Source organism: Talpa occidentalis, unplaced genomic scaffold (genome assembly GCF_014898055.3).
Source record: "Talpa occidentalis isolate TD23 unplaced genomic scaffold, MPIMG_talOcc4v2.1 talOcc4.9, whole genome shotgun sequence".
Classification (NCBI taxonomy): domain Eukaryota; kingdom Metazoa; phylum Chordata; class Mammalia; order Eulipotyphla; family Talpidae; genus Talpa; species Talpa occidentalis.
The window spans coordinates 72,955,407-73,026,682 of record NW_023605305.1 but is presented as its reverse complement, the minus strand read 5'-3'; the positions used below and the strand labels follow the sequence as shown (position 1 = coordinate 73,026,682).

The following is a 71,276-nucleotide window of genomic DNA, read 5'->3' as shown; positions in this document are numbered from 1 at the left end:
TCTAGAAAACTTAAACAAGGGACCAGGAAAATGAATAACTATAAGAAAGTGAAAATCAAAATCAACAAAAAACTATGAACCAGAGACACTTTTTTTTTGGGGGGGGGTGGCGGGAGGGGAGGGATTGGGGTCACAATGAGGGGGTTACAATTGTATGGGGAATATAAAAATAAAATTTATTATTTAAAAAAAAAAGAAGATGTGGTACATATACACCATGGAATATTACTCAGCATTCAAAAAAGATAAACACAAGCAATTTGCAGCAACATGAGTGGAGCTGGAAGGGCTCATGCTCAGCGAAATAAGTCAGAAAGAAAAAGAAAAATACCGGATGGTCTCACTCATAGCAGGAATCTAGAAAACTTAAATAAGAGACCAGGAAAAAGAATAACTAAAGAAAATATCAAAATCAACAAACAACTATGAACCAGAGACACTCTATGGGGGGTGTGGGGTGGGGAAAGGAGGGCTTGGGGTCAAAATAAGGGGGTTGTAATTGTATGGGGAATATAAAAATAAAATTTAAATTAAAGAAAACATTAAAAAAAGAAAAAAGAAATAAATAAAACACTTGATGCCTGGGCCAAACCCAGACCAACAGGGAAAAAAAAAAAAGTTAGTTCTTTTAGAGTATTAACAAAATTGGCAAACTTTAAGTACAATGACTAAAAGAACTCAAATTACTACAAACAGAAATGAAAGTGGAGCCATTACTACTGAATTTATACATATATAAAGGATGATAAGATGACATAAGCAATTATTTGCCAACAAATTAGATTCATAGATAATATAGGCAAATTCCTAGAAACAAACTATCTACATTGACTCAAGAAGAAATTGAAAGCTAAACATACCTACAAGTAGAGAGTTTGAATCAGTAGTCCAAAATTTCCCAATTTAAGAAGCCCAGGACCAAACTAGAAATAGAAGGAAACATTCTCAATATTATAAAAGGCATCTACCAAAGAGCCCAGTCAACACCTTACAATGCAATGATGCAAGACTGAGAACTCTGCCTCTTAAGATCATGAACTTGATAAGGATAACTGCTCTCACTGCTGCTAGTCAACATAGTACTCAAAGTTTATGTCAGAGCAACTAGCCCAGAAAAAGAGAGAAAATCATTTGAGCTAGAACCATAGAAATTATCTCTTTGCAGGTGACTTAATCTTACTATAGAAAATCCTAGATAATCCACCAAAAAATAGTTATTGGAGCTAATAATTAAATTTAGCATAGTTGCAGGATACAAGATCAAGACACAAAGATCAGCTGTATTTCTATCCACTAGCAATGAACAATTCAAAAAGAAAATTTAGGAAACAATGTAATTTACAAAGGCATCAAAAATAATGCATAGGAGGAAATCAAAGTAAGGAGATGCAAGACTTGCACATTGAAAACTAAAAATAAATGCCAAAGAAATTTAAAGCATAAATAATAAAAAGGCATCCCATGTTCATGAATTGGAAGACTCAATATTATTCATATGTAATACACCCCAAAACAATCTACAAAGTCCATGTAATCACTACCAAAATCCATGGCAGTTTGTGTGTGTGTGTGTGTCTCTGTGTGTGTGTGTCTGTGTGTGTGTGCGCCCGCGCATGCGCGCGCAGGCGCACACTTGCTTCTCACTATTTATCTTTTTAATTCTTTTTTTTTCTTACAATGGTTGCTTTCTTTTCTCATAGAGTTACCACCACCAATTCAGTCCCTTGTGCTCTTCCTGCCCTCCTTTTGATCCCTTTCCCTCTTCCTCCCCTCTATGGAATGTATCTGGTTTGTAGTTGTTTATTTTTGTTTTGTTTTGTTATGGGTTTTCATTGTTGTGGTGGTGTTTCTTCTTCCTCTTTGTTTCCTGTATTTCTCCTTTAAGTGAAACTATCCAGTATTTTCTTTTTCCTTCTGACTTATTTCACTGAGCACAATCCCTTCAAGCACCATCCATGTTGCTGCAAATGGCATGAGTTTATTTTTTTTGATTGCTAAATAGTATTCCATTGCATATATATATACCACATCTTCTCGATCCAGTCATCTATTTTTGAGCATTTGGGTTGATTTCAAGTCTTACCTATTATAAACAGTGCTGCAATAAACATAGGGGTGCAGGTGTTCTTTTGAATTAATGTTTTTGTGTCCTTTGGGTAGATCCCTGGGAGTGGGATTGCCGGCTTATATAGTAATCCCATTTTTAGTAGACTGAGGAACTACCATACAGTTTTCCATAGTGGTTGGAACCATTTGCATTTCTACCAACAGTATAGGAGAGTTCCTTGTTCACCACATCCTGGCCGACATTTGTAGTTGATTATTTTTTTAATATGTGCCATTCTTATTGGTGTAAGGTGGTATCTCATTGTGGTTTTAATTTGTATTTCCCTGATTATAAGGGATGTTTTTTCATATGCCTGTTGACCATTTGCATTTCCTCTGTGGAGTAGGGTCTTTTAAGTTCTTCTGCTATTTTTTGACTGGACTGTTTACCTTGTTTTTTTGAGTCCTGTGAGATCTTTGTAGATATTTCTGATCAGTCCCTTATCGGTTGTATGGAGAAAAAATTTTCTTCCAATCAGTGTGGTGTTTCTTTGTTTTGGAAAATGTCTCTTTTGCTGTATAGAAGCTCTTTAATTTGATGTATTCCCAGCTGTTTATCTTTTCCTTCACTTTCTTTGCTTTAGGTGATGTTTTTTTTTTTTTTAAGATTTATTTTTATTTATTTATACAATCACTGGGTACAGTCAGAAGCTCAGGAGGGTGAGAGAATTCACCAGAGCCGGAGCGGGGAGCAGAGCAGGCAGAAGGACCGAAGTACACTGCTGAGGGAAGCAGCCGGCGGCAGGAGAAGTCTGCACGCCATGTGGAACCCTCCTCCGGTGGCCGGGGAGCAGCCGGGGATTGAACCGGTGCTGCAGAGGCTGCGGGCAGCTTCGCAACCCAGCGCTAAACCACTGTGCCACTGGGAAGGCCCTCTAGGTGATGTTTCTTTAAAGATGTTACTGAGATATATGTCATGTAGTGTTTTCCCTATATTTTCTTCTATATATTTTATGGTTTCAGGTCTTATGACTAATTTTTTTTTATTTTTAAATAAAATTTATTCTTAAAGCAGTTTTAGTTTCACAGAAAATTGAGTAGAAAATACAAAAAGTTTCATATGTCCTCCCCCTATCCCCAAACATGCACATCCTCCCCAACTACAACTGAGAAATCCATATCAACACATTGATCTCTCCCAAAGTCCATGGCTTACATTATGATTCCCTCTTGGTGCTATACATTCAAATGGTACATTTTGAAAACCTGCAGAGGAGAGAGCTTGGACATTTCCCACGAATAGTCACAATAGCTCTATCTGAAAGATATGTCTAATTTTTTTAATTATTATTTAAATTTTATTTTTATATTCCCCTTACAATTACAACCCCCTTATTTTGATCCCAAGCCCTCCTTTCCCTGCCCCCCACCCCCACAGAGTGTCTCTGGTTCATAGTTTTTGTTGATTGTGATATTTTCTTTCTTATAGTTATTCTTTTTCCTGGTCCCTTATTGAAGTTTTCTAGATTCCTGCTATGAGTGAGACCATCCGGTATTTTTCTTTTTCTTTCTGGTTTATTTTGCTGAGCATGATCCCTTCCAGCTCCATCCATGTTGCTGCAAATTGCATGTGTTTATCTTTTTTGAAGGCTGAGTAATATTCCATGGTGTATATGTACCACATCTTCTTGATCCAGTCATCTATTTTTGGGCATTTGGGCTGTTGCCAAAGCTTAGCTATTGTAAATAGTGCTGCTATAAACACAGGGGTGCAGGTGCTCTTTGGAATTGATGTTTCTGTGTCCTTTGGGTAAATACCTAGGAGTGGAATTGCTGGATCATATGGAAGCTCTATGTTTAGTAGGTCCAGAAATCTCCACACAGCTCTCCATAGTGGTTGGACCAGTTTGCACTCCCACCAACAGTGCAGAAGAGTTCCTTTTTCTCCACACCCTCACCAACATTTGTTGTTGCTAGTTTTTTTAATATGTGCCATTCTCCCTGGTGTAAGATGGTATCTCATGGTAGTTTTGATTTGCATTTCCTTGATTACAAGTGAGGTTGAACATTTTTTCATATGCCTGTTGGCCATTTGTATTTCCTCTTCAGAGAAGTTTTTTTTTTAGCTCTTCTGCCCAATTTTTGCCTGGATTACTTTCTTTGTTTTTGTTGAGTCTCATCAGCTCTTTGCAGATTTTTGTGATCAGTCCTTTATCATTGCCGTCGTGTACAAATATTTTCTCCCAGTCGGTGGAGTTTCTCTTTGTTTTGGTTATTGTCTCTTTTGCTGTGCAGAAGCTCTTTAATTTGATGTAGTCCCAGCTGTTTATCTTTGCCTTCACTATCACTGCTTTGGGTGATGTGCTGTAAAGATGTCTTTGATGTGCATATCACGTAGTGTTTCACCTATATTTCCTTCTATGTATTTTATGGTTTCAGGTCTTATGTCTAGTTCTTCAATTCATTTTGAGTTGGTTTTTGTGCATGGTGTGAGGTAGTGGTCAAGCTTCATTCTTTTGCATGTAGTGACCCAGTTTTCCCAGCACCATTTATTGAACAAACTTTCTTTGCTCCAATGCATAGTCTTTGCTCCTTTGTCAAAGGTTAGTTGACCATAAATCTGTGAGTTTATTTCTGGATTTTCTTTTTGATTCCATTGATCCGTGTGTCAGTTCTTGTTCCAATACCATGCAGTTTTGATGATTATGGCTTTGTAGTAGAGTTTGAAGTTTGGGAGTGTGATGCCTCCATTCCCTTCTTTTTTTTTCAGAAGAGCTTTGGCTATTCGGGGGTTTCAGTGATTCCATATAAATTTCATCAATAATTGTTCTATTTCTTTGAAGAATGACATTGAAATTTTTATTGGAATAACATTGAATCTGTAGATTGCTTTTGGGAGGATGGCCATTTTAATAATGTTGATTCTTCCAATCCATGAGCAGGGGATGTCTTTCCATTTCTTTGTGTCTTCTTCTATTTCTTTTAACAGTGTTTTATAGTTTTCTTTGTATAGGTCCTTTACCTCTTTTGTTAGATTTATTCCCAAGTATTTGATTTTTTTTTTTGTTTCGATAATAAAAGGGGTGGTTTTTTTTATTTCTTTTTCTTCAGATTTATTGTTTGTGTATAGGAAGGCTACTGAATTTTGCGTGTTGATTTTGTATCCTGCTACTTTACTGAACTGATTGATGAGTTGTATTAGTTTTTCTGTGGAGTTTTTGGGGTTCTCTATGTATATTATCATATCATCTGCAAATAGTGATAGCTTGACTTCTTCTTTTCCTATTTGGATTACTTGTATGTCCTTCTCTTGTCTTATTGCTCTGGCTAGGACTTCCAGTATTATATTGAAAAGCAGTGGTGAGAGTGGACGTCTTTGTCTTGTTCCAGATCTTAATGGGAATGCTTTCAGCTTTTCACCATTGAGAATGATACTGGCTGTTGGCTTGTCATATATGGCCTTTATGATGTTGAGGTGTGTTCCTTGTATCCCAAGAATGTCAGGGCTTTTATCATGAATGGGTGTTGCAATTTGTAGAAAGCTTTTTCGGCATCTATTATTATTATCATATGGTTTTTACATTTCTTTTTGTTAATATGTTCGATAACGTTGATTGATTTTCGGATGCTGAACCATCCTTGTGTTCCTGGAATGAATCCTACTTGGTTGTGGTGAATTATCTTATGGATACATTGTTGGATTCTGATAGCTAAAATTTTATTGAGGATTTTTGCATCAGTGTTCATTAGGGAGATTGGCCTGTAGTTTTCTTTTTTTGTGTTGTCCTTGTTTGGTTTTGGTATTAGTGTAATTTTGGCTTCATAGAACGTGTTTGGTATTATCCCTTCCTTCTCAATTTTTTGGAAGAATTTATGAAGGATAGGCACTAATTTGTTTCTGAACGTTTGGTAGAATTCATTTGTAAATCCATCAGAGGTCCTGGGCTTTTGTTTTTGGGGAAGTTTTTGATTACCATATTGCTGCTTGTAATTGGTCTGTTTAGGTGTTCTATTTCTTCTTTATCTAGCTTTGGGTGATTGTAGAGTTGTAGGAATTTGTCCATCTCCTCTAGATTGTTGAACTTGTTTCCATATAACTGTTCATAGTAGTTTCTGATTATTCTTTTGATATCTGCTGTGTCCGTTGTGATTTCTCCGCTTTCATTTATGATCCTGTTTATTTGTGCTTTCTCCCTTTTTTCCTTTGTAAGCCTGGCTAGGGGTTTGTCTATTTTATTTATTTTTTCGAAGAACCAGCTCTTGGTTTCATTGATCCTTTGGATTGTTTTTTTATTTTCGATTTCATTTATTTCTGCTTTGGTTTTTGTTATTTCTTTTCTTCTACTGGTTTTGGGGTTTTTTTGTTGTTCTTTTTCTAGATCTTTGAGCTTCAAGATTAGGTTGTTTCTTTGAGTTCTTTCTTGTTTCTTGATGTGAGCATCTATTGCAATATATTTTCCTCTTATTACTGCTTTTGCTGCATCCCATACATTTAGGAAATTGGTATCCTCCTTGTCATTCAATTCAAAGAATTTTTTAATTTCTTCTTTGATATCCTCATTAGTCCAGTGGTCTTCCAGTTGTGTGAGTTTCAATGTCCATGAGGTAGGAGAATTCCTTGCCTTCTTATATGGTTTATTTCTAGTTTGATGCCTTCATGGTCAGAAATGATGCTTGGTATGATTTCAATCTTGGCGTATCTGTTGATATTTGTCTTGGGTCCCAGTATGTGATCGATCCTGGAGAATGATCCATGTGCGCTTGAGAAAAATGTGTACTCAGATTTTTTTGGGTTTAGTGTTCTATAGATGTCTGTTAAGCCCATGAGTTCTAGATCCTTATTTAGAGCTTTGGTGTCTTTACTTATTTTTTGTCTCATTGATCTATCCATTGTTGATAGTGGTATGTTGAAGTCTCCCACTACGTATGTGTTTTCTCTGATGTCTGTTTTCAAAGATGGTAATAGTTGTCTGGTATATTTTGATGCTCCTTCGTTTGGTGAATATATGTTAATGAGTGTTATTTCTTCTTGAAGTATTGTCCCCTTGATCATGATGTAGTGACCGTTGGGGTCTCTTTTTACCCTTTTGAGTTTGAAATCTGTTTTAGCTGATATAAGTATAGCTGTTCCTGCTTTCTTTTTTGGTCCATTTGCTTGTAGGATTGTTTTCGATCCTTTAACTTTGAGTCTGTTTTTATCTTTTGTAGCTAAATGTGTTTCCTGGAGACAGCAAAAGGTTGGGTTTTGTTTCTTAATCCAGCCTGCCACTCTGTGTCTTTTTATTGAAGAGTTTAGTCCATTTACATTGAGAGTTAATATTGCTATATTAGCATCTGTATTTGCCATTGTGTTTGTCTTTCCTCTGGTTTTATTTATTTATTCTTTTAATAACTTCTTTTTTTGGCCTTCTTTCATTGCTATTCATCCCTCTGAGGTTCTGGCTTTAGGACTCCTTATAGTATTTTTTGGAGTGGGGGTTTAGTCGTAATGAAATTCCAGAGTTTCTGTTTGTCTGGGAAGGTCCTAATTCTTTCTTCATAGAGGAAGGAGAGTTTTGCGGGATAGAGTATTCTTGGTTGGCATCTGTTTTCTTGGAGTCTGTTGACTATGTCCCTCAACTCTCTCTTTGCCCATAGTGTTTCTTCAGAGACATCTGATGTCAGTCTGATTGGTTTTCCTTTGAATGTTATCTGTTTCTTCCCTCTTGTCAGCTTCATTATTTTTTCCTTGTCTTGGATTCTTGGGAGCTTTACTTTTATGTGTCTTGCTATATTTTTCCTTTCGTCATGGAAGTTTGGTGTTCTTCTTGCTTCTTGTATATCAATTTTCAGCTCCTTCTTCACGTTTAGGAAGTTCTCTTCAATTATTTCCTTGAATATTTTCTCTGTTCCTACATCTGTCTCCTCTACTTCTGGATTGCACTCTGGGTTCCAAATCTCTGAATCCTCCTCTGGGCTCCGACTTCCTGCCTGGTTGGACTGGGCTTGTGGGGGCCTTCAGCTCACCTCTGACTGTGCAGGGAACCTTCTGACTCTGGCTCCATGGGGAGCCTTCTGCCAGATTCAAACAGTCTTCGCTGATGAGAGGTCCCTGTTCTAAAATGGTGTTTTGGAGACAGGCACACTTTTCCGCACACCTGGTCTGTCCCGGCCATGGGTGCCCGCTCCTTCTCTGGGCTCGGAATGCTGGTCAGAAGGGGCCTGGCCTGGGCAAACTTCCCAGCTCACCTCTGACTCCTCTGGGAGCCTTCTGCCGGTTTCAAGCAGTCTTTATTGAAGAAAGGTCCCTATTCTAAAATGGCAATTCGGAGACAGACACACTCTCCCATGTGTCCGGTCGGCCCTGGCCATGGGTGCCCGCTCCCTCTCTGGTCTCGGACTGCTGGCAAGAAGGGGTCTGGTGTGGGCAAACTTCCCAGTTCTCCTCTGGCTCCTCCGGGAGCCTTCTGCCAGTTTCAAGCAGTCTTTATTGAAGAAAGGATCCCTGTTCTAAAAAGGCAATGCAGGTATGCACTACCCTGTGCCCCCAGTCTGCCCCAGCCTTGGGTGCCCGCTCCCCCTCTGGGTTCGGACTGCTGGACAGAAGGGGCCCGGCCTGGGCGAACTTCCCAGCTCATCTCTGCCTCCTCCGGGAGCCTTCTGCCATTTCAAGTAGTCTTTACTGAAGAAAGTTCCCTATTCTATGGGGTGTTGGTGATTTTTTTTCTGGTCACTAGGCGGCGCCAGATCTCTCCTAGTGTCCGTTGGGTAGCTGTTTTTTTTTTACACGGTGGGACAGGGGAACAGACTGGGAGTGGTGGGGAAAGCCTCAACAGCTTTGGGGTGCTGTGTCTGCCTTGTGCCCCACCATCATGGGGATCCCACGCCCCGAATTTCGTGCCCCGGGTCTCAGTTCCAAAGCCCTCAGGTCCAGGACGCCAGCTGTAACCCAGTTCAGTGTCCACAGAAATGGCACCTTTTGCACCCTGCTCCCGTGTCCAGGTGCCTGGTTTCTGATTACTCAGTGAGGGACATTCACCTCACTGAGGGCCCCCGTGCATCTTCCCGCAAGCCTAGGTCGCAGGCGCGGGGACCTGGGCAGCCGCGATCTGCGTATCCTTTTCAAGCTCGCTGCTTTTCCACACAAGCTTACCGGCTGGCCTGGGGCTGTTTGTAGGTCTCCAGGAGTCTTTGTTTTTCTCTAATGGCACCTAGAGCCATTCGCTCACCTCCTCAGGGAATCCTGCAGGGTTCACCACAGCTCCAGTTCACGGGGTGTGGTGGCTGAAATAGTTCCTTTCCACTCACAGTCCCACTTGATGCATCATTTGTTCTTGTTGGTTGTTTTAGTTTTTTTTTGTTTTTTCCTCCTTTCTGTTGGTCGGAGAGTGCCAATTTTGTGGGTGGGGGAGGGTAGCAGGGTTCTGAGCTTTCTTCCCTTCTAATCCACCTTTATGCCAACTTTCTTCTTCGGGTAGTTTGCTGGAGTCACCCGTTTATCTTCCATGTCCCAGTTCTCACTGGGACCGCTCGCTGCTTTTCCTCCCTATTAACTTTTTTTTTAAATGGGAGATCTTACTCACAGTGTTTCCTCGCCAACATGTTGATCCACCCCCAATATGTCTAATTTTTTGATCCATTTTGAGTTGGTCTTTGTGCAAGGTATGAGGTAGTAGTCTAGCCTCATTCTTTTGCATGTAGCAATCCAGTATTCCCAACACCATTTATTGAACAAACTGTCTTTGTTCCATTGCATATTATTTGCTCCTGTGTCAAAGATTAGTTGTCCATAAATCTGTAGGTTTATTTCTGGGTTTTCTATTCAATTTCATTGGCCTGTGTGTCTGTTTTTCATCCAGTAACATGCAGTTTTAATTATTATGGCTTTGTAGTATAGTTTGAAGTCTGGGATTGTGTTACCTCCATTCCCCTTTTTTTTTGGTCAGGAGAGTTTTGGCTATTCAAGGTTTTTTGTGTCTCCATATGAATTTCATCAATATTAGTTCTATTTCTTTGAAAAATGTCACTGAAATTTTTATCAGAATAGCATTGAATCTATAAATTGCTTTTGGTAGGATGGCCATTTTGATAATGTTAATCCTTCCAATCCATGAGCAGGGGATGTCTTTCCATTTCTTTGTGTCTTTTTTTTCTTTTAACAATGTTTTATAGTTTACTTTGTATAGGTGAACTCTTTAGTTAGGTTTATTCCCAAGTATTTTATTTTCTTTTGTTTCAATTATAAAAGGGATGGCTACTTATTTTTGAGTGTTGATTTTGTATCCTGCTACTTTACTAAACTGGTTGATTGCTTTGATTAGTTTTTCTGTGGAGTTTTTGGGGTTCTCTATGTATGTTATCATATTGTCTGCAAATAGTGAGAGTTTTACTTCTTCTTTCCCTATTTGGATTCCTTGTATGTCTTTCTCTTGTCTTATTGCTCTAGCTAGGACTTCCAGTATTATATTGAAAAGCAGTGGTGATGGAGACATATACTTACCAGTAGCTAATCTATGATAATGTACCTATGACCATAAACTAGTGCTGAGAAAATTGGAAAGTCACACATGAAAGAATGAAGTTGGATCACTTGCTAACACTATTAACAAAAATAGTTGCCGATGGACTAGACTTTTATATAAGACTTATAACATAAAATATATAGAAGAAAACATTGGTGATATATTCCATGTCATCAACAATAAAGAAGTTTTTGGTGACTTGATCTCTATGGCAAGGGAAGTAATAACAAAAATAAGCAATTGGGATTACCTCAATTTAAAAAGCCATTTTTATGCAGTGAAAAAAAGTACAAAATTAAAGACACTCTGTTGTATGGGAGAAAATAATCATGTATTCTATAATAGTCAAGATATATTTTTAAAAATTCACATAATTCAACAGTAAAAAAATGTATAAACAGATAAAAGATATGAACAGACAATTCAACACTGAGAGCATACTGAAGGCCAACAGACTTAGGAAAAGATGTTCACTGTCACTTTCATAAGAGAGATGTAGGATAAAATCATGATGAGATACCATCTCACTCACATAAGAATGGCATATATTAAAAATACCTCCAATAAGTTGCTAGAGAAGATGTGGAGAAGAGGAACTCTATTTCCAAATACATTTTGTGAGGCCCACATCACTGTGATAACAAAAACAGAAAAGATATCACCAAAAATGAGAGAAAACTAAAAACCAAGATGTCTGATGAACACAGGTGCAAATTCTCAACAAAATCTTAGCAAACTAAATCCAACACTACAGTAATGATCATATATTACGATGAAGTGAGACTTATCTAAAAGATGCAAGGGTGGTTGAGCATCCACAAATTGATTAATGTAATTCACCACATCAACAATAGGAAAGGAAAAAGTCATTTGATTATATCAATAGATACAGAAAAAGCATTCCACAAGATTCAATATCCAGTCATGATTTTTTACATCTGAAAAAAAGAAATAGAAAGAGCATATCTCAGCCTAATAAAGGCCATATATGAGGAACCCACAGCTAACATCATACTTAATGGTGGAAAACTGAAAGTTTTTCTTTAAGATCAGGTACAAAACAAAGATGTTCACCTTCACCACCACTATTCAACATAGTATTTAAAGTGATAGAGAAATTAGACAAGATAAATATATAAAAAGATTCTAAGCTGGAAAAGAAGTAAAACTATCATTATTTGCAGATGGCCTGATAATATACCTAGAACAACCTAAAGACACCACTAAAAAATTATTAAAAACAAATCAGTACAGCAATGTGGCAGGCTACAAAATCAATATACAATAATATGTTGCATTTCTATATGTAAAAAGAAAACCAGAAGATAAATAAATCAAGAAAAAAAATCCCAGTTACAATCACTTCAAAATGAACTACATCCATAAGATTTAAGGAAGTGAAAGACCTGTGCAATAAATACTATACACCACTATTAAAATAAATAGAAGACACAAGGAAATTGGAAGATAGTCCTTGCTCATGGATTGGAAGAATTAACATTGCTAAAATGGTTATTTTAAAATGGTTATCAAAGTATTATTCATATTCAATGCAATCCCTGTCAAGGACAGTCTTCAAATAAATAAAAGGAAAATTACTCAAATTTATATGGAACCACAAAAGACCCCAAATAGCCAAAGCTTTCCTGACAACAAAAGAAGAAGAAAGGAGGTATCATACTCCCAGACTTCAAACTATATAAGAAAAATATACCTAGAACAACAACAAAATTTTAGTAATCTAAACAAAATTGTATGGAATAAAAACAGACAGTGGCTATAGGAATAGAATTAAGAATCAGGAAATAAATTCACATTTACATGGACGTTTAATTCATGATAAAAGAGCCAAGGCTATACAATGGACAAAGGAAAGTCTCTTTAGCAAATAATGTTGGAAAAACTGGAAAGTCACATGCAAAAGTGTGAGTTCCTATGAGCTGGCCTTTCATGGATAACTGCGACCTATTTGCCATCTACAAATCACAGCAGAACATTCCTTGACTACCTACGGAGTATAGCCTATATCACGAGGCGGGCCCAGGGACACCTAGGCCACTGTTGACCTGATTACATGACTATCTCCATGCGGTCTTGGGATTACCCTGCCTGTGATAACATTATACTTGGCTGATGCAAATGTCTCTTGACACATAGTCTCTATGTCCCCTTCCCTGCCCCTTGGAAAACTTTGTCCCCCATTCCTATTCTACCCTCCAGACCCTGTTCCTCATACCGTTGTCACATGAACAGCTTTTACTATCCTGTGTGATTTCAATAGATGGCACAAGAATTTCTGCTCAAGCAGCAGATTCTTGCCTTGCAAATCTGCTCCATGACTGCTGTGTCCTTCAATGTGTTCCCACCGCAAAGCAGCAACAAAGTTCCTGCTGCAACAAAGTGGTGCCCAAACGGACTTGATCAGTGACCAGCTGGCCTGGACTGACCAGGGATGGATTGACCAGGAATGGCAAGCCATTCCTTGACCCAGTGAGGGCATAGAATGTCTGCCTCAGCTGTATCTCAGCCCCACAGACCTTGGAATCTGTGAAGGAAAGGTATGTTGTGACTGTCTTTCTTTCGTTCACACAGCAGTCATGCTTTCTTCTTACTTCTCAGTCCTTCTTGGTCTTTAGCTGTTTCAAATTAACAAAATAAAATTCATTCCAATTCTCCAAACCCATGGGCTTTTTTTATTCAGGTTTTTTATGTGACCAAAAGGCTCTTTCTCTAACTCTCCCTTCTCACCATGAGAAATGCCCTAACACCTACACAATTACAACATCGAGAACATTTAAAAGCCCTTTTACTGTCTGTGGTCTGTAAAGTATCAGATAAACAATGAACTCAATTTTTAAAGGTAATAAGAGGTCATTGTCCCTGGGTCCCTGTAGAGGGCTCCTTGGACTAGGAACGTCTCAGCCAATGGCTACGACGAGACTTAGGACAAGTCCAGATTCCACATCTACATACCTGGAATCTTTGCAGATTAGCCATGAGAGCTTTAGAGAAAAAAACCAACTAAACATTCTTGGACATGTGATCCAGCCCCACTTCAGAATGCCTCACCTCCTGAATCCAATATTACACCAGGAATTCCACCTAGAGCTCCACCTTTAGAAAAGACAGATGCCGTTCCTCCCTTACACATTCTATCACCCCCTCAAGATAATGATCCTCCAATATCCCCCAAACTCCAACTCTTTCTCTCCACTCTTCTCTCATCCCTACCACCTCCCACACAACCTCCCTCCAAAACTGCTCCTGCTCTTTCTATGGTAGAGGCCATGCTTAAGGAAGGAGAAAAAAATAGATGGGTTCTTGGCCTTCCTCGTTAAAGGAGAGTGAAACCATAATATTCATGAGCATCTTCCTTATCAGTTATTTAAGGTCCTTAAGTAAACATTAGAGAAAATGGTATTGGGAGCTCATATACAAAGGACATGACCAAGGGCTTTGCAGGAAGTTATGAAATGACCCCATGGGACTGGAGACTATTAATGAAAACAGTCCTCACAGTGCTGCAATATACCCTGTGCCTCCAAGAGTTTAGAGACTGTCTTCACATCCAAGCCAGAGAAAATACTGCTAAAGATATTCCCATTGACCTAGACATGTTAATGGGTGAAGGTCAATATGTCTCCTTACAGGACCAGGTTAAACTAGATCCTAAGTCTTTATTCAAATATCAGACGCTATAATTAAGGCATGGGCTCACATCCTGGACACAACGACCACAACGGGTTCTTTTATATCTATTCATCAAGGAGCCACTGAACCTTACCTGTCTTTTGTTGATTGCTTACAAACTGCCATTTCACAACAAGTAGACAATAATGGAGCCAAAAATGTTCTACTCTTAATTGGCATGTGAAAATGCCTAGGCCTATAGTGCTGCTGTACATCCAATCACGTCACCGCCAACAAGCCATGCTGATCTACCAGACCACTCTTTACCCTCCCCCTCTCCTCCTTGCCCATAAAACAGAAAGTGGGGACATGTGGGTTCCTATGAGCTGGCCACTCATGGGCAGCTGTGACCTATTTGCCATCAACAAATCACAGCAGAATATTCCTTGGCTACCTACAAGCTATACTCATAGGTTGTATCGCAAGGGAGGCCCAGGGATGCCTAGGCCACTATTGACCTGATTACATAACTGTCTCCATGGCAGTCTTAGGATAACTCTGCCTGTGATAACATCATACTTTGCTAATACAAATATCTCTTGACACATGGTCACGATGTCCCCTTCCATGCCCCTTGGAAAACTTTGTCCCCCATTCCTATCCTTCACTCCAGACCCTATTCCTCATACCATTGTTGCATGATCAGCTTTTACTATCCTGTATGATTTCAATAAATGGCACAAGAACTTCTGCTCAAGTAGTCTTGCCTTGCAAACCTGCTCCATGACTGGTGTGTCCCTCATTGCATTCCCCTGTTGCAACACAAAAGACTGAAAGTAGACCAACATCTCACACCATCAATTGATACAAAAATTAACAAAATGAATTGAAGACTAGGTTGTAAGACCTAAAACCATAAAAGAAAACATAGGTAAAACACTGCAAAACTGGCTTCAGCAGGGTCTTTGTCAACTCAATTCTAACAACAAGAAAAATAAAAGCAAAAATAAACAAATGTGACTATATTAAACTAAAAAGCTTCTGAACAGTAAAAGGAACTATCATAGAAACAAAAAGATACCCTACTGAGTAGGAGAATATATGTACATTATATATCCAACTAGGTGCTAATATGCAAGATCTACAAAAGACTCATACTACTCAACAACAAGAAAATAACCCAATTGAAAAATTTGCAGAAGAGCTACATCCACACTTCTACAAAGGAGACAGACAGATGACCAGCACGAATATGAAAAAATTGTTCACTGCCATTTATTATTAGGGAAATACAAAACAAAATCACATTGAGATAAAATATCACTCCCATGAGAATGGACCATGTCAAAAAAGACCAGAATGAGTTGGAAAAGGTACAAAGAAAAGAGAACCCTTGTAAGCTGTTGACGGGAATGTAGACTGGTCCAGCCAGTGTGGAAAATAGTATGGAAGTTTCTCAAAATATTAAAAATAGTTCTATCTTATGACCCAGCAATTTCACTCCTAAGTATCTACCCTGAGGATGCAAAAAACATTAATTCAAAGGGATATGTGCACTCCTCTATTCATTGCAGCACTGTTTACAATAGCCAAGTTATGGAAACAACCTAAGTGCCCAATGATAGATGAGTGGATTAGAAAAAATGTAGACACATATGATAAATACTATTTGACTCTCAAAGAAAGATGAAATCTTGTCATTTTGACAACATGGATGGATTATGCTAAGCGAATTAAGTCAGAAAGAGAGACAAATACCAGTTAACTTCATTCATTGTCAGAAATGTAGAGAAATTAAACAAAGGAAGAAAAAAATCAAAACAAAAACAAACCCTAAATATCTGACTGTGGAATGGTAAGGGACCACAGTTGGGGTGATTTCCTATAGACTACAACATAATATTAGGGGTATTTTGGTGAGGGGTGTGGTAGTGTAATATATACCTAAGAGGCATGTTACTATGCCCTCAATTCTTACACAATGTTATAAGCCATTGTTACCCCAATAAATATTATACAATTAAAATAAACTACTTCTATCACTCTTCTATATCTCATCCCCTCAGGCATAAGTAATCACTAATATACTTTCCTTTACTACATATGTGTGTATTCTAAACATTTCATATAAATGGAGTCACATAATATGTGACCTGTTGTGACTGACTTCTTTTATTTTATGTAATGTTTCAATGTTCATCCATTTATCATATGTATTAGTACCTAACTCCTTTTTGTAGCAGAATAATACTCTATTGTGTGATATACCACATTTTACTTATCCATTCATCATTTGATAGAAATTTAGATTGTTTTCACTTTTGTATTGTTCTGAATAATCCTGCTATGAATACAGTTTTCTGTACACATTTTGTGTAGACATGGGTTATATGGTAACTGTTTAACTTTTTGAGGAACTGTCAGATATTTCTAAAGTGGCTGTACCATTTGATATTCTCACCAGTAGTATATTAGGATTCCAATTTTTCCACTTCTTCATCAAAACTTGTTGTTTTCCTTGATTGATTATGGCCATCACCCTAGACCTGTAGTGATGTCTCACTGTGATTTTGATTTGTATTGCCTCGGTGATTAACGACATTTGAGCATCTTTGCATATTCTTATTGGCCACTTGCAAGTTCTTTGGTGAAGTGTCTGTTCAGATCTTTTACCCATGTTTAATTGGATTGTCTTTTTATTATTGAATTATAAGATTTCTTTATAGATTCTAGTACCTTCTGTGCATTTTCTTTTCACTCTCTTGACAGTGTCTTTAAATGAACAAGGTTTCTTAAATTTGATGAAGCCCAATGCATCCATGTGTTTCTTCTATTGCTTATGTTTTGGTGTCATACTTAAAAATCCATTGCCAAATCCAAGATCAAATATTTACTCCTATCTTACACTTTATTCTGAGAAAGTTTTATAGATTGGGCTCAAACCTTTAGATCTTGATACATCTTAATTTTTATGTTGCATGTACTACACTCTTTTGCATGTAGTTACCCAGTTATCTGAGCACCATTGTTGAGCTACTCCTATAGGTCCCTTTTTCTGACTGCTCATCTATATTCTTTATAATATTCTTTAACAAACTAATGAACATTAAGTGTTTCCTTGAGTTTTGTGAGGTGTTCTAGCAAATTAGTTGAACCTAGGGAGTGAGGCATGGGAACTTTCAATTTGTAGTCAAATCAGACAGATGATTTTTATAAACTAGGAAACTACTACTTACAACTGGCATCTGAAATGGGATGGGAGAAGACTTGTGGGTCTGTCAGATATACCTCTATCAGTAGTGTCATAATTTAGTTAATTATAGGACAACCAGCTGGCATCATGGAGAATGCTTGGTGTGAAGGAGGAGGATGATCCATGTTGTGACCGGAAGTGTAAGATGTAATATGTTTTATGCAAAAGTAAAGGAGAAATGCACCAAAGAGGAAGAACTGGATTTTTCCCTACTCAAGGGGAAAAGATTGTAGATTTTTCCTAATACACTTAATACTATTGTCTCCAACCTCAAAACATGAAATATCTTTCTATTTATTTAAGTCTTCTTTAAAGGTAAAGCAATGTCTTGCAGTTTTTTCAGAGCCTATGTTGTTCACTTCTTTTGTTACATATATTCCTGTTTTTTTAGTTTTATGCTATTATATGTGTACTCATTTCTAAGTCTCATTTCCAGATAACTCATAGTCAGCATATAGAAGTATAGTCAATTTTTGTATATTTATCTTGTACTTTATAACCTTGCTGAACATGTTTATTAGTTCTAATTTTTTTTTCCAGTGGAGTCCTTGAGTTTTTCTGTATATAATACCAAGTCATCTGTGAATAGAGAAATTTTCCATCTGCTTCCCCAATCTGTATATCTTATATTTCATTTTACCTAATTTCCCTGGCTAGAATCTCAGGTACAATGCTACATAAAAGAGTCAAGAGCAGATATCTTTCTCTTGTTCCTAATGTTATGGGTAAATCAACCCATTTTTCACCATTAAAATTGATGTTACTTGTTGAATTTTTAAAATATCCTTTTTCAGTGTGTGAACGTTTTAACCTCTATTCGGAGTTGTTGAGTTGATGGTGATTTTGTTTGTTTGTTTGTTTGTTTGTTTGTTTTCATAAAAGGCTGCTAGACTTTGACAAATCTTTTTCTATAACAATTGAAATGGCATTATGGGTTTTGCTTTTTTTTTTAGTTTACTTCATTAATATTCACTAGTATTTTCAGATGTTAAACCAACCTTGCATTGTTAATAGAATGAATCCAATTTGGTCATAGTATATAGTTCTTTTATATGTTGATGGATATAGTATGTTAGTATTTAATTGAAGATTTTTGCATCTATACACATAGAAGATATTGGGGTTTAGTTTTATTTCCTTGTGATAAATTTTTCTGATTTTGGTTTCAAGATAATAATAGCTTCATAGCATGATCTGGGAAGTATGCCTTCCTCTTCTATATTTTAAAAGATTTTTATGAACAATTGGTAAATTCTTTAAACACTTAATTGAATTTAGTAGTAAAGCCATTTGGTCCTGGGCTTTTTCTTTTTGAGTAGATTTTGGATTGCTACTTCAATCTCTATACTTATTATAGGACTATTCAGATTATATATTTCTTCTTGAGTCAGTTTTTGTAGTTTGCCTCTTTCTAGGAATTTGTCCAATTCATCTCAGTTATCTAATTTAATGACCTAATAATTGTTAATAAGATTCATAATCCTTTTTTTCTTATAACATCTCATCTTTTATTTCTGATCCTACTAATTTGTATTGCATCTTTTTCCCTTGATAATCTAGCTAAAGTTTTGTCAGTACTGGAAATATTTTTAAAAAGTCGATTTTTGTTTTTATTAATTTTCTCTATTGTTTTCCTAGTCTCAATTTCATTAATTTTCACCTGAATCATTATTATTTACTTTCATCTTTTTACTTAAGATGTGCTGTGTTCTTTTTCTAGTACTTAGGATGGAAAGCTAGGTTCTGACAGTATCATCATTCTAAAGCAGGGATTTACAGCTGTAAATTTCCCTCCAAGCATAATCTTAGCTGCATCCCAAGATTAATTTGTTATATCTTCACTTTCATTCATCTCAAAATATTCTCTAATTTTTCCTTTGAACCATTGGGTATTTAAATGTGTTGTTTCATTTCCATATGAAGGTGAGTTCCCCAATTTTCTTTCTGTTATTGATTTTTAATTTCATTCTATTATGGTCAAAAACATAATTTGTATTAATTCAATCCTTTTAAATTTATCAAGTTCTGTTTTACGGCATAGCATATGATCTCACCTGGAGAATCTTTTATCTGTACTTGAGGAGAATGTATGTTTCTACTGTAGTTGGGCGGAATAAATCTGTAGGTCCTATGACTAGTTGTTTTACACTGTTGTTGAGGTGTTCTGTTTCCTTGTTGATCTTTTATTAGTTGTTCTATCTATTATTGAAAGCAGGGTACCAAAGTCTTCAACTTTGATAATAATCTCTTCCTTAATTTCCATCAGTTTTGCTTCATTTATTTTAATGCTCTGTTGCTAGGTGTATGTAAACATATAACGTATAAATGTTGTATTGTCCTAGTTAGGACAAAAAGAATTGATCGCTTTATCACTATAAAATGTCCCTACTTATCTCTAACAATATTATGTATTTTAAAGTCCTTTGTCTGATATTGCCATAAACACTCCAGTTTTCTTATGTTGCTATTTGTGTGATAAATCTTTTATTAACCATTTGTTTTAGTCTACTGTATTTTAATTTAAATTGTGTCCCTCTAAGGCCTCCCTGGTGGTGCAGGCAGTTGAGCGCCACACTGTGAAGCTGTCCACAGCACTCTGCAGTGCGAGTTCTATCCCTGCCAGCCAGGGAGAATCCCACATGGCACAGCAGACCTCTCCTGTCTCACCCGCTGCTCCCCTCAGCAGTGTATTTCATCAGTGTGCCTGTTCTGTTCCCCACTCTGTCTCTGGTGAATCCTCTCACTCTCCTGCACATCTGGCCTGCACCCTGGTTCTTGTATAAATAAATAAATCTTTTAAAAAAATTTTTTTAAATAAAGTGCATCCCTATAGATAGCATATATTTCGATCTTGTTTTTATATGACCTGACAATATCTGCCTTTTAATTGGATTTTTTAATCCATTCATATTTAATATTATATTGACATTGTTGGATTATGTCACTGTCTTATTTTGTTTGAAATGTGCATCCTTTTTGTCATTCTATTGCTCCTCTAATTTCTTTTTCTTTAAGTGAATATTTTCTTATGTGGCATTTTGATTTCTTTGATGATTTTCTGCACAATTTGTGTTAATTTCTCAGTGATTGTTCTTAGACTTACATATTCATCTTAATCAAAATCTATTCAGATATAACTTAATTCTAATAACAATGTAAAAATGTTTCAATTGTTATCATTATTACTTTATAAAATTTTATGTCTTTTTTAAGAAGCTGAGGAAAAAATCCACTATATAATTACAATTTCTGTCATATTAGCCTAGTTGTTGCCATTTCCAGTTCTCTTCATTTTCTCCTGAGGTTTCAAGTTAGCATCTGGAAACATTTTCTTAGCTTAATACATGTTTGCTCCCATACTTCTCCTTTGTGCAATTTTTGCAAATGTTTTACATTTCTATATGTTGCAGAAACAACACAATTATATACATATTATTTTATGCAAATAATTCTCAGATCTGTTAGCAGTAGAAAGGAAAATAAAGTGCATTTATATTGTCATTTATAATTACTTTTACCGGTGTCCTTTGTTTCTTCATGTGGAATTGAATTATTATCTAGGATCATTCACCCCCAGCTTAAGGAACTACCTTCAGTATTTTGTGAAAGGCTGATTTTCTTGTAACAAGTTTCTCTGAGTTTTTATTTATCTGGATATGTTTTCATTATGTCTTCATTTTTAAAGGTAGCTTTGTTCTATGTAAGATTCTTGGTTGACAATTTTTTTTCTTTCAGCTCTTTGAATATGTAATCCAAATGCTTTCTGGCATCCACTGTTTCTGCTGAGAAATAATCTGTCAATCTTACTGGTGTTATCTTGTAAGTGATGATCTCTTTTTCACTTGCTGCTACCTAAAGTAGCAGCTTTGGCTTTCAGCAATTTTGCTTTATGTCTGTTTATGGATCTTTTTGTGTTCATCCTACTTGAAGCTCATTAATCTTCTCAAATGTGTAAGCTATAGTTTTTCTTCAAATTTGGGAAATTTTCAGCTATTGTTTCTTCAAACATTTTTTTCTGTTTTCACCATCTCCTGTTCTTTTTGGCACTTTTACCTAATCATGTCCCACATTTCTATGAGACTGTGTTCATATATTTTTATTCTTTTTTCTCTTTGTTCTTCAATTATATAATCTCTGTAGATCACCAAATCCAATAATTATTTATTCTGCTAGTTCAGATCTACTGTTTTGCCTACTGTAGTGAATTTTTCATTTCAGTTATTATACTTCTCAGAATTTCCATTTGATTTGGTTTAATTGTTTTCCCCCTAACATAATCATTTCTACTTCTTACTGATATTCTCCATTTGATGATATATTGTCTTCAGACCTTCTTTACTTTAAGCATGGTTTCATTTAGTTCTTTGAGGATATTTATAGTAACTGTTTTGAAGTCTTTGTTAAATCAGACAACTGACTTTCTCACAGGAAGTTTCTGTTACCTTTTTTTCCCCCTCCATGTATGTATCAGACTTTCCTGGGGTTTTTTCCATGTCTTACATTTCTGGGGGGAAAGTAGACATTTTAGGTGATATGTTGTAACAACATTGGGTACTTATCTCTACCCTCTCCCTCCCCAGAATTTGTTGTTTATTTGTTTAATGATTCGTTTGTTGTTGTTTTTTTAGTGATATAAATTTTTCCCCTACAGTATAAAACCACCGCTATTTCTCCTTTGAGAGTGCGGCCATGAGCATGCACACAGTTACTCTGAGAAGATGTGGTTTGGGTCTCTTTTACTGTCTCTCTCCTTGCCCACATCCAGATGTGAAGCTTGACTAATTGCTAATTATTTACTCTATTTCTTTTAACAATGACCTGGAATACAAACTGCTACACAGACTGATAAGATTAAATGTGGGTTCTTTTACAGGAATATATTTTGAAATCAAGGTTGAGATTTGTTCTGATCTCAATAGAGCTCATCTTCATTGTCTGTTTCCTGATTTTATCTGCTGAACTCTACACCTTATTATTTAACTTATATCTCTAACAAATCTACCCATGTCCCCTTTTATTATTTTTAATCACAACCTCCACTGTTTTCGAGCATACCCTTAGGCTTGAGCATTCCTCTTTTCTATTGCAAATTAACTCAGTTTCTTTTGGAAGAGCTTCAAAGTACTCTGTTTTTTGTCTGTCTCCCTCTGGGCAAAATCTCCCCACCTTGGCTCAAGAGCTGGAATCAGGGATGTTGGCAAGCATCTCTCTGTGAAAAACACCTGTTCAAGGATCTGGACACTCCATAAGAGAGGAGGGAAGCTGCTGTATTTGGTCTACATGGCCTGCCTTTTCTGTCTGCCCTTGCTCCAGCTGGCCAAAAAAGCACGGTCAATCACTGAATTGAGATAACAGCAACTTAGGAAGCCAAAGCCACTGGAATTTGTGATGAAGGTTATAGGACAAGATTGAGTATATGCAGAAAAAAATACTCCAGATATCTGCAAGCGGGTCACCTGAAGTTTTTTGCTGAAAAATAAACTGCATTTACCTTTGTACAAGACAAAAGTCCAAGGGGTTAGGGAGACAGTTATAGGCTAAGGAATTCCCAGAACACACAGAAGCGTAGAAAGAACAATCCCAAATCAAAGAATAATTAATTTTCTTACTTATTGGACAACTGAAGTAAAAGAATAAAGCCTTATAGCTGGCTGCCATATCTCCACAAGAATGTCAGAAAGAAACAAGCTTGCTTATGAGAAATTTGCCTGCCAGAACAAAATTAGTTGTCTCTGAAGGAACATAACAAACCCGGACACATCTTTAAAAGATAAATGTCTGCTTAGACAAAAGTAATAACAATGTATTGTGGGGGTTGTCATGTGTACAGGTAAAATGAATGACAAAAATACCATTAAAAACAGACTGGGGGATGGGCGGAGCAACATGGCGGCGAGGAGACGCTGCGAGTAAGATCTCCCATTAAAAAAAGTTAATAGGGGAAAAGCGGCAGGTCCCAGTGAGAACTGGGACACGGAAGATAAACGGACGACTCCAGCAAACTACCCGAAGAAGAAAGTGGCCATAAAAGAGGACTAGAAGGGAGGGAAGCGCAGAACCCTGCTCCCCTCCCCCGCCCACAGAGGCGGCACTCTCCGACCGGCAGAGAGGAGGGAAACAACAAACCAAAACAACCAACAAGAACAAACGACGCAGCAAGCGGGACTGTGAGTGGAAAGGAACTATTGCAGCCACCACACCCCGTGAACGGGAGCTGAGGCGAACCCTGCAGGATTCGCCGCGGCGGTGAGCGAATGGCTCCGGGCGCCAATAGAGAAGAACAAAGACCCCGGGAGACGCTCACACAGCCCAGGCTGCCGGTAAGCTTGCGCTCGGGGAGCTTGAAAAGCAAGTGCAGACCGGAATCGCGGCTGCCCAGGTCCCCGCGCCTGCGACCTAGGCTTGCGGGAAGACGACCTAGGCTTGCGGGGAGACGCGCGGAGGTCCTCACTGAGGTGAAGGTCCCTCCCTGAGTGAGCAGGAACCAGGCACCCGGGCACGGGAGCAGTGCAAAAGGCGCCATTCCCGCGCCACTGAACTGGGCTACAGCCTGCGTCCTGGAACTGAGGGCTTTGAACTGAGACCCGGGGCACGAAAATTCGGGGCGTGGGTTCTCCACGACGGTGGGGCACAAGGCAGACACAGCACCCCAAAGCTGTTGAGGTGTACCCTACCATTCCCGCTCTGCTCCCTGTCCCACGGGGTTGGGGGGACGAAAAACAGCCCCCCAAGGACACTAGGAGAGATCTCTGGCGCCACCTAGTGACCAGGAAAAAAAAAAGTCATTAACACCCCATAGAACAGGAAATTTCTTAAGACTGCTTGAAAAGGGCAGAAGGCTTCTGCAGTGGCCAGCCGGGAAGTTATTCCACGCCAGGCCCCTTCCGACCAGCAGTCTGAGCCCACAGAGGGAGCAGGCACTCACGTCCGGGGCAGACCGGGGGCGCAGAAGAGTGTGCCTGAAACCGGAGGCGCAGGGACTGCATCCCGCTTCGCCATTTGAGAACAGGGACATTTCTTCAGTAAAAACTGCCTAAAACCAGCAGAAAGCTCCCCCAGAAGGCAGAGATGGCTCCTGGAAGAGCCAGAGGGGAGCGGAGAAGTTCACCCAAGATGCCAGTCAGTCCGAGCATCACAGTGTCCCAACGCATACGACAAATTAGAAAACAGACAGTAGGGAGTAGAAGAACCACACGCAACCTAACAACTCCTCAGGAAAGAAGCACACCACAAAAAGAAAACACTCCCCAGATTGCAACGACAGCAACTTGGAAGAACTTCTGAGCCTTCCAGAAAGAGAATTTAAAATTGCCATGATTAAAAAAGTGATAGATCAGAAGAAGGAAATTGAGTCCCTAAAGAGGGAAAACAATGGTCAGAAGAATGAAATTGAGTCCCTAAAGAGGGAAGTAAAAGAAATGCAGGAGATCAAAGAATTAATGGAGGAACTAAAGAACTCCGGGAAAAGCAAGGAAAGCAGAATAGATGAAATGGAAGAACGAATAAGTTCTCTTGAAGACACAGAAATAAAAAGAACCAAAACAGAAAAGGAAAGAGAAGTACGAAGGAAAAAGAATGAAGAAAGACTTCGAGAACTATCTGACTCCATGAGGAAAGGAAATATAAGAGTTATAGGAATTCCAGAAGGAGAGGAGAGAGATGTAGGAACAGAGAAAATATTCCAGGAGATAATTGAAGAGAACTTCCCAAATGCGAAGAAGGAGCTGAAAATTGATATACAAGAAGCAAGAAGAACACCGAACTTCCACGACGAAAGGAAAAACACAGCAAGACACATAATAGTAAAGCTCCCAAGAATCCAGGACAAGGAAAAATAATGAAGCTGACAAGAGGAAAGAAACAGATAACATTCAAAGGAAAACCAATCAGGCTGACATCAGACATCTCTGAAGAAACACTACGGGCAAGGAGAGAGTGGAGGGACATAGTCAACAGACTCCAAGAAAACAGATGCCAACCAAGAATACTCTATCCCGCAAAGCTCTCTTTCCTCCATGAAGAAAGAATATGGACCTTCCCAGACAAAGAGAAACTCCGGAATTTCATTACGAATAAACCCCCACTCCAAAAAATACTACAAGGAATCCTAAAGCCAGAACCTCAGAGGGACGAATAACAACGAAAGAAGACCAAAAAAAAAAAAAAAGTTATTAAAAGAATAAATAAAATCAAAGGAAAGACAAACATAATGGCAAATACAGATGCTAACATATCAATATTAACTCTAAATGTAAATGGACTAAACTCTTCAATAAAAGACACAGAGTTGCAGCCTGGATTAAGAAACAAAACCCAACCTTTTGCTGTCTCCAGAAACACATTTTAGCTACAAAAGATAAAAATAGGCTCAAAGTCAAAGGATGGAAAACAATCCTACAAGCAAATGGGCCAAAAAAGAAAGCAGGAACAGCTATACTTATATCAGATAAAACAGACTTCAAACTCAAAAAAATAAAAAGAGACCCCAATGGTCACTACATTATGATTAAGGGGACAATACTTCAAGAAGAAATAACACTCATTAACATATACTCACCAAACGAAAGAGCACCAAAATATATCAGACAACTGTTGTCCTCTCTGAAAACAGACATCAGAGAAAACACATACGTAGTGGGAGACTTCAACACACCACTATCAACAATGGATAGATCAACAAGACAAAAAATAAGTAAAGAAACTAAAGCTCTAAATAAGGACCTAGAGCATTTGGGCTTAACAGACATCTATAGAACACTAAACCCAAAAAAAACGGAGTACACATTTTTCTCAAGCGCACACTGATCATTCTCCAGGATCGATCACATACTGGGGCACAAGACAAACATCAACAGATACACCAAGATTGAAATCATACCAACCATCTTTTCTGACCACGAAGGCATCAAACTAGAAATAAATCATAAAAAGAAGGCAAGGAACTATCCTACCTCATGGAGATTAAAAGCCACACTACTGGAAGACCACTGGACTAACGAGGAGATCAAAGAAGAAATTAAAAAATTCTTTGAATTGAATGACAAGGAGGACACCAATATCCTAAATGTATGGGATGCAGCAAAAGCAGTAATAAGAGGAAAATATATAGCAATAGAAGCTCACATCAAAAAACAAGAAAGAACTCAAAGAAACAACCTAATCTCAAAGCTCAAAGATCTAGAAAAAGAACAACAAAAAAACCCCAAATCCAGTGGAAGAAAAGAAATAATAAAAACCAAAGCAGAAATAAATGAAATTGAAACTAAAAAAACAATCCAAAAGATCAATGAAACCAAGAGCTGGTTCTTTGAAAAAATAAATAAAATAGACAAACCCCTAGCCAGGCTCACAAAGGAAAAAAGGGAGAAAGCACAAATACACAGGATCATAAATGAAAGAAGAGAAATCACAACGGACACAGCAGAAATCAAAAGAATAATCAGTAACTACTATGAACAGTTATATGGAAACAAGTTCAACAATCTAGAGGAGATGGACAAATTCCTACAACTCTACAATCACCAAAGCTAGATAAAGAAGAAATAGAACACCTAAACAGACCAATTACAAGCAGCGAAATTGAAATGGTAATCAAAAACCTCCCCAAAAACAAAAGCCCAGGACCTGATGGATTTACAAATGAATTCTACCAAACATTCAGAGACGAATTAGTGCCTATCCTTCACAAACTCTTCCAAAAAATTGAGAAGGAAGGGACAATACCAAACACGTTCTATGAAGCCAATATTACACTAATACCAAAACCGAATAAGGACAACACAAAAAAGGAAAACTATAGGCCAATCTCCCTAATGAACACTGATGCAAAAATCCTCAATAAAATTTTAGCTATCAGAATCCAACAATGTATCCATAAGATAATTCACCACGACCAAGTTGGATTCATTCCAGGGGCACAAGGATGGTTTAACATCCGAAAATCAATCAACGTTATCCAACACATCAACAAAAAGAAATATAAAAACCATATGATAATATCAATAGATGCTGAGAAAGCTTTCGACAAAGTGCAACACCCATTCATGATAAAAGCCCTTGAAATTCTTGGGATACAAGGAACATACCTCAACATCATAAAGGCCATCTATGACAAGCCAACAGCCAGTATCATTCTCAATGGTGAAAAGCTGAAAGCAATTCCATTAAGATCCGGAACAAGACAAGGATGTCCACTCTCACCACTGCTTTTCAATATAATACTGGAAGTCCTAGCCAGAGCAATAAGACAAGAGAAAGACATCCAAGGAATCCAAATAGGAAAAGAAGAAGTCAAACTATCACTATTTGCAGATGATATGATAATATACATAGAGAACCCCAAAATCTCCACAGAAAAACTAATTCAACTCATCGGTCAGTTCAGTAAAGTGGCAGGATACAAAATCAACATGCAAAAGTCAGTAGCCTTCCTATACACAAACAATAAATCTGAAGAAGAAGAAATCAAAAAAACCACCCCTTTTATTATTGAAACAAAAAAAATCAAATATTTGGGAATAAATCTAACAAAAGAGGTAAAGGACCTATACAAAGAAAACTATAAAACACTGTTAAAAGAAATAGAAGAAGACACAAAGAAATGGAAAGACATCCCTGCTCATGGATTGGAAGAATAAACATTATTAAAATGGCCATCCTACCAAAAGCAATATACAGATTCAATGCTATTCCAATCAAAATCTCAATGGCATTCTTCAAAGAAATAGAACAATTATTGATGAAATTCATATGGAATCACCAAAAACCCCGAATAGCCAAAGCTCTACTGAAAAAAAAAGAAGGAAATGGAGGCATCAAACTCCCAGACTTCAAACTATACTACAAAGCCATAATCATCAAAACTGCATGGTATTGGAACAAGAACAGACATACAGACCAATGGAATCGAATAGAAAATCCAGAAATAAACCCACAGATTTATGGTCAACTAATCTTTGACAAAGGAGCAAAGACTATGCATTGGAGCAAAGAAAGTTTGTTCAATAAATGGTGCTGGGAAAACTGGGTCGCTACATGCAAAAGAATGAAGCTTGACCACTACCTCACACCATACACAAAAATCAACTCAAAATGGATTAAAGAACTAGACATAAGACCTGAAACCATAAAATACATAGAAGGAAATATAGGCGAAACACTACGGGATTTGCACATCAAAGACATCTTTACAGACACATCACCCAAAGCAGTGAGAGTGAAGGCAAAGATAAACAGCTGGGACTACATCAAATTAAAGAGCTGCTGCACAGCAAAAGAGACAATAACAAAAACAAAGAGAAACCCCACCAACTGGGAGAACATTTTTGCACCCAACACTAATGATAAAGGACTGATCACAAAAATCTGCAAAGAGCTGATGAGACTCAGCAACAACAAAGAAAATAATCCAGTCAAAAAATGGGCAGAAGAGCTAAAAAGAAACTTCTCTGAAGAGGAAATGCAAATGGCCAACAGACATATGAAAAAATGTTCAACATCACTTGCAATCAGGGAAATGCAAATCAAAACTACCATGAGATACCATCTCACACCAGTGAGAATGGCACATATTAAAAAAACTAGCAACAACAAATGTTGGCGAGGATGTGGAGAAAAAGGAACTCTTCTGCACTGTTGGTGGGAGTGCAAACTGGTCCAACCACTATGGAGAGCTGTGTGGAGATTTCTGGACCTACTAAACATAGAGCTTCCATATGATCCAGCAATTCCACTCCTAGGTATTTACCCAAAGGACACAGAAACATCAATTCCAAAGAGCACCTGCACCCCTATGTTTATAGCAGCACTGTTTACAATAGCTAAGCTTTGGAAACAACCCAAATGCCCAAAAGTAGATGACTGGATCAAGAAGATGTGGTACATATACACCATGGAATATTACTCAGCATTCAAAAAAGATAAACACATGCAATTTGCAGCAACATGGATGGCGCTGGAAGGGATCATGCTCAGCAAAATAAGCCAGAAAGAAAAAGAAAAATACTGGATGGTCTCACTCATAGCAGGAATCTAGAAAACTTAAATAAGGGACCAGGAAAATGAATAACTATAAGAAAGTGAAAATCAAAATCAACAAAAAACTGTGAACCAGAGACACTTTTTTGGGGTGTGGGGGGCGGGAGGTAAGGGATTGGGGTCAGAATGGGGGGGTTGCAATTGTATGGAGAATATAAAAATAAAATTTATTATAAAATAAATAAATAAATTAGCAGTATCAAAAAAAATAAATAAAGGATACAAATAACACCAACCTTAAAGAAAACAATTCCTAAGGGTTCTGCATTAAAATTAAGATATTCTGACCCCACCAAGAAAAAAAATGTCATTAAGAGAGTGAAAAGTGAGATACTAAATGGAAAGGATGATTGTAGCATGTTATGACCAAATGTATTTTCCAAGCATGGTCTCAACAATATCTCCCATCACAATACTCTTCCACACTGTGACTTTACCTCCTCTATACAAAAGCTGGTGAGCGCGACCCCTGGGCAGGTTGATTCTTTGAGACCATACACACAGCTTCCATCTGGTTCTCTTGGGTTGCTTGTTCTGGGAAAGCCAGCTGCTGTGCGAGGATTTCAACTACCCTGAGATTGCCATCCTGGAAAGACCATGACTGGGTACGATGGCTAATAGTTGACAACTCAACACCATCCACCCAACCCAGTCAAGCCTTCAGATAGCCAGCAGCATCTAAGTGAGAGATCCCAAGCAAGAACTACCCAGCTAAGACCTTCTCAAATTCCTGTCTTGCAAAAGCATGAGCAAAATAAAATGATGGTTGTCTTACAGCACTATGTTTTGGAGTATTTGTTACACGCAGAAATAATAAGCCAGAACCAGCAAAGGACTGATATCCAGAATACATAAAGAATTTCTACAAATCAGTAAGAAAAAAGACAGACAATGGGTGGTAAATTCAAAAAGATTTTAATTCTAAATCATCGAATATAAAAATATGCTCAACCTCAATAGCAATTAGGGAGATTTTAATGAAAATCATATAAGATACCACCACAGACTAACAAGAATAGCTAAATGTAAAAAGTCAAAACTGACAGCACTTTGACAGTGTAGATGTGGAGCGCCAGGAACTAGTTATATGAAATGCAGAACTCTTCAGTAATGAGAAAACAATTGGCACTGTCTACCAAAATTGAAGATACACTTACTATGACTTAGCAATGTCACTCTTAGACACATATCCTAAAGAAAAGAGCCCATATACACCAAGAAACAAAGCAAAAGAGTTCATAGCAGCAAGTGTTGGAAAGTGGTAGCAACTCAAACCTCCATCAACAGTAGATGGACAAAAAAAATGTGGTGTATCACACAGTGGGAGACTATGCAGTAATGAAGAGCAAAGCACAGGTTATCATTATGGTGGCAGTACAGAGAATCTCACAAAAGATGCTTAAATATATATTTTATGAATTCATTGAAATAGGTCTTTAAAAATAAGCAACCCAGGGCCTCCCCGGTGACGCAAAGGTTGAGCGCTGGGTTGCGAAACTGTCCGCAGCCTCTGCAGCGCTGGTTTGATCCCCGGCTGCTCCCCGCTCTGGCTCTGGTGAATTCTCTCACCCTCCCACGCTTCTGACTGTACCCAGTGCTTGTATAAATATATAAAAATAAATCTTTAAAAAAATTAAATATATAATAAAAATAAAATAAAAATAAGCAAAACATATGAGGTATATTAGTGACATTCGGTACCCCTTGATTTTGGGGTGGAAACATAGGTTTAAAATTTGCATTTATAATATGTTGGTATATAATTTCCATGTGTGTGTTACTAATAACAAAAAAAGTTAATTTTTAAAAGTAAAATTATATTGGAAGAAAATATTTAGTTGAGAAAAAATCTGACTTCATTTATTTGGTTACCTTACTTCCCCAATATCGCTCATTAAATCATCTAGACTATTCCCACTGATTTGTGAATCCACCTTAACAATGTATTCAGTTCGCATTGCACTTGAGTTGGTAACGGTTGTATCAACAGTGGCTTTGGCAAGCGTGAAGGGAACGTGGAAGGGCAGGATGGGGGGAGTGCGCCTGCAGAGGAGGGTGGCTGCGATAGTCATCCATGGGATTTATTTTTAAATAGGAAAATTCTAGAGACAGAACTGAAAAGAGAGAGGAAGTCTGTGGAAGGGTTGCCAAGTCAGCGAGTAAAGTGTCACCTGATAAAAGGGCTTATAAATGAGCTCAGAGCAAAAATATTTGGGGGAGATCTAAGGAGGAGGTCGTGCCTGATGGGTGGAGGCTGGTTTTACTGGGTGCCTGGCCCAAGGGTACAGCCTCCATGAGCACCACGTAAGTGGTAAGATAAAGTTTGCTGGGTGTTTTCAAAGACTGAACACACTGCTTGATTGTATTTGCTTTTTTTTTTAAAGTTTAAACATAACATTCATTGTTTGAAGGAAATGACAGAAAAACGCTCACTGCCACATTTTGCCCAGCCCTGACTGCTGGACGCCGGTCCCGCTTGAGTTCACGACGAAGGACGCCGGCGCTACGCCCTTCTGCGCGCCCGGGCGGCCCGGGGCGCTCCGCTCGCGAGGACCCGCACTCGCGGCCGCGGGGCTGCGCGTCCCCCGCACCCTCTTCCCGGGACTGGCTGCTCCCGGCTGGGGGAGGGGCCCAGCGGTGGGGGGCGGTCCGAAGAGCCTCGCCCCGCCCGGGAGCCCCGACCCCGGCCCCGCCTGAGCCCGCGCCGCGCGCCCACATTCCGAGCGGGGAGCCGCGGCGCGTGGGTCTGCCCCGCGCGCTGGCCGGAGATGCAGCCGGCGCCGCGCCCTGCCTGCGCCTGTGGCTCTGCCTCGGACTCCTGCACGGTGAGCGTGTGAGCCCCGGGCCGGCGGCGAGGGGACGCGCGCTCGGGGCGAGGGGTGGGAGCGCACCTGGGCGAACGGGCAGGGAACTTGGCCGCCGAGTCTGGGGTACCAGGGCAGTCGGGGCCGGGGCCGGAGGGCACGGGCTCCGCCGGGAGCGCCGGGCGTCGGGCTCGCCCCCGCCGGGGGAGGACGGAGCGGGCGGGGATGCGGCCGGGTCAGGGACTCGGCGCCGGGGCTGCGCCGGAGCTCCGGGATCACGCTCTGGGCTCCCGACCTTGCTTGCCCGTCTGCGGCTCGCGCGGGCGCCGAAGGAGCTGTATCCTCAGCCTGGACCCCTCGTCCGTTCCCCGCTTCCCGGCGGAGTCCTGGAGCCTCAGTGCCGGCCCTTTGGACCCGCGCCGGGGGTCGTGCCCCGCGTGCAGGCGGCCGTCCCGACGCCACCCAGCGCCCTCGAGGCCGGCCCCAGAGGGCGCTCCCGGCGGGCGTCCGCCTTCCGCCGGCCGGGTCTGCACGGGCAGGGCCCGACCCTCGGAGCCTGGCGCCCTGGGCGGCTTGGGCGCAGGTGCGTGATGGAATTTGAGGCGAAAGAATCTGAAGTGGGCAACTCGTGAATGAGCGGGGCGAAGGGGCAGAAGGCCTGGCTGCCAGCGTTTGAAGGGCGGGAGCCCTGAGGACAGATGTGAGGAGCCCGATCATAAGGCTGGACTCTGCCCGTGGTGCCGGGAACATGAAGGCCTCCCTGCAGGTCACCGCGATGGGACTAGGGGGGGGGAGATAGAGTGTGGGATGAAAGAGGAGTCATGGAAGACTGTTTGCATGAGGATGGCAGGGATAAGCATCAGAGGTGGAGGAGAGAGGAGCTGGGGGTTCATACAAGATCTGGCCACCCTGAATCAGAGGGTGGAGGGAGAATCGTGGGCGCCCTGTAGCTGGGGAAGGAGAGCTGGGAGATGTGAAAGGAGAGAGGGAGACCTCTCTGTTCTTGTCACACTGCGGGCGTTGGATACTGACTTCACATGTTTCATCTTTTAATTCCCACCAGAGACCCATTTTACAGATCAGGACGTTTACGTCAAGGACACATAAAACTTCCCCCAGAGACTCCAGGAGGCCAGTAGTAAGGGAAACAGTCAATCCAGGTCTTTGGGATAATAGAGCCCTGTTCTCTGTGCCTTTTGGGCTGAGGGACTGGCACAGGGGAGGTGTGGGTGAGAGGAGAGGCAGGAGGAGAGAGGAGAGCATCTTCTGTCTGGGCCTCCAAGTTGGGGCAGGTCTGGGCAGGGGGCTTCAACTAGGCCATTTCTCCTTCCCCTTCACCCAGGCCAGAGTCAGGCACTCACAGGAGCTCAGTGTGTGTTTGTTGAGTGACTGAATGAATGGAGGAGAAGTGAATGGGTCCAGGTTGAACTGCAAGGCTGATAGACTTGCCTGCCTTGAGGAGATATCTGGTAGGCAGCTGGGTGTTGTTTCTGAGGCTCAGGAGAGAGGTGGACTGGGGAGCTGGACAGGGAGCAAACCAAACAATCCAATAAGGGATCCCCATGTGCACACTGGGAGGAAGCCAGAGAGGGAGAGGCTTCTAGGGAGACAGAGAACATTCCTCAGGGTTAAGGAAACCAGGAAAGGCTGTTGTCCTGGTGCTTCCTGGAGCCAAGTGGGAGATAGAGGTGGGAGGAGTGTGAGTGCAGGTGATTCTTACAACGTCTGGTTGCAGAGAAAGGAAGCACGATGTCAACCGCAGGGGCCCATGGAGAAGGGTGACCCAGGCAGGATCAGGGGATGACTGGTAGGGAGAAGCCAATGGGGTGAAAACCATCACTACCCTCCCTGAGCCCTACATTTCCCTCCTCCCCACTGCTGGGTGGAGGAGGACCCAGGAGCTCATGGCCTGAAGGGGGGTACTGGAAACGAAGCATAAACACTTCCATGCAGAGTATGAGGCCAGGTGCTGGCAGGTGAGAAGCCTGGGGACCTGAAGTTGAGTGCTCAAAGGTGTGCTGTTGTTCCTATTGATAGAATCAGACTCTTGTCCAACCTCTGCCCCTAAATTCCTGCCTGAACCCCTTTATTCCTCTCCCACACCTGTTTCCCCATGTGTAGCAGTGCAGCAGGGTGGTGAGCACAGAGAGACAGTGCTTGGGCTCGATTTCATGACACGATGTCCTGGTCTAGTTCCAAAAAGGCTTGCCCTGGAAGTGTCCTTACAGAGAGGTCAGTGGCAGAGGTCAGCCTCAAGAGGTTGGTCTAGAGGGGAGAGGATGTGCCTCTGGACAGTGGGTAGTCAGCTCAGGATCACGCAGGGGAAGCAGGTGACTGCAGGCAGCTGGGCTGGCCTGGCTTGAGGATGATGGCTCCTTCTGTGCACTGGCTCACTTACGGCCGTCCAGCTTTCCACCGTCCCTTCTCCTCAGCCCTGAGTCAAACCCAAGTGTAGACAGAGACCTGGGATGGGGGTGGGGAGATGCTATAAGTCAGTGCAAGCAGCATATGGGAGCAAGAGCCATACCCATCTGATTTGGCCCCCAGCTCAGCACTCTAAGGTCTCAGGTGCAGGTGAGGCTCATGTGCCCACCGTGCTGGAGGCAGGGGGTCAGCACTGCTGCAGAACTCTGCTGCCTGCTCTGAGCAGTGCCTACAGGGCTAGGTGGGAGCAGGTGTGGCAGTCTGTCAAACTCCTCAGTCTGCCATCCTCACCCTGCCCCCAGGAAGTGACACCCTGACCCAGGAAAGGGAATTGTGGTTCTGTGCAAGTCCAAAGTGTGCTGCTCCCAGAGGCTGGGAGAATTTGGACCCAGTCTGCCCACAGGGGTCTCCTGAGTGCTCCCTGGGCAGGGACACTGACGTGCCATAAGACATCTGTAGCCTAGGGACGGATGTGCTCAGTGACTCTGTGACTGCGGTGTTTTCCTCCCCATGGCAGATTTTTCTCCAGGAGGGCCTGGCCTGTGCCTCCCAGTCCTCTGAGATGCCCCAAGGAAAGAGGAGGGAGTTGGTCAGCAGAGGGGTCAAGAGAGCCTCTCACACTCCCTGCATCAACCTCTGAGTGAGACGCAGCTGACATGGCCAGCTGGAGCCAGGGATTCCTGAGTTTCAATCCTTTTCAGACACTGGCTTCCTCTGGGATCTTGGTTTTCCGGAGAAGTCTGGGAGGAGGAAGGTGCGGGCATTCATTGCTGGCAGAGGCTGAGGCTGGGTGGGGCGGACATCAGGCACGCCTCAGCCTGGCTCCCGCGCCCCGGGCCACCCCCACCCCTGAGACCAAACCAGGGTGTGGGTGGCCTGTGAGCAGGGCCAGGTCAGGGTGACGAGTGGGGGAGCCCCGCCACGTGGCCAGCGAGGTCAGCAGGGGTTCATGGGAAAGGACTTGTCGGCCACAGGAGAGGACATCCTGCCTGCATTTCCCTCTTCCTGCAGCAGGAGCCCATGGCCCCGATTTAGCAGCTCTGGGGGGCCACCTCTGAGCCAGCTGGACTGTCTGATAACACCACCCGTCCTGCCACTACAGAGCAGTGATGACCCCAGGCGGGCCAGGACGACCCCCTGGCACAGCTGGCTGTACCCATAGCTGCACCGTGAGCCCAGCATCTGCCAGGGTGCCCCTCTTCCCCATCTCACCTCTAGAGGGTGCTCGGGCAGCCCATGCTCCCACACTCCCTCTCAGCCTCACCATCGCTCCCTGCTTCCCCAAATTTGCCTCAACTCCCCACAGGGACTTCAAAACACATATCCGAGCCCTCAGTGCTCCCTCAATGACCAGTGTCTGCTTCCTGGGCATAGGGCAGGAACCCTTCCTGCTGAGGCCAAAGGCATATCTAACCGTATGTCCACCCAGCCCCAGTGCAGGCCCTTCCTCCTGCTCCAGCTAAAGCACTGCCCATCTCCCTGCAGAGGACGGTGCTGTCCAAATAGGCAGGGTCTACTAGGGCTGGAGGAGCCGAGCACCATGGGAGCTGGGCTTTCAGGTGAGCTCAGGGGAAGTTTTTTTCCTCACCCAACCTAGAGCACCATCCTCAAAGTTACCTTGATTCTAACAAATGGCATTTATACTGAGCAGCAGGCATGCACACACACACGCACAGGCACACTTGGTGTGTCGGAGGGAGCCTCACCTTGGTCCAAAATGGTCAGTCAAATTGCTTCACACTCAGGTGTATGAAATACAAGCCTTTTTGGTGCATAGCAGTGCACCGGTCCCAGATGGCATGGACGCCACGAGGGGAGGAAGGGCATGTGGCTGTCCACATTCTCCAGGAAAAGGTCTGGAGAAGTGGATATGTGGCTCCTAGATGTATGGCCATTTTTATCTGTTGCCCCAGAGCCTTTAAAAGCAGGATGCCCCACAGAAAACCCCCTTCCCCGAGTCTACCTCTGCCAGGCTTGGTGCAGGACTCCTCTCTCTCTCACGTCCACACCTGCCCACATGCTGTGCGCCATCCCTTTGCTCTCTGCATCCTTACAGCCAGTCAAGGGCAGTCAGGAGCCAAGCCCCATGCTGGTGAAGCGCCATGGAAAAACGAGTGCCAGCCCTCATCCTTGCATTAAGGATGCACAAAAATGCACAGAGGGACACTGGAAAGGGGAACTGAAGCCAGTATAGACAGGTGGCAAGGATCTCAGATTCCACCCCCAAGCAGCAGAGAGGCAGGGAGTGGTTTTAGGCAAAGGAGAAACTTGTGTCCTGGAAAGCTCACGTGGCCACTGAGTAAGAGCTAGGCCAGTGAGAGACACTGGGGGACAAGGAGAGGGATATTGTGGCAGAGAGACGGGAGAGGGACATCCCCGAGATGTGTGTGGGTGGTTGTCTGGCTAGAAGGCATCACTGCCAGGCGTCTGTACACCGTGAGTGGCAGGCACTCTGCTGGGGTAGCAGGGAGAGGAAGGCCGCTCCCCATCGGTGCTGGCTCTGAGAATAAATGCAGCTTTGATGACCAGTTGGCTGTGGGCAGTGTGTGGCGTCAGGAATGACTGGCAGGTGAGTGCCACTGAGAGGGCAGCTCTATCTATCAGAAGAGAGCAGTGTTTCCAGGACTGATGGGAAAAGTGTGATCCCATCAGCTGAAGGCCTTTACATTCCGTATACTGAGACACGCACATAATTCTGGCCCTACTGAAATAGCATTATCTATAATCCTGTCCCCCAAAGACAACCTCTGACGAGCAGGCTAGCCTCTATGAGCCTTAGAATTCTCATCTGCAAATTGCAGAATATATTGCCTTGGGGGCACTGGCAGAGTGTGAGATGCGCAGGCGAAGCTGTGTGGGCACACAGAAGGTGCTAAATACACGTTCACTGTTATAGCAACGGGCTGTATCGGGCAAAGTTCATTTGTCACTCTCTTGCTTTTGCCCACATCTTTGCTAACATTGGGAATTCTCCATCTTTTCCAGCTTGCACATCTAGGGGATGAATGATTGTGTGTCCATGATTTAAGATCTCCTCAGGGGTGGGCAAGGTCTGGGTCAAGAGGGTAGGACACCCACAGGAGACATCTGAGAAACAGAGCATGGCAGGGCACTGCAGGGCTGGACTCAGAAAAGCTGTCAGGGATGGTGGGGAAGTCCAGAGTGGACTTAAGTCCCAGGGGGCCCCACCACCAAGAAAACAGAGTCCGCTGGTGAGCAGGACAGACCCTGCCACACTAGGCCAGGAGCCTGAGGCTGGCTCTGTGACCCAGGGCCCTTTTCTGTGGCCTCCCCATACCACCTACCTGACAACCCAAGGTCTTTCATACCTGACTTTGCACACGTGTCTCTGCCCTGTGTGCCCTCTGCCACCTGCCTGGGGCCAGCAAGCTCCTGTTCAGTCTGCATACCTATTTCAGTTAATATGGATACCCCTCCTGCCAGCCAGGCTTTCTCTGAACCCCTGTACCTCCATAGACACAGGCCACAGTGAAATGCAGCCAGCATGACACACAGAGCACCCTGCAGCAGGTGACAACCAGGGCCCAGCATGCAGGAGCCTGTGACGGTCCATTCTTACAGTAATTCTCAGTGTGGCATTACTAGTTGCGCTCTGTGGTGCCCTGTCATCCTGGGGAGCATTCTCATCTCACAAGTGGAAAAACTGAGGCTTGGAGGGAAGAAGGTCATGGCGCTTAGAGTGGCCTTGTGGGGTGTGTGGCTGGGCTCAGGGGACCCAAGCACACTCAACGTAGCCTCTTCTACCCCAGGCACTTCAGTCCTGCACATTGGGGACTAAGGGTACTGATGGCCTCTTGACTCTCACCTTCACCTTTGGAGGCTCAGAGGCTGCCAGTCAGGTATTAGGGACTCCTGGAAACAGCCCCCCATGCCTCCTCTCAAAGTCCATACTCAGGCTTGGCCCAAAGAGTGGAGGGAGAGCCCTGGAGCCTCCCCTCTGTCTGACCCTGGCACCAATGCACAGAGGAGCAAGTCCAGGTTCACCTGCCCAGCTACCTCGCACACTTCCCCTTCGGCCTGTCTCCAGTCTGCAGCCTCTGTCCTCCTGGGCACACTACCAAGGAGAGTGAGGATGAGACTGGAGGGACTATTACACAGCCTCCATCATGCCCAGGGGCAGTAAGGAATGGTCCATCGTAATAGCCTCCGCCGCTCCACTCTGCCAGCTGGCGGAGGGGCTTGCAGACCATCCTAATGTCATCCCCGGGTCAGCTGTGCTGGACCTGGGTTCAGAGCTGTGGACCCATGAGATCCTAGCCCTAGGAGCTGCCTGATGACGCAGACCCTGCCCTTGTGGGGGGCCATGGATGGGGAGAACCATGCTGTCAGCTGCAGGTCCTAGGCAGGCTGCATGGGCCTTGGAGCAGGGAAGGACAGAGGACACAACCTGAGTCTGGACTGTGAGGTGGGCAAGGGCCTGGCGTGCTCAGCAGGGGCACTGTGACTCTGAAGGTGGCAGGAGATGAAGCCAGCAAGGCCCACAGACACAGGCATCATTCTGGAGACCAGGCCAAGGGTGTGCACAGCTCCAGAGGACCATGAGGACCTACTGAAGGTATCCTTAAGCCACATCACCTCTCTGGGCTGAAGAACATATCAGAAGCTGGGAAGGAGGCTGCTGGGGAGCAGGAAGGCATGGAGACCCCATGTCTCAAGGCGGTGGTGGGAGAGAAGGGAACAGGTGGGAATGGACCTGGACTCCATGGGCCTAGGCTACTGCACAGCGGCCGAGCCAGCACTGTGAAGGAGCCTGAGCCTCAGTTTCCTCATTTTTTGACTGGATTCGCGACCCCTCCTTTCTTCCCTCCCAGTCTGTTGTGAGGGTTTTGGGCAGTGGCCGCCAGGCGTGGTCAGTGCCTAACCCACCGGACTTCCTGCCATCTTACCGCCCCTCACCCAGGATCCCCATGTGCTGCTCCCACAGTCAGCTGCCTGCGGCTGACGCCAGGATCCCTGCTGCCCAAGGCTGCTGACAACACAGAGAAGAGGAGGTGTGCACCCTGGCCTCCCTGACCTCGGCCCGGCGCCTGCCCTGCCTGCTTAGCCACAGGCCGGGGGGCCAGGGCCACTGGCCAGGGGAAGGAAGAAGCCAGTTCCTGGGCCAGGAACAGGAAGGCAGGGGGAGTGCAGCAGAGGCCAGGATGACAGTGCTTCCTGCTGCGGGAAGGGAAGGACAGCAGGGACAGACAACAGCCGGGCAGGAAGGATGCACCCTCTTCGGGGCCGCAGGTGGGGGCTGGGCAGCATGGACTCTCTGGGCATGGCTGTCCCGGGCCCGAATCTGCCCCAGCATCTGAGTAGCTTGGGGCACCTATGGCCATCAGGACTATCCTTTAAAAACTTATTTTCCAAAGTAAGACCCCAATTTTGTCTAGCCAGCTGCTCAGCCACCTGCCCACCCTGCCTTCCACCCATCCATCTACCCGTCCACCCGCTTTGCCTGCCTGCCTGCCTGCTTCCTTCCTTCCGCCCATCCATCCTTCCATCTATCCACGCATCCTCTGTCCATCTATCTTACGATCCTTCCTTCCATCTTTCCATTCACCCATCTTGTCTGTCCCTTGCCCACCCTCCATCTACCAAGCCACATATCTACACACACACACACACACGCACGCACGCACACACGCACGCGCGCGTGCATGCGTCTGTGTCTTTGTGTAATCTGTCCGTGTTTCTACTACCTATCCTTCTGTCCCTCTTTGCTTCCATCCATCTATCCTTCTATCCATTTGTCCTACTTTCATCTAGCCACCCATCTATCCGTCCATCCATTTACTCATTCAACAAGTATTTATTGAACCTTGAGTCTTTTGGGTGCTGGACTAGGCATGGGTGGTGAAGAAAAAAAGACTTGGCTTGGTCCTTACCCCCATTAAAACTTGATGCCTAGTGGGGAAAATGGAAAGGAAATTACAAACTATGACAAGGATAAAGCAAGCAACTAGGAAGCTAGGCTGGAACTTCAGGGGTGATTTAGGTTTTAGGGGAGTGAGGAGGTCATGTCTAAGCTGAGAAGCAACTGACTGTGCAGGACATGTGAGGAGATGAATCAGGAAAAGAGAGCGTGCAAAGCCCCAGGGTAGGAATGCACACACATGGACGGGCGGCCCGGAGGCCACGGTGGCTGAAAGACCATCATGAACAGGAACATGAAGCAGAAGTGAGAGAGACCAGGAGTTTGGAATTTCCTGAAAGTACCGAGTGAAGTCCTGACGAGATTCAAGCAGGAGCAGGTTAAAGTGTCACTAGCAGCTGTGTGCGACTGCAGAGCAAGAGCAGACGCAGCGGACGACAAGCGGCTAGTACAGTTGGGCCGGTCCCAGCCCCAGTTGGAGAGTAGAGACTGGCACTTAGGTGCTTCCGTGGTGACTGAAAGGGCTACTGTGGGAGAAGTGGGTGAGCACAGCCACCCACCTCAGGAATATGGGAGCTACCCAGGAGGAGCCCTTGGCAGGGATGGAGACTGTGAGTCCAGAGTTTAGCAGTGGAAATGTGGGACCTCGCGTGTCTGTGGGGAGCCAGGTGCGGTGGCAGCTGGAGTTGAGAGAAGGATCTGGTAGAGAGAGAAGAGATTTTGGAGGCATCTGCAACTTAGGTGAGAGAATGATGGAGAGAAGAGAAATAGCATTGGTGCTGGGCAGGAGGAAACGAGGAGAGTGTAAGCTCATAGAAGGTGTCAGAGGAGGAGAGGTGAGCTCTGCTCCCCACCCTGAGTGCCCACAGGTCCTGCAGCATGGTGGATGCCCCGACCTATGGCTCCATGAAGCAGAGGGGAGGCTGCACCCCCGGGGGAGAATGAGGGGAACAGTAGGCAGAGCTTTAGCTGTGAAGAGAATCACAAGGAATTGGGGGGAGGGAGCTTGTTTATAAAATGGGACATTATTCCACAGAGATGACTAGGGGTCGGGAGGAAAAAGGAATAGACCCGCGAAGGTCAGGTCCAGGGGCTCCTGGCAGGATGAAGGCTCTGACCTGGGGAGTGGCAGCGTCAGAGGGCTTCCAGGGTCCAGGTCAAGGACAGGGCTTGGGATGTAGGAAAACGAGACGTCAGTCCATCATCACTTCATTCATGCCAAGGGGGAGGGAGAAGGGGATGCCCTGAGCTGCGGCCGAGGGCCCTTTTAGGGTCATGCCAACAAGATAGGGGATGCGGCAGTGTGGCGCTTCGGCTTTGCCCCTGAGACGTGCTGCTGTTGCTGCAAGGCTGGGCGGCAAGGGAGTAGTCTGAATAATGGGTCCTGGGCACTGGGGTGAGGCCAGGAGCAGGTGCAGAAGAGGAGGGGCCCCTGGCCTCAGAGTTTTGGTGAAGAATCCAGCAGTGCCAGGACAGGGCATCTACAGGAGGCAGGAAGAAGCGCGGGAAGACGGGCATGAGGTAACGCCGCGTTTCTGCTAAGGACCCGGTCCAGGGGGTGCCCAGGAAGTGAGGTGCTGAGGACAGAGGAGGGAGGACAGTGAGGAGGGCTGTAAAGGCTAGGGTACCAGTGAGTCACCCACATGGGTGTTGAAGTCATGGAGAGTGGCATGACTTGGGTCGGAGGAGCCTGGAAAGCCGGGAGCAGAGAACGAGGGGAGTGACAGCCAGCCACTGGCGACAGCTTTCCTGGTGAGGAGGTGCTGCTGCAGGGAGAGCAGATGCCATAGGAGCCCTCTGCTGCCAAGCACGTGGTGAGGGCAGCACTACCCAGGGGCAGAGGTGCCCTCAAAAAGCCATGTTTAAGTAAAGACAGGAAGGATGAAGGAGAACAGTGAGGACTCCACTGAATGCTAATCACACAGGACCAGTGTGAGTGAAGACAAAGGGGCACTGGGCCAGCCAGGGTGTGTGACGACAAAGGAGAGGCTCACACAGTAGGTGACAGGGTTGGTGAGTATGACGGATGGTCCCGATTAGTAGTTATGCAGGCGCCTCCTCTTGGGAGCATGTTCCTGCAGGCTCTGTTGCCCCATTCACCTACCCACCCACCCACTCATCCACTATCAGCCCACCATCCATCCACCCAAGTATCCATCTATCCAACCACCCAGCCCCCCACCCAGTCTCCATCCACATGTCCACCCCCTTCCACCCCTCACCTACCTACCCCTCCACCCACCCATCCCACCCATCTATTCACCCACTCCCCTGTCATTGCCCCCATCAATCCACCCACCCACTGCCCACCTATCCACTATCCATCTTGAACTATCCATCCATCTACCCACCCACCTCCCAATAGCCACCCACATCCATTATGTATTCATCTGATCGTCATCTGCCCTACTATTCCAAATCCATCCCCCGATCTTTGGTGTTATCGCCTCTGTACTGGGCTTAGAAGGATGAATAAAATACAGCCTCTGTTCAGATGTGACAAGAAAATGGGTGCTTGAGCAACAGGAGCCCCAGGAGGCCCTGCTGCCTGAGTGAGGGTGACTGTGCCCCAGGGAGTGGGCACGAGAACTAGATGCTAGAGAGGAGCGCCTCGGGAGGACAGCGTACAATGTTCCTGGCAAAAAGATAAGCAAAAGCAAAGACTTCAACACATGAAAAACCTACTTTGGGACAATATCTTGGAGATGCATCAGGAGGTAAAGCTGGACATAAGGAAAATGGACAGAGTGAGAAGCCTAGAGTATCCTGTTTTCTCTTAGAAGCAAAGGGGCCTCCCCAGGGAGCAGCACAGGCCTCACTGTGGAGCGTGCATGAGCTCCGGGTAGGTGGATGCCACACCTCTCCTCCAGTACCCACACTGCAGCCTCAGCCCCTGAAGGGCCTATTGGAAGGACCAGTTCTTCCACTCCCTGCAAACCCAAGCCCGTTATCTGCCTCCTTCTGTGGCTCAGAAGCCAGCTGTATGCCTGACGTGGCCTTATTCATCTTCCACTGCCTGGAACTTCCTACTCCTTCAAGACCCAGCTCAGATTCCTTCCCAGCCGCTCACCACCTCCTCCCCACTGCGGGGCTCACCTCCCCAGCAGCCCTGGGATCTGTAGTGGGGGACCGGCATGCATAGAGGGCCAACACCCACCTAGGAAGGACCTGCAAACAGAGTCCATATGGAGCAGATTCTAGACCACCTTCCTGCCTTCAGGTCCCAACACAGTGCCAAGAGCGGTTACACTGGGTTGAGGCTCAGGAAGGACTCTGCAGTGGTCACAGCGGCCAGGCAAGAAGCTATTTTCTGAGGGTAATGGTTCAGTCTCGGTGGGGGTCCTCAGTTTCCCTGTCTGTACAGTGGGACTAGATGCTTGGTGTGGGCCTTCCAGCTCTGCCCCACAGTGTTCTAGTGCCTAAATGGAGAGGCAGGGGCCCTGGCTGGAGGTCTTGGGTATGTGGAGCATGCCACCCTGGTGTTGCGTCCTAGAGCAGCTTGGGGTCAGGAGGCACCCCCAAGCTCTGCCCCTTACCCTTAGCTGCCAGGGCAAGACCCCAGACCTCAGAAAGCTGGGCTGGGGAGGGCAGAGTTTGACCTATGGGATTCAAAGGGACTGGGGGCCAGGGCAGGATAGTGGACTGTGTCCCCCAGGAGGACAGGGACATGGGGGAGGGAAAGGACGCAGCCCTGGACCCCTGGCCACACAGTCCTCTCTTCCTGTTGTCTCAGCATGATCCTGGCAGGATGCATCTGCCAGGGCTCAGGTCCACGCCTCCTTCATGACCTGTTCTGCCCCACCAGGTTCCCCCCACACCCACATCCATATGTGTGCACATGCTGACACGTCAAACACACACAGGCAAGAGCACACAAAGCTACACATGCCAATTACAGACCCACCGCGCAAATACACAGACTCCCGTCCACAGGTACAGACACACACACAGGGTTCCCCGGTGAGGTGCGCACTCCAGCTCCATCCCCTGGGAGGAGGATGGTGGGTGAGGCAGCAGGCTGGGGTCCTGCAAGCCATAAGAAAAAAGTTTTTCAACCAGGTGAGGCAGAATTGTGTGTTTGGGGAAGAGCCCTGTAGAAAGAATGGGGGTCTGAGACAGGGAGACAAGGAGGAACTGGGCACCAGAGGGAATGTGAATGTGGGCAAAATCTTATGGAGCTAAGGACACATGAGGTGGACTCCACGGGACCTGAGAGAGGGCATGGTCAAGGACAGAATTTCAGGGGGGCTCTGAGGCCCTTGGCTGTGGGTATATTTGGGGAGGGTGTGCACTCTGCAGGAACTCCTCAAGTATGGTTGTGGGTCTGTAATTTAGGAGGAAGAGGCCTTTGGGCAGACAGGCAGAGTTCCCAATGCCAAGGTGACGTGCTTCAGGCCTCCCCCAGTATAGGATGAGGCCAGGGGTCTCCCCTCCCAGTTTCATGCCGGCAGCTCTACTCATGTGGCGCCAGAGGTCAGAGTTCAGCTCAGGTGTCGGTCAGTACTCACTGGGTCTGGTCAGTGAGCAGAAGGCAACCAGTGGTGGAGGTTACTGGTTGTCTTGGGCCTTGTAGGTGCTGCTCAGGGCCAAAAGCTGGGGTACCCCCTGCCCTGGAGAAGGATCTATGTCATCCTGTGAACTCATGACCCAGGGCCACCCTAACCCTGTCTTCCACCCCAGGCCTGGCCAGTGGTTACTCCATGACCCCCCCAACTCTGAACATCACGGAAGAGACACACATCATCAATTCCAGTGACAGCCTGTCCATCTCCTGCAGGTACTCAGCCCCTGGCCAGGCGAGCAGTGGCCTGGGTCTCTCCTCCCAAGCAGGCTAACGAGACTGGAGAAGGCCTAGGGAGGAGGTGATGGCAGGAACCCAGAAGGCAGCCTCTCCCCAAGGCCTCAAGACTTCAAGGTTTAGTGGAGTTCCCAGGGAGCTGGGATGTAGGTGCCTAAGGCACAGACCAATCCCTACTCTGCAGACACAGGCACCCACCCCCACCCCACCCATAGTCAGTCCTCATCATTTCACATGGGCCACATATCAGCCACCTCGTAACCACCCTTATTCTCTCCACACTGACCTCAGGCCTCCCCGGTTCACCCGCATAGATCCCAGGTCTCCTCACTTACCTCCAGCCACCCACACAGCCCCCAGCCCTGTTACCCTCCCTGCCCCACCAACTATGGTCTGAGGCCCAGGCATCTCTGCAAGCTGCCACACGCAGGCATAGGAGCCAAGCAGAGGTCCCAGGGTGCTCAGACAGTATTCTGCCCTGGCGTGGGTCTATGCCTGAGCCTGAGTGTTAAGCTGTCCTGGCCTCTAAGTGAAATGTTATGGGCAGGGCCAGGGCCCCAAGGAGGTGCCACAAGGACTGTCCTCAGCGACTGCAACCAGGATCCCTCTTGATCTCCAGGGGTCAGCACCCACTTGAGTGGGCCTGGCCAGGGGCTCAGGAGGTGCCAGCCACTGGAGAAAAGGACCACGAGGACACCGGGGTTGTACAGGACTGTGAAGGCACGGACGCCAGGCCCTACTGCAAGGTGCTGCTGCTCCGTGAGGCCCACGCCAATAACACAGGCAGCTACCTCTGTTACTATAAGTACATCAAGGCCCGCATCGAAGGCACCACAGCTGCCAGCACTTACGTGTTTGTGAGAGGTGAGAAGGTTCACCCACCTGCTCCCACAGCCAGTCCAGTGTCATAGCCAGGAGCCAGGGGCCTGGAGGGGAGGCTGGAACCTGCACCCCTGTAGACCCCATGGGGTTGCCCCAAAATTGGGCAGAGAACCCCTTAGCCCCACTTCCCCTCCCACTCCTTACCCCTTCTCCTCAGACTTGGAGCAGCCATTCATCAACAAGCCGGGCACACTGCTGGTCAACAGGAAGGACTCTATGTGGGTGCCCTGCCGGGTGTCCATCCCGGGACTCAACGTCACCCTGCGCTCGGTAAAACCCCACCTGCCCCCTACCCTGGGCTTCAGCCCTTCCGTCCCCACCCTGGGAAAGGTGGCTGCTGGCCTGGCCAGGAGGAATGGGCAGCCAGGCACTGATAGCCTCCATGTCCCTGCAGCAAAGCTCAGCACTGCAGCCTGATGGGCAGGAGGTGGTGTGGGATGACCGCCGGGGCATGCGCGTGCCCACGCCACTGCTGCGTGACGCCCTGTACCTGCAGTGCGAGACCACCTGGGGCGACCAGACTTTCCTATCCAACCCCTTCCTTGTTCACATCACAGGTAGGGACCACCCAGGGCAGGAGTTTCCCCGCCCAGGGACCGCACCCCAGTCCTGGGAGGAGGACTGCGGGGAGGATGGAACCCACCAGTGGCCGGCACTGGGGCTCTAGATGCCACAGCTGGTTCTCGGGCACCTGTACCCTGCACTCTGTGTGCATTGTACTGTGAGGGGCATGGGGATCATTGTGTGTGTGTCACCAGGCAATGAGCTCTATGACATCCAGCTGTTCCCCAAGAAGTCACTGGAGCTACTGGTTGGGGAGAAGCTGGTCCTGAACTGCACGGTGTGGGCTGAGTTCAACTCGGGCGTCACCTTCGACTGGGACTATCCAGGGAAACAGGTGAGGTCAGCAGCCCAGCCAGGAGTCTTGCCCGCGCCTTCCCCTGGAGCCCCTGCCACTACCCGCACCATCCTGCGGAGTCCCCATCACTGTCCCCCACCCTCGCCCAGTGTACTCCATCCTCTAGAGGTGCTGTAGTTCCAGTCCTGTCCCAAGAGTCTAGGTCTGATGGGGAAGTTTTCCTACCCCAAGGACACTCTGGACCTGCGTCCAGGGCTTCGGGAATCTCTGCAGGCTGGGCTGGGGTGTGTGCCTTTGGTGGCCAGTTCTGCCAGAGCCTGCATGCTCTGACCCTGGGCTTCCCCTGGGCACGGGCAGGCAGAGCGGGGTAAGTGGGTGCCGGAGCGGCGCTCCCAGCAGACTCACACAGAGCTCTCCAGCATCCTGACCATCTACAACGTCAGCCAGCACGACCTGGGCCCCTATGTGTGTGAGGCCAACAACGGCATCCAGCGGTTTCGAGAGAGCACTGAGGTCATTGTACATGGTATGGCCAGGGAAAGGGTCATTGTGATCAATATGGCCTGGGCTGGGTCATTTCCACTCCAAGCCTGGGCAGTGGCCGGGGGGGGGGGTGTCCTGGGGTCAGAGGTCATGGTACACCCCAACAGTATACACTGCTCTTCTGGGAGTCTAGCCAGAGTGGGCAGTCCCCCAGTTCCCACAGTTTGCAAGCATCTGAACCCTGGGGGTGTAGAGGTCATGGCTGGGAATTACTGGGCAGTGGTGAGTCGGTGACACCAGGTCCCACTTTAAGCTGATTTCCTTCCATCTGGCAGAAAAGCCCTTCATCAGCGTTGAGTGGCTCAAGGGTCCTGTCCTGGAGGCCACAGCTGGAGATGAGCTGGTGAAGCTGCCTGTGAAGCTGGCAGCATACCCACCACCGGAGTTCCAATGGTACCAGCCCTCACTCCCCACCCAGCAGGCCCAGCATGAGAACAGACCACGGGGCAGGAAGGGCAGTGTCCCTCCCCATCAGGGTCTGTACCCGGCAATCTGGATGAGACCCATCCTTCCCCAGCGGGTACTATGCCCTGAGCCCCCAGTGAGGCTGCTGCTGAAGACACTCTAAGGAAGGTGCACAGAATGGAACATTTTAGCCAGAGAGGTTGGCCTGGGTTGGTGCTAAACTGTGAACACTTGTAAACACTGGCTCCTATTATGTATGGGTGTGGTAGGCATAGTGCTGGCCTTTATCTCTTTCCTGCCCCTGCCCAGTATCTCAGGGCCCTGCAAGCTAGAGGGCATCTCAGAGGTCTGGTCCATGCCCCAGCAACAGTTCCAGGCTTCCCAAGCTTCCCTCCCAACAGGTTGCATCCCAAGACCCTCCTATCTAAAAAACTGGAGATGTCAAGGAGTTGCAGAGACTGTCTCAGAGCCAGGCCTGGGCTGTGCCTGAGCTGTGTGGCAAAGGAAGCGCTCCCAAGGCCCCACAGTCTTTTCTGTGACCTGAGAGTGAGGCCTCCCCTGCATGGCATGCCAGGGTTCAGTGTGGGGTCCCTCAGTGTGGCTCCATCCTTGCTGGGTGCTCCCAGAGCTGGGAAAGTCACAGCACCTGCATATACACACCCTCAGGCCACCTGAACAGTCCATTTGACCCAACCATGGGAGGAAGGGAGATCACAGCTCTGACCCCTGACCCCCACTGTACAACAAGGACACAGAAACCTAGAAAGGAAAGGGCATTCCTACCTGAGCTCCCAGCATCCTGGAACTCTCTGCTCTTTCCCAGTTGGCCAGACCAACTGGGGCACCTCCCTCCAGACAGTACAACCTTCCCTAAAAGCCAGAGCTGGGCATGCAGCAGCCTCAGACATTCTCAGCTGGGCTCATACCACACTGACTGGAGCCTGGAGTAGGCATCTCTTCTCATACAGTCCTGGCCTGTGCGACCCTCCCTCTGAGGCCATGGGCTTTGGGGCCCGTCGGGGGCACCTGCTGCAGGACCTGTGGGGCAGTCCTGCAGAGCACTGAGGCAGCCTGCAGCCTCCGCCCACCCAAGGCTCTGCCCCTGCCCTTGAGGCCAGCAGGACAGGCCCTGCTCTGAACAGGGGGCTCTGCCGATCCAACATCTGGTCCAGGCTGCCTCTCACCGTCCCACCCCATCAGGCCTTTCTCCTCTCACCTGGCCAATACCTGCCTCCAAGAAATGCTCAGCAGGGCCCACTGTCCGAGTCACCTGCCCCAGGAGTCAGTAGTCGCCAAGCTCCCCAGGTGCACTCTTCTGGGTCATCACTGATGACATACGAGGAGTGAGGGAGCAGATGGAGGGCGAGTGCTGACAGGCTGTGTGCCCAGCATGTTGCCAGTGCTAACTGCCAGCTCTCAGCCCGCACACCTCTGCAGAAGATGCACCTCACTGCCCCAGTTCTCAGAGCGGGATTCTGGGCTCCAGGCAGTGAAGGGTGTTGCCTAGGATCAAGAGATGGCAGGCAGCAGATCCAGATCCTGTGGCAGGGCCTCTGGGACTTGGTCCTGCCCTGTCGTTCTGTATGGCCTAGGGGGGTCGGTCCTTCATTCCAGGCCTGAGCTGTGGCATCTCAGCTAAGAACACCTGCCTCACTGCTGGCCGCTGCCCTCCGCCACAAGGCTGGGCCTCTCCCAGCACCTCTCTGGGTAGGCACCTGCCTGAAGGAGGGTTTCCAGGTAGAATCCAGGACCCCCAGCTCAGGACTGTACAGGACCTGCCTTTCAGGGTGTGGAGCATCCCTTCTTTCACACATCAGCAAACTTGTGTTGAGCCCCGACATGTGCCAGGTGCTGCCCAACATCTGGGAGTGTGGCAGTAGGGGACGACCCGCACAGGTCTGTGGGGAAGGCAGACAGTCAACAGACACATGTGTGAGAGCCAGTGTGCCGATGAGCAGTTGGGCAGACAGGCCAGAGGGCAGGCGCACAGAATGGTGGAGACTTCTCTGCCTGAGGAGGGGATATTTGAGTGAATGTAAAAGGAAAGGAGACAGGCAAGTGTCTAGAGCCCTGAGCATCCAAGTCAGGGGACACAGTAAGGAGGCCCCACATCCAGAGAACTCCAGGAAGGGCAGTTAAGGGCAGTCAGGACCCCTAATTGTTAAATATGGACTGTGCTCTTTGGGATCTACATCATGGCACACACCACGAAAGCCTTTGACAAGGAGACAGGGCCCACTGGGCACTGCAGTTGGTCCTGGAAGCTGAAGCTCAGCTGGGCTAGAGGAGGCAGAGATCCAGAAACCAGGAGGTGGGCAGGATCCCCCTAAGCTGGGCCTCAAACCTGCTGGTCTGGCCATAAGCAGGCCAGAGAGAAGAGGCCTCATGGAATAATAACTCCCTGCTTTGGGGGAAGGCACATGTGCTGCTACAGCCTCGAGCTGTGCCAGGGCCTGCAGATGTGAGACATGGCAGATGGAGGCTGAAGACCACCCCCATAGTCTTTAGGCGATGTGTTCTCCAGACCAGAGTGAGCCACTCTGCACCCCAGAACCCTCCCCAGTAGCCTTCCAACCTGGTCCAGGAGAGGCTGCTGCTCTGGCCATCAGAACTGGGCACTTGGCTTCCTTCTGCCCCCTGCCACTATATTCTGGTTGTAGAGATTGGGGTGGGGCAGGAAAGGATTGCTGGGGCAGGGTCCACACAGCCCCCTGAAACCCCCTCCTGGACCAGGTACAAAGACAGGAAGGCAGTATCTGGGCGCCACAGTCCGCATGCCCTGGTGCTCAAGGAGGTAACGGAGGCCAGTGCAGGCATCTACACCCTCGCCCTGTGGAACTCTGCAGCTGGCCTGAGGTGCAACATCAGCCTGGAGCTGGTGGTCAACGGTAAGGCTGAGCCACCTGGGAGAGGGGACAGCACATGGCAGCAGGTGTGGTACCAGGGGCCTGCTGACCTACTCTCTGCCTGTGTCCCAGTACCCCCCCACATCCATGAGAAGGAGGCCTCCTCTCCCAGCATCTACTCCCGCCACAGTCGCCAGGCCCTCACCTGCACTGCCTATGGGGTGCCCCCTCCTCTCAACGTCCAGTGGCATTGGAGGCCATGGACACCCTGCAAGACCTTCACCCAACGCAGCCTGTAAGTATGGCTCCAGCCTGCCCTCTCCTACTTCCCAACCCTGTCCCCAACCTCGGCCATGACCCCCAAGAGTCTTATGTTCCTCCCGCGACCCTGGCTCTCAACTCCACCCAACCACAATTCGACCGTAGCCAATCCCTGACCTCACCACTCTGAGCAAAGCTCACACTCCCCCCTTGTATCAATCAGGTGAGCTAGACATTTCCCTCAAGGGCAACGCCCTGACTTTGACATGATTGTTTCATCCGGAGAGGACCAAGGGACATGACTCTGGGTACCAAGGACTCCCACCAAGCAGGCAAACCTGGGCTAGTTTCACAGGACTCCCCACAGCATCCAGCCAGCAGGCCCAATGCATGTTAGCTCATCTGTGTGGCACTTATAATGACCCTTTATAGAGGAGGAAAGTCAAGGTCAGAAAAGACATGAGACTTTCCCAAGGTCAGAGCTGTAAGTGGCAGAGCCTGTCCAGCGGCACGCCCCTCCCCTGAGCCAGCCAGGGAGGAGGCTCAGAGCAGCGCCATCTTGCGCAAGCAGGGCCAGGGGAGAAGGGCACATGATGGTCAGCCTTCAGGAAAGCTGGGGAGTCAGTGAAATGCACTAAGCGGGAGAGTGGCGGGTCACGTTTGCCATTTAGCAACAGGTCCTGGTGGCAGGGTGGAGAATCACAGGCTTGAAACTGAAGGAGACAGGGCAGCCGCACTGCAGAGAGGCTGTGGCCCCTGTGTGATCAGTGGGAGAGGCTCAGAGGGGGCTGTGGGGCTGACCCTGCCCACAACACCCAAGTTTCCTAAGAGATTCTTATAGACCATGAGGCATCTCCAAATTTGCTTCCCTCTGATGCTCTACCATTATGCTGGGCACCAACCGACATGTCCTAGGGGCCACTCTGCTCCCCCCAGGGTCACCCATATCCCGGTGGGAGAACAAAGGTATCTGGCCAGGGAGGGGCTTCAGTTCTGGAAGGGGGCAGGGAGGGAAGGAGGATTCCTGGAGCAGGAGTGTTGAATTGGCCACCCTTGGGCCACCTGGATGGACTCTGTATGAAGGGGCACGTGCTAGTGGGGGGCGGACACAGCAGGCTGGAGGTGGCCCCAGAGCCACCAGTGTTCTGTGGGCAGCAGACCTCGTTTACACCAGGGAAGGCTGTGTCTGCCTCACAGGACTGCTTGCAGCCCTGAGCACAGAGAGTGGGGGACATCGTCGCAAAGCCTCTACCCCCCTTACTCTCTCCCTCCCTTACCCCCCAGCATCTGAGATGATGACCCTTCGTAGTGGGCTGGGTCCATGACAAACTGGACCCTCCCGCCCGTATCCCTGACCTGCACTTGTCCTCCTTGTCCCAGCAGCCGGAGGCAGCAGCGAGACCGAATGCCACAGTGCCGGGACTGGAGGGAGGTGACGGTGCATGACGCTGTGAATCCCATCGAGAGCTTGGACACCTGGACCGAGTTCGTGGAGGGAAAGAATAAGGTACAGTTCAGCCAAGCTGCTGAGGCCAGAGGAGAAGGGAGCAGGCTTGTCTGGGTTTCCACCAGGCCCACAGTGCTCTAGAGGTAGCTGCTGAGAGTTGGTGGCCTTTCCAGCATGTCTCTGGGCCTCAGCAATCCTGCCTGCAGGGAAGGGGGCCAGATTCCCCTGCTTCCCAGTCAGGGAAGCTGAGGTTCAAGGCCACCTGACCAAGCCATGAACCCCAGCTTCCCATAGGCCCTAGGGCTGGAGGGGATAGGGGGTTAGGGCCAGTCAGATACCCTGGAAAGGCTGCTGAGCTGCTGGCCCTGCCTGGGGGCAATGCCTAGAAGAGACCAGGAGGGGGAGGGGGATGAAACAAAGGCACCCACTTCCTACAGTCACTTCCTGTTTTCTTACACACCTCCAGAGCCTCTTCCTGTTCCAGGCCTGGCCAGGAAGTGCCCAGCTTGGGGTGGGGGGTGGGTCTTTGGATGGTAGGCAGGGCCTATAGCCCTCCCTCCTCCTCTGCTTCCCAGTTTCCTACTCCCCCAGGTCAGAGTCCTTATGGAAGCCAGGGACCCAGCCCCCACCTCACCCCCACCCAGGGCACTGGGAAAGGTGTTATGGGCAGCCCTGGGGCAAATGTGGGCACATCACAAGGATCTATACAGTGATTGGATACTGGCCTCGGGCCACACCTGACCCACGATATGACCATGACTTGAACCCTAACCCTGGCTTGGACTGACCCAGAGCCACCAGGTCCCTGTCCCCTCCTTAATATGGCCACAGCCTGAGCCCACCCACAGCCAGAGGTCTGTCTGATCCTGCCTCATGTCGCCCTCTGACTTCAGCCACAACCAAGACCAGCTGTTCATAGTGCTGTCCCTTGACTTTTCGGGGAGCCACCTCACTTGGCTGCCCAAGAGCCTCGCCTTCTCCTCCCTGCCTCACCATTCCTGCTCCTGTCTCTCAGCTTTGGTCATCTCTAGGCAGGGCCTCAGCTCCCCATCACTCTGGTGGGCACAAAGGCTTCCTTGCAGAAAGGGTCAAGGAATGGAGCCTCATGCCTGTGTCCTGTCTAGACCGTGAGCAAGCTGGTGATCCAGGATGCCAATGTGTCCGCCATGTACAAGTGTGTGGTCTTCAACAAAGTGGGCCAGGATGAGCGACTCATCTACTTCTACGTGACCAGTGAGTGGCTTGGGCAGGCCTGGGTGGAGGTGAGGAACAGGAGGGCACAGGAGGTAAGCATCCCTGAGGAGGAGGAGGAGTTTCTGGTCACCATGGGGCAGAGATGGATCTAGGCAGGAGGAACAGATCTGGGTGTCACTGGCACATGGACAGGGGTGCTGGCCCATACACTGGTATGGCATCCTCTGCCCCCAGCCCTGGGGGCACCAAGCCCAGGGGTGCCCTCTTCCTCCCCACAGCCCCACCTAGCTTTATCTCCCACTCCTTCCCCAAGCCCTGGATCCTGTGAGGTGGTTCACTCACATGTGTGCTCTGCCCTGGGGAGAGGATCCATGGTATCCTCCAATTTTCAAATGTGTTACTTACCCTAAGAGAACTAAGCAGGTCACAAAAGGATAGGTCTGGATTCAGGGGTGCAGACAACAGCACCTGGAAAAAAGATGGAGCCAGCGAGAATACCATGGAGGGTTAGGGAGAAAAGAGGTCACAAAAACCTGATAAGTAGTAGCCAGAGGGAAAAAAGGAAATTTGGAGCCAGGCATTACCGAAGCTAATGAAACAGTAAGACTGCATAAAGGAGAGGAAAGCGGTGGGTTGTGGTCAGCAGCCAGGGAGGATGGCAACTCAGGCCCCGGAAAAGTCAGTGATCTAGACTCCTGGTAAAGACAGGGGTAGTAGCCTAATTGGTGCTTGAGCAAGACCCCCCTCCCTCCTCACCCCACACCCCACTTCAGTGAGCTGGTCTAGAGATATTGTCCCTGGCCCAGATTCACAGGCTGCACACCCTCGGTTGAGAGCTGGATGAGTCCTAAGGCTGTTGGGGGAGGGAGAGAGTACCTGGGCATTCAGGTAAATAACCAACCCCTGGCACAGCGTTCCTTCTGCTTCTCCAGCCATCCCTGATGGCTTCAGCATTGAATCGGAGCCTTCGGAGGAGCCCCTGGAGGGCCAGACTGTGCGCTTGAGTTGCCTGGCAGACAACTACACTTATGAACACCTGCGTTGGTACCGCCTCAACTTGTCCACCTTGCACGATGCTCATGGGAATCCACTGCTGCTCGACTGCAAGAATGTGCATCTGTTTGCCACGCCACTGGCAGGCAGCCTGGAGAAAGCAGCGCCTGGGGTGCGCCACGCCACACTCAGCCTGACCATCCCCCACGTGGCACCTGAGCACGAAGGTGACTACGTGTGTGAGGTGCAGGACCGGCGCAGCCAAGACAAGCATTGCCACAAGAAGTACCTGTCAGTGCAGGGTGAGGCAGGCAGGGCCAGCGGGAGGGTGGGCAGCATTACCCAAGGAACCGTGGCTAGCCCAGGCTAGCATGCTCCGGCCATTCGTGAGCCTGACCCTACAGGATCATCCCCTCACCACAACCAGCCCACCCCCCAGGCCGAGGTGTGCAGCCCTTCCCATAGGAAGCAGCACGTGGCAGTGGCCAAAAAACCTGATCCTTTCTTTAGCTTCCTATGATAGGTTCCCGCCCTCCCCAGGGTACCCTTCTGCTTTCTGCACCGCCACTCAGCGCTCCCTCTCTCCCTCTATCCCAGCCCTGGAAGCCCCACGGCTCACACAGAACTTAAGCGACCTCCTCGTGAACGTGAGCGACTCCCTGGAGATGCGGTGCCCGGTAGCAGGCGCGCACATGCCAAGCATTGTGTGGTACAAAGACGAGCAGCTGCTGGAGGAAGAGTCCGGTAGGGGGTGGCCCTGGGAGAAGGGCGGGACCTAGGCTTGCGAGGCCAGAGTCTGCAGACCCACCTGAACTCAAACATCCGCCCCACTCTGCAGGAATTGACCTGGCAGACTCGAATCAGAAGCTGAGCATCCAGCGCGTGCGCGAGGAAGACGCTGGCCGCTATCTGTGCAGCGTGTGCAACGCCAAGGGCTGCGTCAACTCCTCCGCCAGCGTGGCAGTGGAAGGTCTGCCACCCGTGGCACCCACCACCCAACTCCTGCCCACATTCAGCACCTTCTAGTGGCCACCATTCGCAAGTCGTGACCCCACACACACACTAACCCCTTTCTGTCCACTCAGGTTCGGAGGATAAAGGCAGCATGGAGATCGTGATCCTTGTCGGGACCGGGGTCATCGCCATCTTCTTCTGGGTCCTCCTCCTCCTCATTTTCTGTAACATGAGGAGGGTGAGCGCTCTTCCCTCGACAAAGCCTTCCTCCAGCTCCTCAGTGGGGTGTCACTCCAGCCCTGGCTAGCCCCCCCTGAGATAGGAATAAGGTTCCAACCCAGGCTATCTAGATGTCTTATCTCCCAGGAAACCTCCCTAGCCCTCCATGCTGGGCTCTTCCTCAACCAGAGGTTGTCTGTGTCTCCTACCCTCTCCTGGAGAGTCCCAAAGGAGAGCCCATTTGTCCCAGGCAAAGCTTTACCCAGGCCAGGTGGTATGACTCAACAGTGAACTGTCCTCCCACCCCAGCCAGCCCACGCGGACATCAAGACGGGCTACCTATCCATCATCATGGACCCCGGGGCGGTGCCTCTGGAGGAGCAGTGCGAATACCTGTCCTATGATGCCAGCCAGTGGGAGTTCCCCAGGGAGCGGCTGCACCTCGGTGAGGCTAGCCCCCAGCCTGCCCCACCCGCCCAGGCGTGTCTGGCAGAGGTGCTTAACGTCCTTCCCTTCTCAGAACTCTTGCCAGAAAGTCCCGCCTGGCCCCCACCTAACCTGACCTGTCCATCTGGGCATGGATCCCTAGAACAGGACCAGGGCTCCCAGTTCCCAGGCCCTGGAGGTCATTTCCTGCTACTTTGAACAGGGCGGGCCCATCACACCTGCTGGGAGAGGATGCTCGCTTTCCTGTCTGCCTCTCCACTCCCTCTCTTCCCGCTCCCCACGCTCTTCCTGTTTGGCAGAGGGGCTCCCGACTTTCCACATCCCCCCCCAGGTTTTCCTTCCTGGCCCTCCACAGAGGTTGCCCCTGCCACCTACCCCCGCCACCCTCACCCCCATACAGCTCACCTGGAACTGGCTCCTTGCCCCCACAGGGAGGGTCCTTGGCCATGGGGCCTTCGGGAAAGTGGTGGAAGCGTCGGCTTTTGGCATCAACAAGGGTAGCAGCTGTGATACTGTGGCCGTGAAAATGCTGAAAGGTGCGGGGTAAGGGGGTGGACAGGGTGGGGGCCTAGTGAGAACAGCTCTGGGTGGGCTGGCGGTGTAGGCTGGGAAATGAGGTTTAGAACCTGGTCTCACCCAAGGCTCTACCCTGGAGTCCACGCAGGGCCTGGATCAGTAACAACAATCGCACCTGAACCCCAAGCCCCAGAGGGGCTGGAAGGACGCGTTAGGGACCCCGCCCCCGCACTGACAGTGCCTTAACTCAGCCAGTGACCCGGCTGCACAGGGAGTGGGGCTGAGGCAGGGGGTGCGGCACGGTCCGAAGCCCTTGTGTCCCCTCCAGAGGGCGCCACGGCCAGCGAGCACCGTGCCCTGATGTCGGAGCTCAAGATCCTAATCCACATCGGAAACCACCTCAACGTGGTCAACCTTCTGGGGGCGTGCACCAAGCCGAATGGTAGAGTTCTGGCGCCCTGGCTAAGAACCGGACCCTTGGGCGTCTTGGTTCCCCGCATGGGAGGGGCCTCCTCGACTTGGACCGGTCGGGGCGGGGACGGGGGGAGGAGAAGGCGGGGCGGGGAGCGTCGGCGGGAGGGCATGGAGCGCGGATGTAGCAGCAAAGCTTGCCCCCAGCGGTGGGATCACCTGGCACCTGGCTCCTGCTCTGCCCTGCCCTGTCTCAGGCCCCCTCATGGTGATCGTGGAGTTCTGCAAGTACGGCAACCTCTCCAACTTCTTGCGCGCCAAGCGAGAGACCTTCAACCCCTACGCGGTAGGTGGGCACCCCCAAGGGACCCGAGTTCTGTGGGAGAGGTGGTGGGTCAACAAGGTGGCCTGGGGGGTGTCTATGTGGGTGGCGGCCCCCTTTTGAACCCACCGTGTGCATCCACAGGAGAAGTCCCCGGAGCAGCGAAGGCGCTTCCGTGCCATGGTGGAGAGCGCCAAGGCTGACTGGAGGAGGCCTGGAAGCAGTGACAGGGCTCTCCTTGTGCGGCTCCTGATGGGCAAGGGTGGGACAGGGAGGACTCCTCCAGTCCAAGAAGGTAAGAGCCTGATTTCTCCTTGCCCAAGAAGCCTAGCAGACAAGATGATGCCTCGGGATGCAGGAACCCTGGGATAAACAGGTCCAGGCCCTGTGGAGAGGCGTGCCTGTAAGAGGGCTTAATGCACTGTATCTCAGGATGTGAGGACTTTTGATATCAGGGACTTTTGATATTTGCTTTTAGTATCATTGACTCAGTAAGAGTTTGCCTTACAGATGGGGGAGTAGTAGCAGGTGGAGGCCACCCAGCAGAGATGGAGCTCATACAGTTCTTAATGTATGCCTGAGGGGCCCAGCCAAGAGTGATAGAGCCAGTAGAAGGATTGTGGGAGTTGGGCTGAGGGTGATGGGGCCACAGAGCCATTCTCTTCCTGAGCTCATCTTGTCCTTTGTGCAGCCGAGGACCTGTGGCTGAGCCCACTGACCATGGAAGATCTTGTCTGCTATAGCTTCCAGGTGGCCCGAGGGATGGAGTTCCTGGCCTCCCGAAAGGTGAGCTTCCCGGCAGGCCCTTCAGATGGGAGAAGGACACAAACCCACCTACATGCCAAGATGTGCAGTCCTAAATCACTTCATAGTGACCCTGCAGTCAAGACATGTGCTCCCATTTAGACAAAGAAACTGAGCCCAAAGATAGAAGTGACCTCCCAAGGCCTCTGGCTAGTCAGTGGAGCGGGGAGGGGTGTCTGTCCCACTCTGAAGCTGCTGTCCCAACTCCACGTGCCCTCTCCAAGGCAAATCCTAGGGGTACACAGAAATCTGTCCCTGAAAGAGCAGAGCTCTCTGGTGGGGCAATCGGAGTTCCAGATGTGGGTGTGGCCCAGGGGCCTTCACTGACCGCCCCCTCAAACCTCCTTGTCCCCTAGTGCATCCACAGAGACCTGGCTGCTCGGAACATCTTGTTGTCTGAAAGTGACATAGTAAAGATCTGTGACTTCGGCCTGGCCCGGGACATCTACAAAGACCCTGACTATGTTCGAAAAGGCAGCGTGAGTACAGGCTGTGGAGGGAGGGCCAAGGCAGGGCCCTTCTGTCAAGGAGCAGGATGGAGGACTCAAGGAAGGCGGAGGACTTGAATCAACATGGACCTTGATGGCCTCCTGAGGCATTGAGCCAGAGGAAGGCTTGTGTCCTTTATCCTGACTCACAGGCGTATGGGGGACATGTGAAGATGAGGTCAGGTGTACATTCCAAAAGCCCCCCTGCAGACCGTGAAGAGTGGGACAGGTGTGCTGGGGTGCTGGCAGAGCCCAGTCAGGAAGGGTCACAGTCCCCAGGGCCCCCAGGTAGAGGCCACTGGAGGGAGCGAGACAGAATGCAGGAGGCAGCGGGAGCCAGGGGAGGATCAAGAGTGGCAGCAAGCTTCCAGGGTGGGGCCCACTTGGTGGGCTGCTTTGGGGCTGGTGAGGTATGCAGGGACCTGGTTCCTGGGGAGCTGGACCACTGAGGGTCTGGAGCTGTAGGAGGGGAATGAGTGCTCCCCGGGAGAGCACAGAGAAGAGGAGGAACCTGAGAATAGCCAAAGGGGAGGGGAAAGGGGAATAGCAGAAAACCGTAAGAGCCATCTGAACATGGAGGTGAGTGTGGCCCAGAAACCTTTCTTGGGGCATGGCTCCAGAGTCCTCGCAAGACTGGGAATGGAGGGCAGAGCCCAAGGGTTTGGCCTGGTCCGTCTCTCCCCCAGTGGCAGCACACTTCCCTCTGCCTCGCAGGCCCGGCTGCCGCTGAAGTGGATGGCACCCGAGAGCATCTTCGACAAGGTGTACACTACACAGAGTGACGTGTGGTCCTTTGGGGTGCTTCTCTGGGAGATCTTCTCCCTGGGTGAGTGTAAGACAGGGTCAGGGGGGACCAGAACACTGTTCCAGGTCACCCCATCAGCCCCTGTGGTGCAGGGGAGCTGTCGTGGCTGCCCAAGCCATCCTGAAGCAGGTAGTGTGAGAGCCCCCTCCTCTGCCCTACGCCTCCAGCGTGAGCCGCCCTGACACCACCTCTGGAGGGCAGCAAGTGCCCGCCTGTGCTGGGGCAGAGCCCTGTGCTTACTGGGGATCCCCACCAGGCCTCCCTTTCCCTGGCTGAGCCCCTTCTCCACCTGCTGTGGGGATGCTGCTCCTGCCTTCACCGTGCAGGGGAGAAGCCGGGGGCTCGCTCAGCCACTGCACCTCCTTATGTGCATCCCATGTGGAAACCTGGGCCCACTGGAACGGAGATGAAGTCCCCACACTAGGGTGGGCTGAGGCTACAGACAAGAGAAGTGAAGGCATCTAATGACAGCACTGATAATACTAAGAATAAAGGAGCTTGTAGAGCACCTTTGGGAGGGGGTGGGCTGTGTGTGAGCTGAGGCCTGAAGGGCCCTGGCTGATGAAGGAGGTGGGTCTGTGGGCCCAGGAAGACAATGGTCCAGGGCCAGGGGCAACCAGGTCCCTGGTCCCAGGCAGCGCAGTGTCAAGAGTTGCCACCAGAGGCAGGAGAGGTGGTCCCCGCAGCCCCTGTGGACCTGGGGTGTGAGGACCTGGAATTTAAGTGTGATGGGAGCCGAGCGGGACTCTGAGTGGGGAGAGCATTCTGACACTTGTCTTAAAAGGGTTTCTCTGTCCCCTGCTGCTCTGTGACTAGCCCACAGGAACAGAGGGAGATGAGAGGCCCGTAGGAGCTGTGTGAGGAGTAGGAGCGGGCACAACCTCAGCTGGCCTATGTGGCTCCCCCAATCCTGCTCATCTGTCTTCCATGTTAACAAATTGATGAGTGCTGGGGGAGGAGAGTGACTTACCAAGGCATCCCCAGAGGAGGATGGACAAAGTGTCCTACCGTGGGGGGACCCAGAGCAAGGGTGATTCAGGAGCCTGGGCTGAGCATCACCCCCAACCCACCCCATCCTGTTCCTGCCTTCAGGTGCCTCCCCATACCCAGGGGTACAGATCAATGAGGAGTTCTGCCAGCGGCTGAAAGAGGGTACCCGGATGAGGGCCCCAGAGCTGGCCTCTCCTGCCATGTAAGTCTCCCGGCCAGCTGACCATGCAGGTGTTGGGGGGCTGTAGATTTGGGTGGGCATGGAAGGGGTATTGTGTGCAGGCATGGGAAGTGAGGGGGAAGCAAGAGTCAGAGGGGCAGGAGGGTTTTCTCCGGTCTTCTCCACTGACCCAGCTGCTCATCCACCCCCTCCATCTCCTCCAGGCAGGAGATACTTGAGCCCTGGGAGCCACGGGGCACAGAGTGCATGAGAGACCAAAGTTAGACAGGGGTGCTGGGGTCTGCTGGTACAGGGTGGCGGCAGGCTCAGGCCACAGACCAGCTGCCACTTTACCTGCAGACGCCGTGTCATGCTGAGCTGCTGGTCCGGAGACCCTAAAGAGAGGCCTTCATTCTCTGAGCTGGTGGAGATCCTGGGGGACCTGCTCCAGGGTGGGGGCTGGCAGGTGAGCCCCATTCCACCCTGCCCTGTTGCATGCAACCTCTGCCCGGTCTGGGGCCTTTGTGCCCATGGTCAGAGCCCGTCTTTGCCTACAACGAGCCCGGCTGGCCCTCAAAGGTCCCACAAGGCAGCTCCTGTCTCCCATAGAAAATGATACCACCCTTCACCTCCCTCTTCCTCTCTGTGCCTCTGCCCTCCACCGCCTGTCCCCACCATTGACTTGGGTCTCCCTCCCCACTCTGTGCTCCCCATGGTGGCTTACCCCTCTAAGCCAGCCCAGGGCCATGCCGGAACTCTGGAGTCCAGAGTAGGAAGCTGGGAGCAGCTGCTGCCTGGGCCTCAGGAGCTGGGGATGGGCTCTTTAGGGCCAGTTCTGCCCCAGGAAGAGAGTGAAAGGTGCTGGTGTTGATTGCTGAGGCTGAGAGAACTGCCATGGCTGCCACCTCCACACACCTGGCCTCTGGGAGGGCAGTGGGGAGAATTAGCCAGGCAGGCTCAATTGCCCCTCGGCAAGCTCACAGAACAGCACTTCAAGGGGCAGGACACCTGCAGTCATGCGTGCCAGGTGGGGGCTGACGGGGCCTCTATGGCCTCTGACCCCGGCTACCTCTCCACTCCTCCCAGGAGGACGACAACTGCATGGCCCCCTGTGGCTCTCAGAGCTTGGAGGAGGGCAGCTTCTTGCAGGCATCCACCACTGCCCTGCATGTCGCCGAGGCCGATGCTGATGCTGACGACAGCCCACCCAGCCTGCACCGGCACAGCCTGGCTGCCAGGTCAGTCACCCTCCCAGGCCCAGGGCTCCCCCAGCCCTCAGGAAGGAAGAAGTTTGGATGTTGTATGTTTTATCCTCATCACTCATCCGGAAAATCAAATTAGCAAGACTTGAGACCAACTATACACCTGCTCAGAGTGACGTGATTGTAAATTGCAGTGCTGGTGTAGGGGGTGCCCTGGGGGCCTCTTGGGATCCTCCAAGGTCACATGGTCCTTTGACCTTGCTTTTCTTCTCTGCACCTCTTCTGTCCTCCTCTCTGCCCTCTGACCTCTGTTTGCCTGTACTCCTAGCCCCTGAAATCCTCTCCCCCCAGTTTTAAGGGAGTGCCCATGCTGGGCACTGTGCCCTAGCCAGCTCCACATCGCAGGGAGAGAAAGGAGACTGCAGCAGGGTGAGGTGCTGAGTCCCAAGAGCCACCAGCAGGGACCCTGGGAGCAGAACAGGCCACCCCCTTAATTTGCATTCAGGACTTAGAGCAGTCTAGGCAATCTATTTTGGGTCTTGCCCATGGTTGTTCACTGTCCTGGAAGGCTGTGCTGTCCACATTCCCACTGGAGAGACCCTGCCACATCCACCTTAGGGTAGGCCAGGCTTCTTCCACCGACCCCCCAACACACATATACACTCATGTGTGTGTGAGTGCATACACAAATACACATGTGTATGAACACGTGTGTACATTCACACACACACACACACACACACACACACACAGGCCAGGCAGTGGCTTGTGGCACCAGGACTTCCTGTCTTGCTCGGGTACCCCCTCTTAGGGTAAAGGCTGGTGAGAGACAGGTCACCCTAGACTGAGAATTCTCCACTCAAACCTTCACACCCTCCCAGCTGTGGCCTCGGGAGTTTCAGTCCTCGCACTGGAGAGGAGACACAGCTCATGGCAGCAGACACGGCGGAGCCTAGACCCTCACTCAGACCCATACTCACATGCCAGGCCTGGGGCTTTCCCTGGAAGAGAAGGGGCAGCAGGAGAGGTGGACAGCACTTTCAGAAGGGTGCTGTGGTACATGCTTTTCTTCAACACTTTCCTTTTTCTCCCCAGATATTATAACTGTGTGTCCTTTCCGGGGTGCCTGGCCAGAGGGACTCAGACACCGGGTGCCTCCAGGATGAAAACGTTTGAAGAATTTCCCATGACCCCGACAACCTACAAGACCTCGGTGGTAAGTGAGGGGGTGCTGTGTGGGCTCTGGGGCTAGGAAGACATCAAGAACTCCTGAAACAAGCAACAGAAACCAGCTCAGACCAGCTACAACAGGAAGGGCACCCACTACTCCCTGAGATATGAAGTCTTGGGCTGACTGGGGCCTGAGAGCTGGCATGATGCCCTAACTCGCTACTACTTTTTCTGGCGTCTTTGTCACTCACACAGGGCTTCCCTCCCTGCAGCCCCTCTCTCGGCAGCATAGAAACCCCAGTGGACACATCTCCTCCTCCCAGTGGGCCTCAGATCAGAGTCAGGGCTCAGCCATGTGGCCCGAGTGGAGCCTGTGTCACTGGAGGAGGAGGAGGGGGCACAGGTACAGCCTTCATCCTCGAGCAGAATGCAACAGAACGTGTCCACTTGGTAGAAGCACAGACTGAGCCTCCCCACCAAATTCAGTGGCACACAATCTGGAGCCTTCAGGTCCATAGGAGGTCTCTCAGATAGAGCCGGCCCACAAGGCAGGGCAATGGGAGCCCTGGGCCAGAGCCACACAGACCAGGGCTGTGTCCCCAGGCCAGAGGCCCCAAGCCCACAGAGTGCACTTGCCCACCAAGGAATTCCAGGTGTCTACCTCACTGAGTCACACATAACCACCTGTGGACAAAGCCACGTGAAACCTGGATGTATCAGGCTAAGCTCTGAGTACCCAGATTCTTTTGATAGCTTCTTGCTTTCCCCAGTGATAGTGCTGGGCCCTGGGTCACCTTGCAGGTCCCCCAGTTTTGCCCCTTCTTGAGTGCAGACCAGGCGTAGTGGCCCTGCCACCCACTAACCTCAGTTACCCCCTCCATGTACTCTGGTGGCAGAGCAGACCCATTTCAGACTTGGTTCACAGGACAGGTGTTAGGTCACAGGTCACGTATGACAGCCTCTGAGATAGGCTTCAGGACAGCCGCTCCAAGGCAGGCCTGAGGAGGCCCGCGTCCTTGACTTGTTCTCCCCACACAGGACAACCAGACAGACAGTGGGATGGTGCTGGCCTCAGAGGAGTTTGAGCGGCTGGAGAGCAGGCACAGACAAGAAGGAGGGCTCAGGTAGGACCCCTCCAGCCTGGCCCCTGCGAGGGGCCACAGAGGGTAGCTGGGACTTGGTGTGCCTGTCACTCTCCTACCTGAAACTTTTCATGGCTCCCTCTTGTCTTTATGTGTGTTCAGGGCAAGCCTCTCTAGGCCTCAAGGCTTCCCAAAGGAACCCCTCCTCTAATCACGGTCCTGCCCCAGCAGTACCTTGTTCTGGACCCCACACCTCCCTCCCCAGTGACAGATATTCAGATTCCACCTCTTTGTGAAGCTGTGTGCACCTGCCCACACATGCACACACATCTCCCCAGCACAGGGAGGCCACCACCGTCCCTTGGCCCCACGGCTAAGGAATCACACAGACCACATGACCCAGAGCAGGCCGGTGTCCTATTTTAATAAACAGGTGGTTAAAGGGAAATAGTTCGTGTGCCCATACAAAAGGTGACCTGGGTGGCAGATGCCCTCCATTTGCCCAAGTAGATAGCCCACCCAAAAACCTATATATTTAAATTTTTAAGGGCATAGGTAAAATAGTTAAATGTCTGCTTGCTCATTTCACTAGTTGACTTACACCTGTTAGGCTGGCCAGGCCCACAGTGTCATATGACATCCCATAACAATCTCACGCACCCAGGACAGCCTCATCTCAGTTGGCCCCGTTGGGGCTGACCAGCTGACGCAGTTTCCCAGAGCAGATGTTGACTTCTGCCTGTGCCGATTTTGAGTCACTATTGGATATTGTGACTGAATAATTTACTCTAAGCCTCAGGTATTTATTTGCATCACATCTGGACAGTTGAGGCTGTTTTCAGCTTTCTTGTGGGTGTAGCTGTGGCCTCTACCACTCAGCAGCTGGGTGTCTCCCAGCGACGCAGGCAGTGTGTCTGGCTTTCCCACTCCCTCTGTTTTTATTGATTGTGTCAGGGGACCTCTGTTGGTAGCCCAGTTTTGGAAAACGAGTGCTGTTTCCATTGACAGAGCAGTTTCTGGCTGTTTCCTTGCCAAAGAGTGTTTTATTTCTTTAAAAAATCAGCAAAAGCGTGAGCCAGAGCATGCTAGCTACATAAATCCAAATATCCACACACCTTTCTGAAGCAACACAGAGCCTCAAGGAAGTGGACGAAGGTGCACAGAGCCCAGCCTGTGACAGGAGAGAGAGGCCCCGGCGCAGGTGTGAGCTAGGACTCAGCCCCAGTGGGCAGGGCCGGGTCTTATTGGGCAGCAGGAGAGCCAGCCTGCCCTGTGAGTCAGGAACAGTGGCCACATAAGCTGGGGGCTGTGAGAAGGAAGCTGAGACCTGGCGGGAAGAGCAAGACTCCAGGGTGAGTCTGAGGCCCTGGGCCACCATCTTGGAAAGGCACTGCCTCTAAAAGGTGGTGAGCAGAAAGACTGAGTGCACCTTAGATGCTTGGTGGTGAAGGAAGAAAATCGCAGATCAGAGTCCTACAGAAGCAAAACGGCATCAAGAATCCAGAAGACAGACACCCCCAAGGACTGGTTTCATTACAGAAGCTGCAGCTCACGACAGCCGTGACAGGGAGCCCGTGCCACTGTTCTTGACACAGGCACGAGCAGGTCTGCAGCTCACCGGGCAGGTGCATTCAGGGCATATGAGTCATTCCCCAGGCAGGTGCAAGGACAGAGTGTGCCCACAGAGTCTGTGGGGAGAGGGGGCCGGAGGAGGGGAGAATGGAAGGAGGTGCTTATCATGCCAGACCTGTCCTGTGTTCTGTTTGCCACTGGGGGGGGCGCGCATCCATGGGGGTGTTTGTGGTCAGGTGCTGCAGGGTGGTAGCACCAGAGGCCAGTGCACTCCCAGCTGACTGGGGGTCCCTGGTCTCGATGCAACACAGGGCATGAAGACAGCCTTTGGGATGTCGCTGAAGGAATTCGGTGACACCAAAGACATGGATGCGATGCAGCACTGTTGCAGGAAGGCACCCAGGGAGCCACCCTCCCTCTTCGCCCTTCGGTGGGGTGGTCTGCTCTTTCTGGCCTAGGAAATCCCAGCATGAATGATCCTGAACAGAAAAAGATGAGCACTATCCACACAAAGCTATTGTAGAAATGGAAACAAAATTAGAATGCGCCCGCTGCTCCCCTCAGCAGTGTACTTCGTCGGTCTGCCTGCTCTGCTCTGCCCTCTGACTCTGGTGAATTCTCTCACCCTCCCGCGCTTCTGACTGTACCCAGTGCTTGTATAAATGAATAAATAAATCTTTAAAAAAAAAAAAACACCTTTTAGTAGGTGTAAACAAAAGAAGAGTAAAGTTGTGATAAACTCCACCAAGAATTAAACATATAATTCAATAAGCAGCAGCACCATGAATCAGAAATTTAAAAATCCAGCATAGAAATGAACAGCAAGAAAATAAAAATGGAAGCTAACTAAATTCAGGAAATGAACTGAAACAGACGACAGATTCTCCCAAAGGAGGACCAGTTGCAGAGGCTGGGAGGACCTGCAGTGCAGGGCCAGAGGCTGGTGTGGAGCGCCAGTCAAACCAAACAAACCAAGGGGAAGGGGAGAGCAGGAAGAAAAGGGCAGAGCTGAGTGGAAAAGATGCAATCCACATGTGACTGGAACCTCTGAGCAAGAAAATGCCAACAATGGACTCAAATTAATATTTTAAACATCAAGGTAATCCTGTTCAATGAAAGCAAACCTGGGCGGACACAAAGGAAGAATGCCTGGGAGACCAGCCCAGAAGAGTGAGCTCTGAGCCTGTCGGGTCCAACTGCCAGGCTGTCAAGATAAACGTTCTGGGAATTTAGGCCGAAAAGACCAAGTCACTTAAGAAAAAGAGAGTCAAGTGGGCATCAGGCTTTTCAGCAACACCTTGCAAAGCAAAATGACAGAAAGAGCAGTGCATCCTGGGGCTGGGAGAGGCAGGGGCTGGAGCCGGCAGGGCCACACAGGCCAGAGGGGATGCCGAGAGGTCGTGGAGAATGATAGGGAGTCCTTGTGGGCGACCTGGCGTTTGGGCCTGCTGCACCCAGGGTGATGGCTGGAGGATAAAATGTACCTTGGAGATGTTGATAGGAGAGAAGAAGGGTGATTATCTGCCCAGGCCTTCCCTGTCTCCTGTTAACCACTGGTCACCCCTGGGGAATAAACTCACCCCCTCTTCCAGAGGCTCATCCCACCTCCAGTGGCCCCTCGGGATGCAGACCCCATGCCTCGTGGGGTGGCATTTCCTCTGTGGAGGCCTTTGAAGGGTCTGTCAGAGGGAGAGGGACATGGTGCACCTGGAGGGTGGCCTGCGAGCAGGAGAGTGCAGTCTGCGTGATGGTGGCTCTCACACAGGGCTGGGAGACGAGAAGGCCAGGGATGTGTTTTGCAGGTAGGAGAGGCAGGCCGGCTGGGTGAATTGAACGTGAGGGGAAGGGAAGGGCGGACGCAAGGACACTGCCTGAGTGCTTGGGCCATGAAATAAATCAGTGCCGGCGCCATTTACTGAGATGGGCAAGACTAGGAGAGAGAGTCTTGGGGGCATGAAGGGGATGCCTCCCAGTGGCCCCCAGCCCAGGCTTGGGTTGGTGCGCGCTCCAGGGAGTGTTTGCCAATAGTCCTGTCAGTCTGGTTTGCTGCTGAAGTCGAATCTGTGCCTCCCGTTGTCCCTGAGCTCACAGAACACATGCATTGTGACCCCAGTCGCACCCAGACCCCTGCCCATCCCGTTCCTCGTTCTCTTCGTACTGACCCCACCATCCCTGTCTTGGCAGCTGTAAAGGACCCAGCCAGAAGGTGGAAGAGACCAGGGCACACCCTGACTCCCAAGGGAGGCGGCGGCTGGACCGGGAATCAAAAGGGGGACAGGTGTTCTACAACAGCGAGTATGGGGAGCTGTCGGGGCCCCGCGAGCAGGGCGACCTCAGCCTGGCCACCCACACATCCTTCTTCCCAGACAGCAGCTACTGAGGCTGCTCTGGAGAGGCCCCCGACCCTGGGCTCAGGTGGCAGGTGGGGGCAGCGCCTGGTGGGAGCAGCAGCAGGAGGCCAGGCTGGGACCTCATCTCTTTTAGCTGGGGTGAGCGGTGTTTTCTCCTCTCTCTCTCCTTCCTGGCTGGGAAGAGAAACCCAGTCTCCAGTGCTCGCCTGAAATCCATCACACACCTGCCTGGGGCCCCAAGCCAACCCTTGGGGCCCTTCTCCCTTCAAATTCAGATGCCAGAGAAGTCAGCCCAGTGTGGGGCACTCCCACCGGGTCTGCCTTTTTGTTTACCTCCTCCCATCACATTGGGTGGTGATGTGACCCCCTTTTTCTGATGAGGATTATGAGATCTGAGAGTCACCCAATGATGGAGGTGGTCTCTCAGCCCTTGCCCCACATCCTGTTCCCCAATACACCGTCTCCTCCCCAAGGGGCATGGCTTTCTTCAGCTGCTTCTCGATGACTGAAGAGAGGGTGCCCATATTTCTGTCTCAGAGTTGCAGGGGCAGGGGGCCTCTCTTAAACGTGTCCAAACAGGTGACATCTTGGGGCAGCCATCTCTACAGTGCCTGCCAGACACAGAGCCTTCTCTCGGGCATTGAGAGAACTATTCAACAAATACTTTTCACTAGAACTTCAGAGACCATTTGAGCCACTGTGAAGAATTTACTTTTCAGTCTGAAAGGAGTTCAGAAGATCTTTCTGAATCTAGGTCTTTCTTGCCTCTGACCCCCAACTTGGATACAGACTCTGCTGTTGCCACCTCTCTCTCAAGAAGGCCCCCCGCCTTCCATCTTCCAGAATGGAAAGAACCAGCTTGTGGTCTCCAGCTGCTCTGTTTGAGAAGCACCTGGTTCTTTCCTCCAGGACCTGGCTTTGCCATTCCAGGATCCTCCCAAGCATTAACATTCTTATGAGAGGTGAACTGTAGAGTCCACTGAGGATGGCTTTGGGGCCAAAGGACCCACCCAGTGTTGCTGTGTGCCACAAGGCAGTCAGTGGACATTCTTGTGGTATCCTGACTTCTGCCCCTTCGTCTATGCATGTCTGGCCCCAGAAGGTCAAGCGTCTGTCCTCACAGGGGACCAGCTAAACACCCACTGGAGGCCAGAGCCATTCTGCCCAGCCCACTCCTCCCAGCCAGCTCACAATGCCCAGCCACCCCTAATATGAGTAGGAGAAAGACCCTCACCTCACTTCAGAGACTGACACCCATCCCAACCCACTAGGCGCTTGCAGGACAGGCAGCCGAGCAGCGAGCAGGGGCTTGCCCCCCCACCCCGCCCCGTGTATCATTCCTTTAGGATACGTCAGATTCACGTGTGACTGTGACTCTCGTGTCCAGTGGACTCCTCTGATGCCCCCTGGCTGTGAGCCATGGGTCCCAGGTCTACTAGTGGCTATCCAGAAGCTGTTCTCAGCCGAGAAACCCAGCGAGGATACAACAGCCCAGTGCCAAGACTCCTCCCCGCGTGTGTTCCACCCACTCGTGTCACCTCTCCTCCTGTCCCATAACTGCACACATAAAAATGTACTGGAAAGAAAACCTGCCACCCCTTGTAGATGAAGTGCTCCCAAAATATCTGAAATATTTAACAAAAGATAATAATAAATTTGATGCCAGTCTTTGAGCTAAAGTGTCTGTGAAGATTTGTTTTACCGTTTCTCCTCCCCGATTATCAGCTCCAAGAAGTCACTGGCCAGGCCACACGAAGAAAAAGGTGGCAAAGAGCAGCTGGGCCTGGCCCCATGTATCGCCGAAGCATCTGTGCAATTCACCAAAACCGTCAGCAGAGGGCACCAGGATGCTGAGCGCCTTCTGCTTCTGCCACTGGGTGGCACCCTGCCCAACTCCCGAGCCTGCTACTAACGTGTTGGTCTAAAGTGACTGGGCACTTTGCCCTCTTCTACCAAAGGCAAATGCTGACCCAGGCCTGAGCACCGGTGACCCAGAGGTCAGGAAGCACAGTTCAGGCTGGGTCCCTCCACCCAGCTGATCATCCCCACCACGGAGGTGGGACAGGACCAGAAGGGTGCAGTGCGCACCCACCCAGGGTCATCTCAGTTGAGTGTGCACCTGGACTCTGAGATCAGGGATATCTGAGCTGGGGCCCCACCCTAACCCCTGCCCATGATGATGCGCTCCAGCCCAAGAGTACAGGCCTGCCATCCACAGTCCTGCCCATTCTTGTAACTTCCCTTCACAAGTGAGCACATGGGGCTACAAGGTAGGGTGTCACACTGTCTGGATGCTGCCTCAGTAGGCTTCCTGGGGCTTGGGGGGACACAGCTGTAGTGACCCCTGCACCCAGCTTGGGGCTGGACCCAGGCCCGGACAGGGCTGTCAGCATGACCACACAGGCACCTCATGGGGGGAGAAGGAGCCCAGCAACAGGCCCTGTGTCCCCTGTCCAGGCCTCCCACTCTTCTGAGTCCTGCACACCCTCCTGTAGCCCCTGCTATGACCCTTTCTGTCCTCAGCCTCATTTTTCAACTCCCCACAAAGGCAGCTAGCGAGGGTGGGTTTGCTGTTGTTGTTGCTTTTGCTTCTGTAACAAATCTGCATGTGAATATAGAAAAGCCCTTCACCTCCTACATTGGGTTTGGACATTTTCACTTTACAACATCATTGGTTGAATTTAACCCCTGACCCTAAATGAAGGCCTCTGTTCTGGTGTCAGCCATCAGGACATTGGTCTGGTCACCTAGCCCAAAGCGTGCCCAAGTGTGGTGGGTACCAGCACCCCTCGGTGCCATGCTCCCTCGGTACCATGCTCTCCCACTTCTGGCTGCCAGGACTATCGTTCTGGTCCTGGCTGGGGTCTCATGGCTGCACGCTGTCCCCAGGGCCCAGCCCCATCACTTCCCTGCGGCCTGGGGACTCCAGCTGTGAATGGAAACTGCCACTGAGGACATCTGTGGCAAGCATCCGCCAGGCAAC

General features: G+C 48.9%; 1 protein-coding gene across 1 annotated transcript; it reads left to right on the top strand.

Annotated features, from left to right (window-relative positions):
• Window positions 1–32,194: 32,194 nt before the first annotated feature.
• Window positions 32,195–69,961, top strand: FLT4 (fms related receptor tyrosine kinase 4). The gene is made up of 30 exons (XM_037498164.2): window positions 32,195–32,291; window positions 45,253–45,349; window positions 45,990–46,234; window positions 46,410–46,522; window positions 46,647–46,809; window positions 47,011–47,150; window positions 47,469–47,637; window positions 47,930–48,047; window positions 50,793–50,947; window positions 51,038–51,200; window positions 52,547–52,673; window positions 53,738–53,846; window positions 54,740–55,102; window positions 55,398–55,544; window positions 55,639–55,770; window positions 55,886–55,992; window positions 56,283–56,418; window positions 56,852–56,956; window positions 57,265–57,378; window positions 57,605–57,693; window positions 57,814–57,964; window positions 58,361–58,455; window positions 58,830–58,952; window positions 59,676–59,787; window positions 60,859–60,958; window positions 61,277–61,382; window positions 62,003–62,154; window positions 63,214–63,334; window positions 64,327–64,412; window positions 68,127–69,961. The coding sequence occupies exons 2-30, from the start codon at window positions 45,273–45,275 to the stop codon at window positions 68,320–68,322; spliced, it is 4,014 nt and encodes a 1,337-aa protein (XP_037354061.1). The 5' UTR covers window positions 32,195–32,291; window positions 45,253–45,272; the 3' UTR covers window positions 68,323–69,961.
• Window positions 69,962–71,276: the final 1,315 nt, after the last annotated feature.

Bases quoted from the DNA above. Each gene is read 5' to 3' on its own strand.
- FLT4 (XM_037498164.2), top strand. From the start codon at position 45,273: ATGACCCCCCCAACTCTGAACATCACGGAAGAGACACACATCATCAAT. The intron at 61,383-62,002 runs GTGAGCCCCATT...CACTCCTCCCAG, and splicing joins TCCAGGGTGGGGGCTGGCAG to GAGGACGACAACTGCATGGC. The intron at 63,335-64,326 runs GTAAGTGAGGGG...CTCCCCACACAG, and splicing joins CAACCTACAAGACCTCGGTG to GACAACCAGACAGACAGTGG.